The sequence below is a fragment of the Ranitomeya variabilis genome, chromosome 5 (assembly GCF_051348905.1).
Source record: "Ranitomeya variabilis isolate aRanVar5 chromosome 5, aRanVar5.hap1, whole genome shotgun sequence".
Taxonomy (NCBI): domain Eukaryota; kingdom Metazoa; phylum Chordata; class Amphibia; order Anura; family Dendrobatidae; genus Ranitomeya; species Ranitomeya variabilis.
Genome location: NC_135236.1, coordinates 251,125,430 through 251,197,518, shown reverse-complemented (window position 1 = coordinate 251,197,518; position 72,089 = coordinate 251,125,430).

Sequence of the window (72,089 nt, the reverse complement as noted above, 5' to 3'; positions counted from 1 at the left end):
CACCATTATTCATTCTAGCAGCTATGAGCTTCTTACTATAAAAGCATATTGCCATACCTGGGCAGGTTATGTGTTGGTGCCTTGGCCCGTTTTAGCATGGCCAATAGGAATGCATGTCTGTTCCCCCATCTTGCATCACTGTACCTTATCTGGTGGTTTTAATGTTGTCTAATAAAAATTTATAGTTTTATGGGACTTTATGGCTGCTTGGTTTTGTTTCCTTGGTTTGAGTTATGTTTGGCAGCTGGCCCCTATTTGTCCTTGATGCATATTTATTACTCATTATTCCTATTATGGTAGATTTGTAATTTACATATATATTGAATATGCTTGCTTCAATAATATTATTGTGTCATACTTAATAGAGGCAGCATTGACATAAACCTTTAGTCCCTGCCTCTCTTATAAAGTCGTATCTTTGTTCAATGTTGGTGTGGACCCACTGTCCGCGGCACCCGGCCATAGAGCCTTCTCCGTGTTGGCGTAGTTGGGTCCAGATTTCCCTCTCCCACTGTTTCTTTTCTGCAATAACACTTGTATCCCAGGCGGACTGCCCAGGGGATGGGAATGGGCCTTCCCCGATCTTGTAGAAATGGGAAGTGCCCAGCGCTGGGCTTGCATCAGACGTTGGCCTGGTCTCCCGTTCCTGATGACTGCGGGACGGATCAAGAGACTCGCTCCCTGTACCAGGAAGCCAAGGGACAATCCAGCCCGGCAGAGTAAAAGGCCACGTGGGGACCATCCTTCCAGGGTCAAGGTGCACTCACCGATGTTGTCCTCAGTGGTCCGGCCGCGCACTTCCCGCGATTGGTGGATCCCTTCGCAGATTCCGCTGCACACTCCGGCTCCCAATAACAAAGTCCCGATTGGACCATTACTTCCGGTTCAGGCTCCTCTGGGGCTGTCACTGGTTCCGGTCCCCGCTTGTGGTGGAGAACTGGCTCCTAGCAAAGGGGTTCCGCTTTCCAATGATTCCATTCCCGTTGATGAGATTCCTTCTCCAGTCATCGTTGAAGTTCCGGCTCTGCAACCCGTGGCTCCGGCTCGGCCTTCTCTTCCAACTACAGTTCTCATGGATGGTGTTCTGGCCCCGGCAGCCGCCGGGGACTCTCCTCCGCAGGTACCGGGAACATTTCAGCAGGGTCATCTCTCTGTCGCCCGGGTCGGGCCCTCTCTTCCTTCTGCCACCATTTCCATTCCATGCGGCCTATGCCGTCGCGACAACAGGTGCAAGCCTGGTCCATCACTGCCGATGCCGTGTTTATTAATGGCACTGTGCAGCTGCACCTGGGGTTTTCTTCTGGGCCCCACCTGTTCCAGGGTGGGGTCGCTTCCGGCCGCTCCACCCATTCCTCGATATTCGGTAGTAGGAGGCAGAACCTTCGTCTTCTCCAGCGCTCCCACCAGGGGCGGGCACCATGATTAGGCCACTGACTCTGCCAGACAGCTCCTTGGGCCACTTCTCTGTCAGGATGCCCACAAAGGGAGGGATCAGACCTGTTGTCCTCCATTTGCACACCATTTTCCACCATCTGCAAAGCTGCCATTTTGGCCACCACAGTATCAGTCACATTCAAAGTTCTAGACGAGTCCAGTATATCAGTCACATCTGGTGTTTCAGTAACATCCGCAACATCTTCATCTTTACTCTTTCTGGTCACCTTCAAAACATCAATCTCTTCCTGCTTCATGGCATTTCCACGCGGCACAGTTGCGGGATCCTGCCGCACTTCGCCAACTGTGAGGGGCAGAGACAGGGCCATAGTCATGGCTGAGAACATATGTGTTAGTGTGCCCTGATCTCCCGTCACATGAATATAGTGTCCCTTCTGCAGCATACCTTTCGCTTCGCCTTCTGCACCATCAGGGTCCCATCAGGCTAGCAGAAGATCCACTGCTGCCGTTCTTACATATAAAGACACAGAGTCTGTTTCAAACTTCAAAGGCAAAACTTTACTTTCATGTTTTCACAGCACAACCATTTCCATTACCGCTTCTACAGCAGATTCTACAATGCACATTCCTTTCTCTTTCCCTGTACTTCTCTCCTCTCCACACAGCACATGCCCGGGACAGACCGTATCATATGGCTCCTCAACGTCCTCCCTGTTCAGATTCCTTGCACCTGGGGGTTCCCTCAGCCGTTTCGCAAGAGACCTGAGGGCATCAGCCAAAGCGATGAACTGCCACATGGTGAGCGATCTGTCCTTCGTTACTGCTGTGTCTTATCCTGCAGCTCCAATTCTTGCTATCGCTGTGACTGCTTCTGTTCAGCCGTTGTTCTGCTGCTGTTCTGACCAGCTGGCCCTGGATGGCTGAGCTTCCCTCTTAATGTTACGTGGTCACTGTGCGACCCCGGGCATTAAGCCAGTCTGGACTATGTGGGCACCAAGGCCCTCCTGAGCTGTCTAGCTCCCAGGCTTCTCTCTCTCTCAAAATCAGGAAATGCTTTCCCTCTTATCCCACAGTGGCCTCTCCTATGTTAACTATGTAAAGTGTGCAAAACTACTAACAGGGTACTTGCTGTTAAACTGTAAGGTGCTCCCTCTAGTGGACCTTTTAGTTCACTATGCTTTCCCTAGACAGATGACATACAAATATATATACACATCACATTATACCTAGCAGCACACAGGAAAATGACAATATTTACATTACATTAACCAGTAAAAGGGAAGGGGTACGAAACAGTCCTGGCACACCCCTTACAACTCCACCACTGAGTGGCAGCTTACTTACAATGTGCAGTGTACTCATGAAGCTGCTAGTCATAGGTGTGAGCAGGGTTATGCAGTTTAGCAAATTGAGCACTGCTGCATCTACAACAGAGAAAACAATAATTCTAGCAAATCTGCACAGAGTAGTCCAGTAAGTGATACATCTGTAAGGAGGTGGCGGGGACCCTCAATTTCCTTCCCTCTCCTGAACACTGTTCACCTGTGCCACGTGCGGCGCCCTGATGTGTTTTCAATGTTGTACTACTGTGTGTATTGTAATGTGCATGTATTGTCATGTGTTTTGCATAAGCTTAGGGATAGAAAGGAGTGTTAGCAAGGTATGGCAACATAGGGGTTAAGTAGATGGGAGGAGTTAGGGTGTGACAGTTCAGAGCCAACAGGGGTATAGGGGAAGCATTTCCTGGGTATCGTCAGAAGCCTGGGCGGTCTTGCCCAGGGCAGGACATGTGCATCAGCGAGCGCAGAGAATTTCCCGGTCGTGGGGGATACAGCTGCTCCCAACTGGTGAGCAGTGGTAACAGGCATCGGCTCAACTGGATCGTCCCCAGGCAGAATATGGGGCCCAAGACCAGGATGGGAGCTGATGAACAAATGGGACCCGAACCAAGACTATAGGAGATGTTGATTAGGGGATAAACATGAATAGGGATGTGATTAAGACCTTGCCATCTAGTAAAGTTTAACCGTTGGAACAAAGGCTGTGACTCTGCGGTGCTTCATGGGACTAGAATTCCAGGGGACACAGTGAGTAATCATCACTTCATGTGCAAGGTGCCGAGGTGCTCACTGATTGTTGCTTAATGAACTTGCCCACGACTACCACCCCGTGTCATCTTGAATTCTACATCTGTAGAATCAGGCTCCCACCCACTACATTATGCTGCTCTCAGTTAGCATAGCAAAATCGTGCTGACAAATTCCCTTTATATGTTCCCACATTTGCACCAGCCTGGACCACTGTGAATTGTGCTCTGATAATGTTGGTGGTGCTGACACTGAGGTAGTCTTTTCCACGCTGCGTTGTGAGGTCCCATCTCAAAGGTTTAGTGTGCAATTCTGATGAAGGGGAAGTGCACTCCCTTCCTGCTAAGCAGTATAAGCTGCTCATTAATATTAATGAAACTCAACATCAAGCCTTCAACAAGGTGTTTAGTGCCCGAGGCAAAATAAGGCAAATTGCGCCCCTCCCATTGCCACCCTGAAGCATCATATATATTAGATGAACATCAACCAAACATGGTGATTTCATCAGAATTGGCTGATCCACTAATAATAATAACAATCTTTATTTTTATAAAGCGCCAACATATTCCGCAGCGCTTTACAGTTTTTGCACACATTAATAGTGCTGTCCCCGATGTGGCTCACTATCTAGATTCCCTATCAGTAACATGTACTAAAGAACAATACATAACCACCATCTTCCCTCTCCCTGATGCACCCTCTCTCTCCTACTTATTCTATCCATTCCCTTAACCCAGTCCCATTCTACTCCCCTCTGTTGTGTATATGTTTTCTTGACCTTTCTGTTATTAAAGGGGATTCCACCACATTAACAATAGAGCTCCATGGCTCCAGAGGTTAAGTAAAAAAAAGACATTTACTCATCTCATGAACAAGCATCACTCCTCTACCCTTGCAGCTAGGACAATGTAGGTTCATTGTTAAAGGGTTCCTACGGTATTGACATATTCATGGCCTATCCATAGGCCATCAATATGAGATCAGTGGGGGCTTAACACCTTGCTCCCTCACCATTAAGCTGTAATTTACACCAGCTGTGGCTGCATATAAGCAGCTAATGGGGCAGAACACAGCAGCTCTGTACATTGCTTAGTGGCCACTGCCAAGTACTGCTGTTTGTCTCCCTGTTACTTGAATTAGGGTATGTTTCCATGGGGCGTATTCCTTCAGGAATTGCTGCGGATTGGACGCTGCATATGCCTGCTACAGTGACAGCTAGTCGATGATGGGACAGTAGTAATCCCATTATCTGGCTACTGTGTTCAAGTGTAAAAAAAATCACATACACACATATACAGCACATACTCACCATACAGCTAATCTCCGATGCCCTTGATCACCTGTAAAAAAAATAAATAAACCATCAGTATACTACCTGTTCTGACGTAATCCATTTAATAACGAGTGTTCCACGACGATCTCCCGTGTAGAGCTGTCACATCGGCAGATGTGACCGCTCTCCAGGGGCCTCTGGTGATAAACTGATGGCAGGTATCCTCCCGCAGTGGTTGACTCTGTCATCAGAGGTCACTGGAGTTCAAGCTCTCACTTGTGGCACCGCTGCATGGGAAAATTCTCAGGCAGCAGTGCCATAAAGTGAGAGCATGAACTCCAGTAAACCCTCAGTGATAACACTGCAGGAGCCATTATCTCCTGTCAGTGTGTCACTGGAGGCCCTGTAGAACATGAACATAAGGATGAATTACCTCGGGGAGATCAAAACATCCAACACCGCGGAGACACCATCACGTGTTTCTCAACGCAGTGATCCAGAACACTGCCCCCATCCCTTATGGGAAATATGCAAATGCATGTAGCGGAGACACCATCACATGTTTCTCAACACAAGCAATGAATAGCCAGGTCTTTCACCGGGAAGGAACAACCACAGGAAGGGCAGCATCCAATAAAGGAAAACCACCTATGCCAAAACATGGTATCCATCCACAGACAGCTGTTTCGGGGTATTTGCCCCTCATCAGTGTGGAGTAGGAAACTGGCTATTAAGAGCAGTGCCTAGTGAAAAGGCTATGAACATAAGGATGAATGACCTCGGGGAGATCAAAACATCCAACACCGTGGAGACACCATCACGTGTTTCTCAATGCAGTGATTCAGAACACTGCCCCCATCCCTTATGGGAAATATGCAAATGCATGTAGAAAAGCTGCGGAGACACCATCACATGTTTCTCAACGCAAGCAATGAATAGCCAGGTCTTTCACCGGGAAGGAACAACCACGGGAAGGGCAGCATCCAATAAAGGAAAACCACCTATGCCAAAACATGGTATCCATCCAGAGACAGCTGTTTCGGGGTATTTGCCCCTCATCAGTGTGGAGTAGAAAACTGGCTATTAGGAGCAGTGCCTAGTGAAAAGGCTATGAACATAAGGATGAATGACCTCGGGGAGATCAAAACATCCAACACCGCGGAGACACCATCACGTGTTTCTCAACGCAGTGATCTAGAACACTGCCCCCATCCCTTATGGGAAATATGCAAATGCATGTAGAAAAGCTGTGGAGACACCATCACGTGTTTCTCAATGCAAGCAATGAATAGCCAGGTCTTTCACTGGGAATGAACAACATCCAATAAAGGAATACCACCTATGCCAAAACATGGTATCCTGTTGTGAATTCTGTTTGTGGGCTCCCCCGGTGGTGTTTTATGGTAGTGCCACTTATTTGCCTTCTTCTATCCTTGATCACCTGTTGCCACCCATTAGGGGAGTTTCCTATTTAAGGCTGCTTGGCTGCTGGTCCTATGCCGGCCAACAATGTATCAGTAGCATTCTGTTGCATTCTCCTGCCTCAAGCTCCTGTTCAGCTAAGTTGAATTTTGTTTCTTGTTTATGCTATTTTTGTCCAGCTATCTGCAATATGACTCTCTGTAGCTGGAAGCTCTCGTGGACTGAAATTGCCACTCCAGTGGCATGAGTTGTCACTGGAGTTTTAAAGTAATTTCAGGATGGTGTTTTTGAGTAGTGTTTTGAAGTTGACCGTGAAGTAACTCTTCCCTGTACTTCTGCTATCTAGAAAGCGGACCTCACTGTGCTAAATCTGCTGTTCATCCTACGTATGTCTTTTCCTCTTGACTCACCGTCAATATTTGTGGGGGGCTGCTATCTCCTTTTGGGGTTCATCTCTGGAGGTAAGGCAGGCCTGTATATTCCTCTGATAGGGGTAGTTAGATCTCCGGCTGGCGCGTGGTGTCTAGGGCATCGTAGGAAACACTCCCCGGCTACTTCCAGTGTTGTGTCAGGTTCAGGTCACGGTCACTTTAGTTCCCATCACCCGAGAGCTAGTCCGTTCGTTATTTTTGATTTCCCTGCCATTGGGAGAATCATAACAGTTTGGCCGGCCCATGTGTTAAAACTATGCACTAAAGCAGGAAAGGATGTGAAAAGGTTTTTTTTTTTCTCCTTCTGTGTTTGGAATGTGCTCAGTTGTACTCCTTGCTTAAACTGCAGTCTTCAGCCTTTTTTTTTTCCTCTCCTCTTAATCTCTGAATGGCTTTGGTTACACCTGTTTGAATCATGGATCCACAGAGTTTGGTTGCAGGTTTGAATAACCTGGCTACAAAGGTCCAGAACTTACAAGATTTTGTTATACGTGCTCCAATGTCTGAACCTAAGATCCCTATGCCTGAATTTTTTACCGGAGACAGATCCCGTTTTTTGAATTTCAGAGAGAATTGTAAATTGTTTTTGTCTCTGAGATCTCACTCTGCTGGTGATCCTGCACAACAGGTTAAAATTGTTATTTCTCTATTACGGGGTGACCCACAAAGTTGGGCATTTGCATTGTCGCCTGGGGATCCTGCGTTATTAAATGTAGATGCGTTTTTTCTGGCTCTGGGGTTGCTTTATGAAGAACCTAATTTAGAGATTTTGGCTGAGAAAGCCTTGATAGCTCTTTCCCAAGGGCAAGATGAAGCTGAGATATACTGCCAAAAATTTCGTAAATGGTCGGTGCTTACTAAATGGAATGAGTGCGCACTAGCAGCTAATTTCAGAGAAGGTCTCTCTGATGCCGTGAAGGATGTCATGGTGGGGTTCCCTGTGCCTACAGGTCTGAATGATGCCATGAAATTGGCTATCCAGATTGATCGGCGTTTACGGGAGCGCAAAGCTGTGCACCATATGGCGGTATCTTCTGAGCAAAAATCTGTGCACCATATGGCGGTATCTTCTGAGCAAAAGCCTGTGCACCATATGGCGGTGTCTTCTGAGCAAAAACCTGTGCACCATTTGGCGGTGACCTCTGAAAAGGCACCAGAGCATATGCAATGCGATAGTGTTTTGTCTAGAGGCGAACGACAGAATTACAGGCGCAAAAATGGGTTGTGCTTCTATTGTGGAGATCCAGCTCATGTTATATCAGCATGCTCTAAACGCATAAAGAAGGTTGATAAAAAGGTTGATAAATCTTTTTCTATGGGTACCTTGCAGTCTAAATTTCTTTTGTCCGTGACATTGATTTGTACCTTATCATCTGTTACTGTGGATGCTTATGTGGATTCTGGCGCCGCTCTGAGTCTCATGGATTGGTCCTTTGCCAAGCGTTGTGGGTTTGATTTAGAGCCTCTGGAGGTTTCTATTCCCTTAAAGGGTATTGATTCTACACCTTTGGCTAGCAATAAACCACAGTATTGGACACAAGTGACTATGCATCTTACCCCAGACCATCAGGAGATTATTCGTTTCCTTGTGTTATATAATCTACATGACGTGTTAGTACTTGGATTACCATGGTTACAAATTCATAATCCAGTCTTGGACTGGAGATCAATGTCTGTGCTGAGCTGGGGATGTCGGGGGATTCATGGGGATGCACCTTTGGTTCCCATTTCTTCATCTACTCCCTCTGAGATCCCAGCATTTCTGTCGGATTTTTATGATGTCTTTCAGGAGCCTAAAATTGATTCTCTCCCTCCTCACAGAGAGTGTGACTGCGCTATTGAGTTGATTCCCGGTAGTAAATTTCCTAAGGGTCGCTTGTTTAATTTGTCTGTACCTGAACATACTGCTATGCGGGAGTATATCAGAGAATCTTTGGAAAAGGGTCATATTCGCCCCTCTTTGTCTCCACTGGGGGCAGGGTTTTTCTTTGTGGGCAAAAAGGATGGTTCATTGAGACCTTGTATCGACTATCGACTTCTGAATAAGATTACAGTTAAATACCAGTATCCGTTACCTTTACTGACTGATCTGTTTGCTCGCATAAAGGGGGCGAAATGGTTCACTAAGATCGATCTACGTGGTGCGTATAATTTGGTGCGGATTAAGCAGGGGGATGAGTGGAAGACCGCATTTAATACGCCTGAAGGCCATTTTGAGTATTTGGTAATGCCTTTCGGTCTCGCGAATGCCCCTTCCGTTTTTCAGTCCTTTATGCACGATATTTTCCGTGAATATCTGGATAAATTTATGATTGTGTATTTGGACGATATTTTGATTTTTTCGGAGGACTGGGAATCTCATGTTCAACAGGTCAGGAGAGTTTTTCAGGTTTTACGAGCTAATTCTCTTTTTGTGAAGGGCTCAAAGTGTAGTTTTGGGGTTCAGAGAATTTCCTTTCTGGGATATATTTTTTCCCCTTCATCTATGGAGATGGACCCTGTTAAGGTTCAGGCTATTTGTGATTGGATACAGCCTACTTCTCTAAAAAGTCTTCAGAAATTCTTGGGATTTGCTAATTTCTATCGCCGATTCATAGCGGGTTTTTCTGCCATTGCTAAACCTTTGACTGATTTGACCAAGAAGGGTGCTGATGTTGCTAATTGGTCCTCTGCGGCTGTGGAGGCCTTTCGGGAGCTTAAGCGCCGCTTTTCTTCTGCTCCTGTGTTGCGCCAGCCTGATGTGTCGCTCCCGTTCCAGGTTGAAGTAGATGCGTCCGAGATCGGAGCAGGTGCAGTTTTGTCGCAGAAAGGTCCTGACTGCTCAGTGATGAGACCATGTGCGTTTTTCTCTCGAAAGTTTTCGCCCGCTGAGCGAAATTATGATGTTGGAAATCGGGAGCTCTTGGCCATGAAGTGGGCATTTGAGGAGTGGCGTCATTGGCTTGAGGGTGCTAGACACCAGGTGGTGGTCTTGACTGACCACAAGAATCTAATTTATCTTGAGTCAGCCAGGCGTCTGAATCCTAGACAGGCGCGCTGGTCGTTGTTTTTCTCTCGATTTAACTTTGTGGTTTCATATCTGCCTGGGTCTAAGAATGTGAGGGCGGATGCCCTCTCTAGGAGTTTTGAGCCTGACTCGCCTGGTGATTCCGAACCTACTGGCATCCTGAAGGATGGGGTGATATTGTCAGCAGTCTCCCCAGACCTGCGGCGCTCTTTGCAGGAGTTTCAGGTGGATAGGCCTGATCGCTGTCCGCCTGGTAGACTGTTTGTCCCTGATGACTGGACCAGTAGAGTTATTTCGGAGGTTCACTCTTCCGCGTTGGCAGGTCATCCTGGAATTTTTGGCACCAGGGATCTGGTGTCTAGGTCCTTCTGGTGGCCTTCCTTGTCTCGAGATGTGCGTATTTTTGTGCAGTCTTGTGATGTTTGTGCTCGGGCTAAGCCCTGCTGTTCCCGGGCCAGCGGGTTGTTGTTGCCCTTGTCTATTCCTAAGAGGCCTTGGACGCACATCTCTATGGACTTTATTTCTGACCTTCCTGTTTCTCGTAGGATGTCCGTCATCTGGGTGGTGTGTGACCGTTTTTCCAAGATGGTTCACTTGGTACCTTTGCCCAAATTGCCCTCCTCCTCTGAGCTGGTCCCTCTATTTTTTCAGAATGTGGTGCGTTTGCATGGTATTCCTGAGAATATAGTGTCTGACAGGGGCACTCAGTTTGTGTCTAGATTTTGGCGGGCGTTCTGTGCCAGGATGGGCATCGACTTGTCTTTTTCGTCTGCATTCCATCCTCAGACTAATGGCCAGACTGAGCGTACTAATCAGACCTTGGAGACTTACTTGAGGTGTTTTGTGTCCGCTGATCAGGACGATTGGCTTGATTTTTTGCCATTGGCAGAGTTTGCCCTTAACAATCGGGCTAGTTCTGCCACTTTGGTTTCTCCATTTTTTTGTAATTCAGGGTTTCACCCTCGCTTTTCGTCCGATCAATTGGAGTCTTCGGATTGCCCTGGAGTAGACGCTGTGGTTGATAGAATACATCAGATTTGGGGACAGGTTGTGGACAATCTGAAGTTGTCCCAGGAGAAGACTCAACAGTTCACTAATCGTCATCGGCGTGTCGGTCCTCGTCTTTGTGTTGGGGACCTGGTTTGGTTGTCTTCTCGATTTATTCCTATGAAGGTCTCGTCTCCTAAGTTTAAGCCTCGGTTTATCGGCCCTTATAGGATTTTGGAGGTTCTCAATCCTGTGTCCTTTCGTTTGGACCTCCCAGCATCTTTTACTATTCATAATGTTTTTCATCGGTCATTATTGCGGAGGTATGAGGTGCCGGTTGTTCCTTCTGCTGATCCTCCTGCTCCTGTGCTGGTTGAGGGTGAATTGGAGTATGTGGTGGAAAAGATCTTGGACTCCCGTGTTTCCAGACGGAAACTTCAGTATCTGGTTAAGTGGAAAGGTTATGGTCAGGAGGATAATTCTTGGGTGACAGCATCTGATGTTCATGCTCCTGATTTGGTTCGTGCATTTCATAGTGCTCATCCAGGTCGCCCTGGTGGTTCTGGTGAGGGTTCGGTGCCACCTCCTTAAGGGGGGGGTACTGTTGTGAATTCTGTTTGTGGGCTCCCCCGGTGGTGTTTTATGGTAGTGCCACTTATTTGCCTTCTTCTATCCTTGATCACCTGTTGCCACCCATTAGGGGAGTTTCCTATTTAAGGCTGCTTGGCTGCTGGTCCTATGCCGGCCAACAATGTATCAGTAGCATTCTGTTGCATTCTCCTGCCTCAAGCTCCTGTTCAGCTAAGTTGAATTTTGTTTCTTGTTTATGCTATTTTTGTCCAGCTATCTGCAATGTGACTCTCTGTAGCTGGAAGCTCTCGTGGACTGAAATTGCCACTCCAGTGGCATGAGTTGTCACTGGAGTTTTAAAGTAATTTCAGGATGGTGTTTTTGAGTAGTGTTTTGAAGTTGACCGTGAAGTAACTCTTCCCTGTACTTCTGCTATCTAGAAAGCGGACCTCACTGTGCTAAATCTGCTGTTCATCCTACGTATGTCTTTTCCTCTTGACTCACCGTCAATATTTGTGGGGGGCTGCTATCTCCTTTTGGGGTTCATCTCTGGAGGTAAGGCAGGCCTGTATATTCCTCTGATAGGGGTAGTTAGATCTCCGGCTGGCGCGTGGTGTCTAGGGCATCGTAGGAAACACTCCCCGGCTACTTCCAGTGTTGTGTCAGGTTCAGGTCACGGTCACTTTAGTTCCCATCACCCGAGAGCTAGTCCGTTCGTTATTTTTGATTTCCCTGCCATTGGGAGAATCATAACAGTATCCATCCACAGACAGCTATTTCGGGGTATTTGCCCCTCATCAGTGTGGAGTAGGAAACTGGCTATAGGAGCCGTGCCTAGTGAAAAGGCTATGAACATAAGGATGAATGACCTTGGGGAAATCAAAACATCCAACACCGCGGAGACACTCCACACTGATGAGGGGCAAATACCCTGAAACAGCTGTCTGTGGATGGATACCATGTTTTGTCATAGGTGGTTTTCCTTTATTGGATGCTGCCCTTCCCGTGGTTGTTCCTTCCTGGTGAAAGACCTGGCTATTCATTGCTTGCGTTGAGAAACACGTGATGGTGTCTCCGCAGCGTTTCTACAGGCCCTGTAGAACAGTCACGTCTCCTGATTTGACAGCTCTATATGGGAGATTGTCCTGGGACACTCGTTGTTAAATGGACTAAGTCAGAAGAGGGAGTATAATGTTGGTTTATTATTTTATTTTTATTACAGGAGATCGAGGGCTTTGCATGGATTATCTGAATAATAAAGATGGGAAACTTTAGTGTTTTATTTCATTAAAAGACTTTATTGTGGTTGTGTGTTTATTTAACCCTTTCACAACTATAGGCACCCTAGTACGCCAACCTCTTCATGGCTAAACTGGAAAATGACTTTTTAACATCTTGCTCCATCAAACCCTTTGCCTATTTACGTTACATCGATGACATCTTAACAATCTGGACTGAGTCCGAACAAGAACTTTTAAATTTCCTTGAAAAATTCTACAAATTTCATCCTACAATAAACTTGACACTGGACCACACAAAAGCAAAAATCAACTTTCTAGACAACACCATAAAAGTCCAAAATGGTTTGTTCCAAACATCAGTGTATCATAAACCAATTGACCGTCCCACATATCTCAGATGGGACAGCTTCCATCCTAAAAACATTAAAAAGTCTATTGACTACAGCCAGATCCTCAGATATAACCGTATCTGTTCAAGTCCCAAGGACAGGGATGAACACCTGACCCAGCTTAAAATGTAATCTTTAAATCAAGGTTACCATCCCACCTCCATTGATGATCAGATCATTAGGACCACAAGGATCCCTAGAATTCAAGTACTTCAAACAGAAAAAAAGAGGAAAATCATCGTGTACCTCTGGTAGTGACCTACAACCCACAGCTTGAAATACTGAGGAAAACAGCTAAGAAACTTCACCATATCCTACACAAGGATGACTGGTAAAAATATTATTCAAAGACCCTCCCTTGCTATGTTACAGGCAACCTCCTAATTTAAGAAACATCATGATCCGAAGTTCAATGCCCTCAGATTCACCAAGAGGGACATATCCTTGCAATGGGAGGAGATGCAAAACCTGCATTCATATAGAGACCAACAACAAGATCCAAATCCCCAACACACAGCAGGACTATAAGATCCCCGGGACATTCACATGTTCCTCTTCCAATGTGGTGTATTTAATTCTATGCAATATATGTCCTGTGGGGGCCTCTATTTTGGAGAAACAGGACAGAGGCTGAAAGCAAGGATGAGGTCTCATCGCCATACAATTACAGACAAAAAAAAGCATTTACATGTGGCCAAACATTTCTGTGGTCCAGGACACAATATAGACAATATGAAAGTTGTCATTTTGAAAGGCAATTTCAAATCACAGAGACATCAAAAGGTTTGGGAATACAAATTCATTACCATCTTTGATTCTGTTCACGGACTCAATGTTCAGGAGGATTTATGGCCCACTACCAAATCTGACCAATTTCCTCCAAAAACAATGAAGGCACCACCAGCCCTTTGATCTCACATGCATATGTGGTCCATAAAACTTTCACACCACTTGTCTAATCTTACCTAATTAAGGATTCAGGTACGGACTGGGGCTGAAATTCAGCCCTGGCATTTGAAATTACACAGACCCATGTTGTCCCCGTCCCCATGAACCAGATGGAATATATAAGGCTAGGCTCAGATTGCGTTAGGGCAATCCGTTTAGCGCTAAGCGCTAGCGGATTGCCCTAACGCAATGTCTTTTTAGGGGTCACGTTAAACGTCCCCGCTAGCGCAGATCCCCGATCTGCCAGAGCGGGGAACGGACCTCGGGCGCACCGCGGAAGCTGCAAGCAGCGTCCGAGGCATGCCACAAAACAACGGCACATCGCTAGCGTGTGCCGAAAATGACACGCGCTAGCAAGGAGCTTTAACATTGCTGGCAATGGGAGCGCTAACGGACGCATTGCACGGCGTTAATTTCGTCGTGCAACGCTGTCCGTTAGCGCTCACACAAAAACGAAATGAGAACCTAGCCTTACTAATATTACCCCGGATGGAGGAAAGCAAGATTTACTACAAGACCAATATTTCTAATGATACTTGTGACCTGCTGGGGTAAGTGATGGAGTCAGAGACTTCGTGCTCCATCACCGCTCTTAACAGTATGGGTATCTTGAGAACACCGATTCTGCTAACAGCGTAGCAGACAACGCAGCCCATGACCAGGCAGGCCATTCTGGCATTTGCCAGAATTGCCAGATGGCCAGTCTGGCCCTGTAAGGATTCTCTCTTAAAGCTGTGTTTGTTTATTTAAATGTCCATGTATCACACCATGCCTGTGCTCCTTACTATATGTAATTGGGTTTCCTCAAATATCTTGTCATATGAGCCTGATGAAGAGACGTAAGCAGTCTTGAAAGCTTGCTTTGTAACATCATTCACTATATTTTGTTAGCCATTAAAATGTATTACACCGACAAGATTCCTATTTTGTTTCTCCCACTGAGAGCACTCTATATCTTTTTTTCTACTGGCTAACACGGTACCAAACCACTTTTTTCATTAATTTAACTCTTTATGTACCATTTTATTATGTTTATTACTAAACATCGGGCTTGGTATTATCTATCTATCTATCTATCTATCTATCTATCTAATTATCTATCCATCTATCTATAGATAGATATATCTATAGATAAATGGATGGACATAACTATCTATCTATAGATAGATATAACTATAGATAGATAGATATATCTACAGATAGATAGATATATCTACAGATATATAAATACATAGATAGATCTATAGATAGATCTATAGATCTATCTATCTATAGATCTATCTATAGATATATCTACAGTATCTATCTATTATCCATCTATAGATCTATCTAGCTATAGATCTATCTGTCTATTATCTATCTATAGATCTATCTATCTATCTATCTATTATTATTATTCTTTATTTATACAGTATAGCACCATTGATTCCATGGTGCTGTACATGAGAAGGGGTTACATACAAATTACAGATATCGCTTACAGTAAGCAAACTAACAATTACAGACAGATACAGAGGGGCGAGGACCCTGCCCTTGTGAGCTTACATTCTACAGGATGGTGGAGAAGGAGACAATAGTTTGAGGATTGCAGGAGCTCCGGTGTTGGTGAGGCGGCAGCTCCGGTAGAGGTGAGGAGGCAGCAGGGTCAGTGCAGGCTGTAGGCTTTCCTGAAGAGGTGGGTTTTCAGGTTCCGTCTGAAGGATCCAAATGTGGTTGATAGTCGGACGTGTTGGGGCAAAGAATTCCAGAGGATGGGGGATATTCGGGAGAAGTCTTGGAGGCGGTTGGGTGAGGAACGAATAAGTGTGGAGGAGAGAAGGAGGTCTTGGGAGGACCGGAGATTACGTGAGGGAAGATATAGATAGATTAGTTCAGAGATATATGGAGGAGACAGGTTATGGATGGTTTTGTAGGTCAGTATTAGTAATTTGAACTGGATACGCTGAGGGAATGGGAGCCAGTGAAAAGATTTGCAGAGGGAGAAGCGGAGAAGTAGCGAGGAGAGAGATGAATTAGACGGACAGCAGAGTTAAAGGGAACCTGTCACCCCCCCAGGCATTTGTAACTAAAAGAGCCACCTTGTGCAGCAGTAATGCTGCATTCTGACAATCTGACCAACAATCATGGCCTCCGCGCGCTGGGCACCACCTCTTCCTTCAGTAGCATCCCCAGCGCCTGCGCTGTTGTTGTTTTTTGGGGGGCATGCGCAGTTGCGCTGCCCTTTGAACTTACAGTACAGGCGCCGGGGACGCTACTGAAGGAAGAGGAGGCGGCGCCTGGCGCGCAGAAGCTATAATTGACGGTTGTGAGGCGTCTAGATTCGGGGGGAAAGACCTGCCCCAGGGACGATTTTACAGTATGAGGAACAAATTTCAAAAGAGATTATTGCAGCAGTGCCAGGGACCCAAACTAAAAGAGCCACCTTGTCAGAATGCAGCATTACTGCTGCACAAGGTGGCTCTTTTAGTTACAAATTCCTGGGGGGAGGGTGACAGGTTCCCTTTAAGGATAGACTGGAGAGGTGCAACAGAAAAGGATGTTGCAGTAGTCGAGGCGGGGATGATGAGGGCATGTGTTATGAACTGGTGGCCTAGGAGCAGCATGGACGAGCTCTGGAGTAGGTGGCCTCTATACTGACCGCAGACCCTGAACTTAACACATCAACTAGAAGTAGCCGTGGGATGTTCCTGTCACTCCCTAGACACCTCGTCACGGCCGGAGGACTAATTACACCTAAAGAAAGAAACAGGAATACTATCTTGCCTCAGAGAAAATTCCCAAAGGAAAGGCAGCCCCCCACAAATATTGACTGTGAGAGGAGAGGGAAATTACAAACGCAGACTGAAAACAGAATTTAGCAAAGGAGGCCACGCTACCTAGAGAGAAAAGACAGGAAAGAGTACTGTGCGGTCAGTATAAAAAATACTACAAAATCCACCACAGAGAATACAAAAATCTCCACACCTAACTAAAGGCATGGAGGGTAACTCTGTGACTCCAGAGCTTCCAACTTGGCTGAGTAAATCTTAACACAGACAAAGCTGGACAAGAAAAAACATAGCAATTCACAGAACTATTAAGTCCATCGCATGTGGACTGCAAAAACAGAGCCAGGACTTATCTTTGATGATTTGGACAATCCAGAAGGAGAAACCAAGCAGAGATGTGGATCCCTAGAAAACAATGGACAACTGGCACTCACTAAAGGAAGGAGCCAGACTAAATAGCCCCGTCCAAAGTGGAAGCAGCTGATGACTGTTGTGAAGGACAAACAGCAGCACTACCACTTATAACCACCGGAGGGAGCCTAAGAGCAGAACCCACAACAGAATTCACAACAGTACCCCCCCTTGAGGAGGGGTCACCGAACCCTCACCAGAGCCCCCAGGCCGATCCGGACCAGCCAAATGGAAGGCACGAACCAAATCGTCAGCATGAACATCGGAGGCAACAACTCAAGAATTATCCTCCTGGCCATAACCCTTCCACTTGACAAGATACTGAAGCCTCCGTCTAGAAAAACGAGAATCCAAGATCTTCTCCACAACATACTCCAACTCCCCATCAATCAACACCGGGGCAGGAGGATCAACAGAGGGAACCACGGGCACCACATATTTCCGCAACAAAGATCTATGAAAAACATTATGGATGGAAAAAGAGGCTGGAAGGGCCAAACGAAAAGACACTGGATTGATAATCTCAGAAATCCTATAAGGACCAATAAACCGAGGCTTGAACTTCGGGGAAGAAACCTTCATAGGAACATGACGAGAAGACAACCAGACCAAATCCCCAACCCGAAGCCGGGAACCCACACGCCGACGACGGTTGGCAAAACGCTGAGCCTCCTCCTGAGACAACACCAAATTGTCCACAACATGAGCCCAAATCTGCTGCAACCTGCCAACCACAGAGTCCACCCCAGGACAATCAGAAGACTCAACCTGCCCTGAAGAAAAACGAGGATGAAACCCAGAATTACAAAAGAATGGTGACACCAAGGTAGCAGAACTAGCCCGATTATTAAGGGCAAACTCGGCCAATGGCAGGAAAGCCACCCAATCATCCTGATCGGCAGACACAAAGCTTCTCAAATAAGTTTCCAAAGTCTGGTTAGTTCGCTCGGTTTGGCCGTTTGTCTGAGGATGAAATGCGGAAGAAAAAGACAAATCAATGCCCAGCTTAGCACAAAAGGACCGCCAAAACCTAGAAACAAACTGGGAACCTCTATCGGACACAATATTCTCCGGAATGCCATGCAAACGAACCACATGCTGAAAAAACAACGGAACCAACTCAGAAGAGGAAGGCAACTTAGGCAAAGGTACCAAATGAACCATCTTAGAAAACCCGTCACAGACCACCCAGATAACAGACATCCTCTGGGAAACAGGAAGATCCGAAATAAAATCCATAGAAATATGTGTCCAAGGCCTCTCAGGGACCGGCAAAGGCAAAAGCAACCCACTGGCACGGGAGCAGCAAGGTTTGGCCCACGCACAAGTCCCACAGGACTGCACAAAAGAACGCACATCCCGTGACAAAGAAGGCCACCAAAAGGACCTACTAACCAAATCTCTGGTACCAAAAATCCCAGGATGGCCAGCCAACACAGAACAGTGAACCTCAGAAATCACTTTACTAGTCCATCTGTCAGGAACAAACAGTTTCCCCGCTGGACAGCGATCAGGTTTATCAGCCTGAAACTCCTGAAGAGCCAGTCGCAAATCAGGGGAGATGGCAGAAAGAATCACCCCCTCCTTAAGAACACCAACCGGCTCAAGAATCCCAGGGGAATCAGGCAAGAAACACCTAGAGAGGGCATCAGCCTTAACATTCTTAGAACCTGGAAGATACGAGACAACAAAATCAAAACGGGAGAAAAACAGGGACCATCGGGCCTGTCTAGGATTCAGCCGTTTGGCAGACTCGAGGTAAATCAGATTCTTATGATCGGTCAAGACCACAATACGGTGCTTGGCCCCCTCAAGCCAATGTCGCCACTCCTCAAATGCCCACTTCATAGCCAACAACTCACGATTGCCGACATCATAATTGCGTTCCGCAGGCGAAAACTTTCGAGAAAAGAAGGCACACGGTTTCATCAAGGAACCATCAGAATTCCTCTGAGACAAAACGGCCCCTGCCCCAATCTCAGAAGCGTCAACCTCAACCTGAAAAGGAAGAGAAACATCCGGCTGACGCAACACAGGGGCAGAAAAAAATCAGCGCTTAAGCTCCTGAAAGGCAGAAACGGCCTCAGAGGACCAATTAGCTACATCAGCGCCTTTCTTCGTCAAATCGGTCAGGGGTTTAACCACACTGGAGAAGTTGGCAATGAAACGGCGATAAAAATTAGCAAAGCCCAAAAATTTCTGAAGGCTCTTCACGGATGTGGGCTGGATCCAATCATGAATGGCCTGAACCTTAGCCGGATCCATTTCTATAGATGATGGAGAAAAAATGAAGCCCAAAAAAGAAACCTTCTGTACTCCAAAGAGGCACTTAGACCCCTTCACAAACAAGGCATTGTCACGAAGGACCTGAAATACCATCCTAACTTGTTTCACATGAGACTCTCAATCATCTGAAAAAAACAAAATATCATCCAAATATACAATCATGAATTTATCAAGATAATTCCGAAAAATATCATGCATGAAGGACTGAAACACAGATGGGGCATTAGAGAGTCCGAATGGCATCACAAGATACTCAAAATGGCCCTCGGGCGTATTAAACGCAGTTTTCCATTCGTCACCCTGCCTAATACGAACCAGATTATATGCCCCTCGGAGGTCAATCTTAGTAAACCAACTAGCCCCCTTAATTCTGGCAAACAAATCAGAAAGCAAAGGCAAAGGGTATTGGAATTTGACCGTGATCTTATTCAAGAGGCGATAATCAATACAGGGTCTCAAGGAGCCATCCTTCTTGGCAACAAAAAAAAAACCTGCTCCTAATGGAGAAGAAGATGGCCGAATATGCCCCTTCTCCAAAGACTCCCTTACATAGCTCCGCATGGTGGCATGTTCAGGCACAGACAGGTTGAAAAGTCGGCCCTTAGGAAACTTACAGCCTGGAATCAAATCAATAGCACAATCACAGTCCCTATGCGGTGGAAGGGAACTGGACTTGGGCTCATCGAAAACATCCTGGAAATCTGACAGAAACTCAGGAATTTCAGAAGAGGGGGAGGAGGAAATTGACATCACAGGAACGTCATCGTGAACCCCCTGACAACCCCAACTAGTCACAGACATAGATTTCCAATCCAACACCGGATTATGTACCTGTAACCATGGAAACCCCAGCACAACAGCATCATGCAAATTATGTAACACCAGGAAGCGACAATCTTCCTGATGGGATGGTGCCATGCACATGGTTAACTGTGTCCAAAACTGAGGTTTATTTTTAGCCAATAGTGTAGCATCAATCCCCCTCAAAGGGATAGGACTCCGCAAAGACTGTAAGGAAAAACCACAACGTCTGGCAAATTCTAAGTCCATTAAATTTAAAGCGGTGCCTGAATCCACAAATGCCATGACAGAGAATGACGATAATGAGCAGATCAGGGTCACAGATAACAGAAATTTAGGTTGTACAGTACTGATAGTAACGGAATTAGCGATTCTCTTGGCACGCTTAGGGCAATCAGAAATAACATGAGCAGAATCGCCGCAGTAAAAGCACAACCCATTCTGACGTCTGAATCCTTGGCGTTCCGCTCTAGACACAATCCTATCACACTGCATAGGCTCAGGACTCCGCTCGGAAGACAATGCCATAGTGTGCACAACTCTGCGCTCACGCAAGCGCCGATCAATTTGAATGGCCAGAGACATAGAATCACTCAGACCTGCAGGCGTGGGGAACCCCACCATAACATCTTTAACAGATTCAGAAAGTCCCTTTCTGAAAATTGCCGCCAAAGCATCCTCATTCCACTTAGTAAGCACAGACACATTTTCTGAATTTCTGGCAATATGACTGCCGCTTCTTGACCCTGACACAGGGCCAAAAGTGTTTTCTCAGCATGCTCTACAGAGTTAGGTTCATCATACAATAACCCAAGCGCCTGAAAAAAGGTGTCTACATTAAGCAAGGCCGGATTCCCAGATTCCAGGGAAAATGCCCAATCCTGCGGGTCACCGCGCAACAGAGAAATGACAATTTTTACCTGCTGGATGGGATCACCAGAGGAACGGGGCTTAAGAGCAAAAAACAGTTTACAGTTATTTTTAAAGCTCAAAAATTTGGACCTGTCCCCAAAGAACAGATCGGGGGTAGGAATTCTAGGCTCTAAAACAGGAGTCTGCACGATATAATCAGAAATACCCTGTACTCTAGCAGCAAGTTGATCCACCCGAGAAGCAAGTCCCTGAACATCCATGTCAACGCCTAACTCCTGAGCCACCCAGAAGTGAAGAGGGAAAAAAAAAACACAACAGAGTACAGAAAAAAAAATGGCTCAGCACTTTCTTTCCCTTCTTTTGAGATGCGGTTAACTCATTGTTGGCCAGTTGTACTGTTATGAACTGGTGGCCTAGGAGCAGCATGGACGAGCTCTGGAGTAGGTGGCCTCTATACTGACCGCAGACCCTGAACTTAACACATCAACTAGAAGTAGCCGTGGGATGTTCCTGTCACTCCCTAGACACCTCGTCACTGCTGGAGGACTAATTACACCTAAAGAAAGAAACAGGAATACTATCTTGCCTCAGAGAAAATTCCCAAAGGAAAGGCAGCCCCCCACAAATATTGACTGTGAGAGGAGAGGGAAATTACAAACGCAGACTGAAAACAGAATTTAGCAAAGGAGGCCACGCTACCTAGAAAGAAAAGACAGGAAAGAGTACTGTGCGGTCAGTATAAAAAATACTACAAAATCCACCACAGAGAATACAAAAATCTCCACACCTAACTAAAGGCATGGAGGGTAACTCTGTGACTCCAGAGCTTCCAACTTGGCTGAGTAAATCTTAACACAGACAAAGCTGGACAAGAAAAAACATAGCAATTCACAGAACTATTAAGTCCATCGCATGTGGACTGCAAAAACAGAGCCAGGACTTATCTTTGATGATTTGGACAATCCGGAAGGAGAAACCAAGCAGAGATGTGGATCCCTAGAAAACAATGGACAACTGGCACTCACTAAAGGAAGGAGCCAGACTAAATAGCCCCGTCCAAAGTGGAAGCAGCTGATGACTGTTGTGAAGGACAAACAGCAGCACTACCACTTATAACCACCGGAGGGAGCCTAAGAGCAGAACCCACAACAGAATTCACAACAGGCATGCACAAGTATTTTAGTAGTTTGACGGTTGAGGAAAGGATGGATTCGGGAGATATATTTGAGCTGGAGGAGACAGGAGGTGGAAAGAGCTTGGATGTGCGGTTTGAAAGACAGGGCACAGTCAAGGGTTACTCCGAGGCAGCGGATGTCCGGTACGGGGGATGTTATAATCCTAGTGGCAAGGATCGCAAGTTAGACTAGCTAAGTTACTAAACCGACAACCAGCCCTGGGGAAGTGGTATCTGGATTGACCGCAACCTGATCCTATCCACAAACAACTATAGACAGCCGTGGAACGTTCCCTGGAAATCCTAGACGTCTCTTCACGGCCTGAGAAACTACCTATTCCTAGAGGGAAAGTAAAGTCCTTACTTGCCTCAGAGAAATGACCCCAAAGATATAGAAAAGCCCCCACAAATATTAACGGTGAGTTAAGGGGAAAGCACAAACGCAGAGATGAAATAGATTTAGCAAATGAGGCCCGCTAACACTAGATAGCAGAAAATAGGAAGGGAGCTGTGCGGTCAATAGAAAACCCTAAGCAAAATATCCACGCAGAGATTGCTCGAGCCCCCGCACCAACTAACGGTGTGGGGGAAGCAACTCCGTACCCCAGAGCTTACCAGCAGCAAGAACTCACATATTAGCAAGCTGGACTAAACTCATCATACACTGAAATCATATTGCAGACTGATGAGCAAAAAATAATCAAACAGAAACTTAGCTTCTCCAGAAGAGACTGAAAACGAAGATAATCAGGGGAGATCAGAATAGCACTGAATACATCGACAGCCGGCAACAAGTGGAGGTGATGCAGAGCTAAATAGGAAACTCCTTAGTGCATAACGAGGCAGCTGATCCAGCCACAGATCCGCAGGATAACAAACAAAGCCACCAGGGGGAGCCCAAAAACAAAACTAACACAATACCACCTGTGACCACAAGAGGGAGCCCGAAAACAGAGTTCACAACAGTACCCCCCCCCTTGAGGAGGGGTCACCGAACCCTCATCAAAAAACCCCAGGGCGATCAGGGTGAGCCACATGGAAGGCACGAACCAAATCAGCCGCATGAACATCAGAGGCGACAACCCAGGAATTATCCTCCTGACCATAGCCCTTCCACTTAACCAAATACTGAAGCCTCCGTCTAGAAATACGAGAATCCAAGATCTTCTCCACCACGTATTCCAATTCTCCCTCAACCAGCACAGGGGCAGGAGGCTCAACCGAAGGAACCACAGGCACCACATACCTCCGCAACAATGACCGATGGAACATATTATGAATAGCAAACGATGCTGGGAGGTCCAAACGAAATGACACAGGGTTAAGGACTTCCAAAATCTTATAAGGACCGATAAACCGAGGCTTGAACTTGGGAGAGGAGACCTTCATAGGAACAAAGCGAGAAGACAACCACACCAAGTCCCCAACGCGAAGTTGGGGACCCACACAGCGACGGCGGTTGGCAAAGCGCTGAGCCTTCTCTTGTGACAGCTTCAAATTGTCCACCACATGATCCCAAATCTGATGCAACCTATCCACCACAAGATCCACTCCAGGACAGTCAGAAGGCTCCACCTGACCCGAGGAAAAACGAGGATGAAACCCCGAATTACAAAAAAAAGGCGAAACCAAAGTAGCAGAACTAGCCCGATTATTAAGGGCAAATTCGGCCAATGGCAAAAAAGCCACCCAGTCATCCTGATCAGCAGAAACAAAACATCTTAAATAGGTTTCCAAGGTCTGATTAGTTCGCTCGGTCTGGCCATTCGTCTGAGGATGGAAGGCCGACGAAAAAGACAAATCAATGCCCATCTTAGCACAAAAGGTCCGCCAAAATCTAGACACAAACTGGGATCCTCTGTCGGAAACAATATTCTCAGGGATCCCGTGCAAACGAACCACATTTTGAAAAAACAGCGGAACCAACTCGGAGGAGGAAGGCAACTTAGGCAAGGGCACCAAATGGACCATCTTAGAAAAACGATCACACACCACCCAGATGACAGACATTCTCTGAGAGACAGGGAGATCTGAAATAAAATCCATGGAAATGTGCGTCCAAGGCCTCTTCGGGACAGGCAAAGGAAACAGCAAACCACTGGCACGAGAACAGCAAGGCTTAGCCCGAGCACAAATTCCACAAGACTGCACAAAGGAACGCACATCCCGCGACAAGGAAGGCCACCAAAAGGACCTGGCCACCAAATCTCTGGTACCAAATATTCCAGGATGGCCTGCCAACACCGAAGAATGAACCTCGGAAATAACTCTGTTGGTCCATCTATCTGGGACAAACAGTCTCTCCGGTGGAAAACGGTCAGGTCTATCCGCCTGAAACTCCTGCAGCACTCGTCGCAAATCTGGGGAGATGGCAGACAAAATCACCCCTTCTCTGAGGATACCAGCCGGCTCAGAATCTCCAGGAGAGTCAGGCACAAAACTCCTAGAAAGAGCATCAGCCTTCACATTCTTCTAACCAGGCAGGTACGAGACCACGAAATCAAAACGAGAGAAAAACAACGACCAACGAGCCTGTCTAGGATTCAGCCGCTTGGCTGACTCGAGATAAATCAGATTTTTGTGATCAGTCAAGACCACCACACGATGCTTAGCTCCCTCGAGCCAATGTCGCCACTTCTCAAATGCCCACTTCATAGCCAACAACTCCCGATTACCGACATCATAATTCCGCTCGGCAGGCGAAAACTTTCTTGAAAAGAAAGCACATGGCTTCATCACAGAGCCATCAGAGCTTCTCTGCGACAAAACAGCCCCCGCTCCAATCTCAGAAGCATCAACCTCGACCTGGAAAGGAAGAGAGACATCTGGCTGACATAAGACCGGAGCCAAGGAAAACCGGCGCTTCAGCTCCCGAAAGGCCTCCACAGCCGCAGGAGACCAATTAGTAACATCAGAACCCTTCTTGGTCAAATCCGTCAAAGGCTTAACAACACCAGAAAAATTAGCGATGAAGCGACGGTAAAAATTAGCAAAACCCAAGAACTTCTGAAGACTCTTAACAGATGTAGGCTGAGTCCAGTCATGAATAGCCTGAACCTTGACTGGGTCCATCTCAATAGTAGAAGGGGAAAAAATGAAACCCAAAAAAGAAACCTTCTGGACTCCAAAAAGACATTTTGAGCCCTTCACAAATAAAGCATTGGCACGCAGGACCTGAAACACCATCCTGACCTGCTTAACATGGGACTCCCAATCATCAGAAAAAAACAGAATATCATCCAGATACACAATCATAAATTTATCCAGATACTCGCGGAAGATGTCATGCATGAAGGACTGAAAGACAGAAGGAGCGTTAGAAAGTCCAAAAGGCATCACCAAGTACTCGAAATGGCCTTCGGGTGTATTAAATGCAGTTTTCCATTCATCACCCTGCTTAATACGCACAAGGTTATACGCACCACGAAGATCTATCTTGGTGAACTGTTATGGTTCTCAATGGCAAGAGAACATAGCCCAGCAAACATACGAACTAGCTCTAGGAAGGATGGAAACTAAACTGACCATGAACTAAACCTGCCGCACAACTAACAGTAGCCGGGTAGCGTAGCCTGCGTTTTATCCCTAGACGCCCAGCGCCGGCCGGAGGACTAACTAATCCTGGCAGAGGAAAATATAGTCCTGGCTCACCTCTAGAGAAATTTCCCCGAAAGGCAGACAGAGGCCCCAACAAATATTGGCGGTGATTTAAGATGAAATGACAAACGTAGTATGAAAATAGGTTTAGCAAAATTGAGGTCCGCTTACTAGATAGCAGGAAGACAGAAAGGGCACTTTCATGGTCAGCTGAAAACCCTATCAAAATACCATCCTGAAATTACTTTAAGACTCTAGTATTAACTCATAACATCAGAGTGTCAATTTCAGATCACAAGAGCTTTCCAGACACAGAAACGAAACTACAGCTGTGAACTGGAACAAAATGCAAAAACAAACAAGGACTAAGTCCAACTTAGCTGGGAGTTGTCTAGCAGCAGGAACATGCACAGAAAGGCTTCTGATTACAATGTTGACCGGCATGGAAGTGACAGAGGAGCAAGGCTAAATAGCGACTCCCACATCCTGATGGAAACAGGTGAACAGAGAGGATGATGCACACCAGTTCAATTCCACCAGTGGCCACCGGGGGAGCCCAAAATCCAATTTCACAACAGTACCCCCCCCTCAAGGAGGGGGCACCGAACCCTCACCAGAACCACCAGGGCGATCAGGATGAGCCCTATGAAAGGCACGGACCAAATCGGAGGCATGAACATCAGAGGCAGTCACCCAAGAATTATCCTCCTGACCGTATCCCTTCCATTTGACCAGATACTGGAGTTTCCGTCTGGAAACACGGGAGTCCAAGATTTTTTCCACAACGTACTCCAACTCGCCCTCAACCAACACCGGAGCAGGAGGCTCAACGGAAGGCACAACCGGTACCTCATACCTGCGCAATAATGACCGATGAAAAACATTATGAATAGAAAAAGATGCAGGGAGGTCCAAACGGAAGGACACAGGGTTAAGAATCTCCAATATCTTGTACGGGCCGATGAACCGAGGCTTAAACTTGGGGGAAGAAACCCTCATAGGGACAAAACGAGAAGACAACCACACCAAGTCCCCAACACAAAGCCGAGGACCAACCCGACGCCGGCGGTTGGCAAAAAGCTGAGTCTTCTCCTGGGACAACTTCAAATTGTCCACTACCTGCCCCCAAATCTGATGCAACCTCTCCACCACAGCATCCACTCCAGGACAATCCGAAGATTCCACCTGACCAGAAGAAAATCGAGGATGAAACCCCGAATTACAGAAAAAGGGAGACACCAAGGTGGCAGAACTGGCCCGATTATTGAGGGCAAACTCCGCTAAAGGCAAAAAAGCAACCCAATCATCCTGATCTGCAGACACAAAACACCTCAAATATGTCTCCAAGGTCTGATTCGTCCGCTCGGTCTGGCCATTAGTCTGAGGATGGAAAGCAGACGAGAAAGACAAATCTATGCCCATCCTAGCACAGAATGCTCGCCAAAATCTAGACACGAATTGGGTACCTCTGTCAGAAACGATATTCTCCGGAATACCATGCAAACGGACCACATTTTGAAAAAACAGAGGAACCAACTCGGAAGAAGAAGGCAACTTAGGCAGGGGAACCAAATGGACCATCTTAGAGAAACGATCACACACCACCCAGATGACAGACATCTTCTGAGAAACAGGAAGATCCGAAATAAAATCCATCGAGATGTGCGTCCAGGGCCTCTTCGGGATAGGCAAGGGCAACAACAATCCACTAGCCCGAGAACAACAAGGCTTGGCCCGAGCACAAACGTCACAAGACTGCACGAAGCCTCGCACATCTCGAGACAGGGAAGGCCACCAGAAGGACCTTGCCACCAAATCCCTGGTACCAAAGATTCCAGGATGACCTGCCAACGCAGAAGAATGAACCTCAGAAATGACTTTACTGGTCCAATCATCAAGAACAAACAGTCTACCAGGTGGGCAACGATCAGGTCTATCCGCCTGAAACTCCTGCAAGGCCCGCCGCAGGTCTGGAGAAACGGCAGACAATATCACTCCATCCTTAAGGATACCTGTAGGTTCAGAATTACCAGGGGAGTCAGGCTCAAAACTCCTAGAAAGGGCATCCGCCTTAACATTCTTAGAACCCGGCAGGTAGGACACCACAAAATTAAACCGAGAGAAAAACAACGACCAGCGCGCCTGTCTAGGATTCAGGCGTCTGGCGGACTCAAGATAAATTAGATTTTTGTGGTCAGTCAATACCACCACCTGATGTCTAGCCCCCTCAAGCCAATGACGCCACTCCTCAAAAGCCCACTTCATGGCCAAAAGCTCCCGATTCCCAACATCATAATTCCGCTCGGCGGGCGAAAATTTACGCGAGAAAAAAGCACAAGGTCTCATCACGGAGCAATCGGAACTTCTCTGCGACAAAACCGCCCCAGCTCCGATTTCAGAAGCGTCGACCTCAACCTGAAAAGGAAGAGCAACATCAGGCTGACGCAACACAGGGGCGGAAGAAAAGCGGCGCTTAAGCTCCCGAAAGGCCTCCACAGCAGCAGGGGACCAATCAGCAACATCAGCACCCTTCTTAGTCAAATCAGTCAATGGTTTAACAACATCAGAAAAAACAGCAATAAATCGACGATAAAAGTTAGCAAAGCCCAAAAATTTCTGAAGACTCTTAAGAGAAGAGGGTTGCGTCCAATCACAAATAGCCTGAACCTTGACAGGATCCATCTCGATGGAAGAGGGGGAAAAATATATCCCAAAAAGGAAATCTTTTGAACCCCAAAAACGCACTTAGAACCCTTCACACACAAGGAATTAGACCGCAAAACCTGAAAAACCCTCCTGACCTGCTGGACATGAGAGTCCCAGTCATCCGAAAAAATCAAAATATCATCCAGATACACAATCATAAATTTATCCAAATAATCACGGAAAATGTCATGCATAAAGGACTGAAAGACTGAAGGGGCATTTGAAAGACCAAAAGGCATCACCAAATACTCAAAGTGGCCCTCGGGCGTATTAAATGCGGTTTTCCACTCATCCCCCTGCTTAATTCGCACCAAATTATACGCCCCACGAAGATCTATCTTAGAGAACCACTTGGCCCCCTTTATGCGAGCAAACAAATCAGTCAGCAGTGGCAACGGATATTGATATTTAACCGTGATTTTATTCAAAAGCCGATAATCAATGCACGGCCTCAAAGAGCCATCTTTCTTAGCCACAAAGAAAAAACCGGCTCCTAAGGGAGATGACGAAGGACGAATATGTCCCTTTTCCAAGGACTCCTTTATATATTCTCGCATAGCAGCATGTTCAGGCACAGACAGATTAAATAAACGACCCTTAGGGTATTTACTACCCGGAATCAAATCTATGGCACAATCGCACTCCCGGTGCGGAGGTAATGAACCAAGCTTAGGTTCTTCAAAAACGTCACGATATTCAGTCAAGAATTCAGGAATCTCAGAGGGAATAGATGATGAAATGGAAAACACAGGTACGTCCCCATGCGTCCCCTTACATCCCCAGCTTAACACAGACATAGCTTTCCAGTCAAGGACTGGGTTATGAGATTGCAGCCATGGCAATCCAAGCACCAACACATCATGTAGGTTATACAGCACAAGAAAGCGAATAATCTCCTGGTGATCCGGATTAATCCGCATAGTTACTTGTGTCCAGTATTGTGGTTTATTGCTAGCCAATGGGGTGGAGTCAATCCCCTTCAGGGGTATAGGAGTTTCAAGAGGCTCCAAATCATACCCACAGCGTTTGGCAAAGGACCAATCCATAAGACTCAAAGCGGCGCCAGAGTCGACATAGGCATCCGCGGTAATAGATGATAAAGAACAAATCAGGGTCACAGATAGAATAAACTTAGACTGTAAAGTGCCAATTGAAACAGACTTATCAAGCTTCTTAGTACGCTTAGAGCATGCTGATATAACATGAGTTGAATCACCGCAATAGAAGCACAACCCATTTTTTCGTCTAAAATTCTGCCGTTCACTTCTGGACAGAATTCTATCACATTGCATATTCTCTGGCGTCTTCTCAGTAGACACCGCCAAATGGTGCACAGGTTTGCGCTCCCGCAGACGCCTATCGATCTGGATAGCCATTGTCATGGACTCATTCAGACCCGCAGGCACAGGGAACCCCACCATAACATCCTTAATGGCATCAGAGAGACCCTCTCTGAAATTCGCCGCCAGGGCGCACTCATTCCACTGAGTAAGCACAGCCCATTTACGGAATTTCTGGCAGTATATTTCAGCTTCGTCTTGCCCCTGAGATAGGGACATCAAGGCCTTTTCCGCCTGAAGTTCTAACTGAGGTTCCTCATAAAGCAACCCCAAGGCCAGAAAAAACGCATCCACATTGAGCAACGCAGGATCCCCTGGAGCCAATGCAAAAGCCCAATCCTGAGGGTCGCCCCGGAGCAGAGAAATCACAATCCTGACCTGCTGAGCAGGATCTCCAGCAGAGCGAGATTTCAGGGACAAAAACAACTTGCAATTATTTTTGAAATTTTGAAAGCAAGATCTATTCCCCGAGAAAAATTCAGGCAAAGGAATTCTAGGTTCAGATATAGGAACATGAACAACAAAATCTTGTAAGTTTTGAACTTTCGTGGTGAGATTATTCAAACCTGCAGCTAAACTCTGAATATCCATTTTAAACAGGTGAACACAGAGCCATTCCAGGATTAGAAGGAGAGAGAGAGAAAAAGGCTGCAATATAGGCAGACTTGCAAGAGATTCAATTACAAGCACACTCAGAACTAAGAAAAAAAAAAAATCTTCAGCAGACTTCTCTTATCTCTCCTTTCTCTGTCAATTAATTTAACCCTTTTAGGCCGGTCAAACTGTTATGGTTCTCAATGGCAAGAGAACATAGCCCAGCAAACATACGAACTAGCTCTAGGAAGGATGGAAACTAAACTGACCATGAACTAAACCTGCCGCACAACTAACAGTAGCCGGGTAGCGTAGCCTGCGTTTTATCCCTAGACGCCCAGCGCCGGCCGGAGGACTAACTAATCCTGGCAGAGGAAAATATAGTCCTGGCTCACCTCTAGAGAAATTTCCCCGAAAGGCAGACAGAGGCCCCCACAAATATTGGCGGTGATTTAAGATGAAATGACAAACGTAGTATGAAAATAGGTTTAGCAAAATTGAGGTCCGCTTACTAGATAGCAGGAAGACAGAAAGGGCACTTTCATGGTCAGCTGAAAACCCTATCAAAATACCATCCTGAAATTACTTTAAGACTCTAGTATTAACTCATAACATCAGAGTGGCAATTTCAGATCACAAGAGCTTTCCAGACACAGAAACGAAACTACAGCTGTGAACTGGAACAAAATGCAAAAACAAACAAGGACTAAGTCCAACTTAGCTGGGAGTTGTCTAGCAGCAGGAACATGCACAGAAAGGCTTCTGATTACAATGTTGACCGGCATGGAAGTGACAGAGGAGCAAGGCTAAATAGCGACTCCCACATCCTGATGGAAACAGGTGAACAGAGAGGATGATGCACACCAGTTCAATTCCACCAGTGGCCACCGGGGGAGCCCAAAATCCAATTTCACAACAGTGAACCAACTAGACCCCCTAATGCGAGCAAACAGATCAGATAACAATGGCAAAGGATACTGAAATTTGACCGTGATTTTATTTAGAAGGCGATAATCAATACAAGGTCTCAGGGAACCATCCTTCTTAGCCACAAAAAAGAATCCCGCACCCAGAGGGGAGGAGGAGGGGCGAATAACTCCTTTCTCCAAAGACTCCTTTATATAACTCCGCATAGCAGCATGCTCCGGCACTGACAAATTGAAAAGTCATCCCTTAGGAAACTTACTACCAGGAATCAAATTTATAGCACAATCACAATCCCTATGAGGAGGTAGAGAACTGAGTTTGGGCTCATCAAATACATCCTGGTAGTCCGACAAAAACGCAGGGACTTCAGAAGGAGTGGATGAAGCAATTGACACCACAGGAGCGTCGCCATGAATTCCCTGGCAACCCCAACTTGACACAGACATTGCTTTCCAATCCAGGACTGGATTATGAGTCTGCAACCATGGCAGACCCAACACGACAACATCATGCAAATTATGCAGAACAAGAAAGCGAATCACCTCCTGATGAACAGGAGTCATGCACATGGTCACTTGCGTCCAGTAGTGAGGTTTATTCATAGCCAATGGTGTAGCATCAATACCCCTTAGTGGAATAGGGAATTTTAAAGGCTCCAAAACAAAACCACAGCGCCGGGCAAATGACAAATCCATCAGGCTCAGGGCAGCACCTGAATCTACAAAAGCCATAACCGGGTAAGATGACAGGGAACAAATCAGGGTAACAGACAAAATGAACTTAGGCTGTAAAGTACCGATGGTGACAGATTTATCAATCTTTTTTGTGCGCTTAGAGCATGCTGAGATAACATGAGCTGAGTCACCACAGTAAAAGCACAACCCATTTTGCCGTCTATAATTTTGCCGTTCACTTCTGGTCAGAATTCTATCACATTGCATAGACTCAGGTGTCTGTTCAGAAGACACCGCCAAATGGTGCGCAGGTTTGCGTTCCCGCAAACGCCGATCAATCTGAATGGCCAGAGTCATTGACTCATTCAGACCTGCAGGCGTAGGGAACCCCACCATGACATTCTTAATGGCTTCAGAAAGACCCTTTCTGAAATTTGCTGCCAGGGCACACTCATTCCATTGAGTAAGCACCGACCATTTCCGAAATTTCTGGCAATACACCTCTGCTTCATCTTGCCCCTGAGAGAGGGCCAACAAAGCTTTTTCAGCCTGGTTCTCAAGATTAGGTTCCTCATAGAGCAATCCAAGGGCCAGAAAAAACGCATCCACACTGAGCAATGCAGGATCCCCTGGCGCCAATGCGAAGGCCCAATCTTGATGGTCGCCGCGCAAGAAAGAAATAATAATCTTAACTTGCTGAACGGAATCACCAGAGGAACGAGGTTTCAAAGAAAGAAACAATTTGCAATTGTTCTTAAAATTCAGGAACCTAGATCTATCTCCAGAAAACAACTCCGGAATAGGTATTCTAGGCTCTAATGTGTGTAAACATTATTCTTCAATGCAGTATGCAAAAGAAGAGATTGGACAAGGAAATTACATCACAATTTTTTTTTTATGTTAAATAATAGATCTTTATGTAGCCTACAAAAACGCATACAAATCCACATGCAAAAACGCATCAAATCCACGCAGATTTTTACCTGCATTTTCTGCCAAGAGATGCAGAATTTGCGCAGAAAATTCCACAGGCAAATCTGCAACGTGTCCACATAGCCTAAGGCCGTGTTCACACGTAGCATAAATACTGTATTTTTTGTTTTCCACAATGTGTTTTTAGTGCTGATGTGAAGCTGCCTTTTTTGTGTGTTTCTTATAGACGCATAGTGGGCGCAGTTTTCATGAAATCACATCCACTTTGCTTGGACAGTAGGGTATGTGCACATGTTGCGGATTTGCCTGTGGAATTTTCTGTGCGGATTCTGCATCTCTTGGCAGAAAACGCAGGTCAAAATCTGCACGTTTTTTATGCGGATTTTGTGCATTTTTGTTGCAGATTTACTGCGGATTCTGTGCGGATTTCATGCGTTTTTACCCCTGCGGATTTCTATTATGGAATGGAGGCAGAAACGCTGCAGATCCGCATAAAGAATTGACATGGTCCTTCTTTTAATCCGCTGCATTTTCCGCACCATTAGCACAGCACTTTTTTTTGCCATTGATTTACATTGCACTGTAAATCACTTGCGGATCTGCAGCGTTTCTGCGTGGAAAAAAACGTTACGGATCCGCAGGAAATCTGCAAAGTGTGCACATAGCCTTAAACGCAGCAGAATTTCGGTGCAAAATAAAAACAGCAGAAAATGCACACTTACGCTACATGAGAACAAAGTCTAAATGCCTAAGCAAAGTGGATATGATTTCATGAACTCTCCTCCCTCGGTGCTTCTAAAGATGCTGCTGAACTCTGTGGTTTTGGTGCTTTTTTCTCTTTAGGCTTCCTTTGAAAAAATGCATAAAAAAAGTTGTTGCATTTTAAGTACAGAATCAAGGATTTTCTGTACCATTAAAAAAGCGTTAAAAACTGTACTTCCTATCTGCACCAAAGTTGCATCAAATAGGGGGGGAAATGCATAAAGGAAATGTAGCAAACACGCAAAAATCAGAAAAGATTGTTATTGCGTTTTGTGGTAAAGAAACCTGAAAAAAAACGTGCAGGGAAAAAAAACATTTGAAAAAACACAGCATTTACACTGCATGTGAACACGGCCTCAGTATTACATTTTTATTAAATTTTTTTATGGGTTTAATAGAGAAAAATATCAATTACGCCAGTTTTTAATGTTATTTACCGATCCCCGTAAATAATCTGATCGCTGTGATGTACGAGTTGTTACAATTACAGGGACACCAAATATGTCCTTGGTATTTGCTAATTTGTGATGATTATTACTTTTAAATAAAACACATTAAAAATGACAATATTTTAAGCAGTTTACATTGTTTTAGCAATTTTATAGGAATAAAAAGTCTCTCTTAGGGTGTGTTTCCATGGTCAGGAAACGCTGCGTGTTTGACGCTGCGTAGAGCCGCAGCGTCAACTACGCAGAGTCCACATGTTACAGCATAGTGGAGGGGATTTCCTGAAATCCCGTCTCCACTATGCGTTAAAACACGCATGCGGCAGACCCGTGTAAAAGGACATGCGGCGCGTCCTTTCAGAATGCAGCATGTCTGTTTACAATGCGGCGACGCTCCGTCGCCGCAACATAAATTGCCCATAGACAATCATTAGATGCGGTAAAACCACATCTAATGATTAGTCACATGCGTAGTAACTGCGTAAATGCAGCTTACTATGCATGTCTCCTAATTTACATGCGGACTTACCTGCCCCGCCGCCGGAAGTCCCGACATACGACATGTGACATACAACATGCGCCATGCAAAATACAACATGCACCTGTCACGGGGAGACTAGGTGGGCAAGAGCTAATAACCCGGGCCCCTGCAATTTCCCTCAGACTAGGGAAATCCTGACTGACCCTCTACCTAGAGTTTACACTGATGGTGTGCATGTCTAGGCCTCGACCCTTGCCCTGTCTCCTGTTTCAACCCTAGGCTGAAACCACGCCCACCACCCAGTGAAAAGATCATACACCTGTAGGGGACAGGGACCTGGTGAGCTGTGCAGACGGGTGGAACCATTGTTGCCGGGAGTCGGGGTTCCGGGGGACGGATTTGAGGGGTGCATGGGAAGCCAGGCTCATGTGACAGGAGGCAGAGTGACGCAGGGAGAGGAGAGGATAAAAAGCAAAACGCGCGAAAGCAGGGGCGGAGAAGCGCGGGAAATCTCTGAGGAGAGGAAACTGCAGTGCAGTTGCTGTGAGTGTGCAGGCCGCAGTGAGACTTGCAGGAAGCAGGGGGAAAACGTGCAACAGACACTGCGGGCAATTACTGGAGCCCCCAAAAAGAGACGCATTCGTCGTCAGCGACCCCCCAGGCAGAGGGGTAGTGCTGACCAGCTCAGGGACAGTATTACCGCGCTCCCTGAGAACACCTTGCCAGAGAGTGCTACAGACTCGCATGGTTTCGTCTCAGCTGTGACTGATACTGATTATTCTCCTAATCCTCCTCAAAAAGACTCTTCTCTGGACTGGGAGGCTGTTACCTCGGATCAACGTCCGCCTGCAGGAGGGAACGCAGCACCGCAAAAGACATTCTGGACTCGACTCTACGCCTGGGCCCGTCGCCAGAAGACACCTCCTTCCTCCGCCATCAGGACTACGGCGTTGTCGGAGCCTTCCCGTCAGGACTACATCGCTGAACCAGCACTGATAAGTGACCGTTGTTGACTTTATCTTAGTAGGGAGTCACTAGTGAGGCGCTGCCGCGTTCTACGGGTGTAGTTCAGGGCGGCCATATAATAATTGGGATTTACTGCGAGATTGTGTTCTTGTATATAAGTTCCCTGCGTGGAAAACGTTTGTTATCTTTTTGGTTGGAAGTTAAAAAGAAAGTTAAAAACGCTATTTTCTTTCTGGCTCCTATTTGTCCCTGCATCCTTCTTTACCTGCGGTCTCTACACACCAATACCCACAGTTAGCACAGACAAGGATAACGGAAAATATACACCACGCCGCAGTCACTCAGGAATACACTATAAATGCGCAGGGCAAAATAAATACAAATATAGGAAGGAGTAAATAAGACAAAGGGAAATACACCACCAGCAATGATACTCCAACTACTAGCTCACCACTCCAGACCGAGATAACAACGCACAAGACAGAAGCTATAATCGGCGATGCCCAATGTTCAGGAGAACTATTAAAAGGCAATGGGCATGGCCCAGCTTCCAATCCGAGCATCAGGTAAATTAACCCCAGACCAGCTAGATAAAATCTAGCCGACGCCAGTGAGCAGATAGTGGTCAAAAGCGGAATTACCGCTGTCTGTCGAACGACCTGGTCTGAACAGCATCCGACATGACAGTACCCCGCCTTCTACGAGGGACCCCAGGGCCCTCACGGCTTATAGGAGCCGGCTTGTCCGGATGGCGCGGTGAAAAAACCTGACCAGCCGATCCGCATGAATGTCCGAGGCTGGTACCCAGGACCTCTCCTCAGGCCCATAACCACGCCAGTGTACCAAGTACTGTAAAGTGCGGCGCACTACACGAGAGTCAACCACCTTGGAGACTTCAAATTCCAAATTACCATCCACCAAGACTGGAGGTGGCATAGGCGCCGCGTCCACAGAACCCACCACCTTCTTTAAAAGAGACCTGTGGAACATGTTGTGTATCTTATACACCGTAGGAAGCTCCAATCGGTACGCTACTGGGTTAATGACAGCGGCGACCCTAAATGGACCAATAAACCGTGGACCCAATTTAAGGGATGGTATTTTGAGTCTTATGTTTTTTGTGGATAACCACACCCAGTCATCCTCAATCAGGTCCGGACCTGGCATACACCTACTGTCAGCCACACGTTTGTACCTAGCACCCACACTCAACAGGCGCTGTTTAACTCTCCTCCAGACTGATGACAGTTGTGCTCCTAACTGGTCTTCCTCTGGAACGCCGGAAGAGCCCCTCTGACTCAAAGTACAAAATTGAGGATGTAGCCCGTAAACACAAAAAAACGGAGACTCCCCAGACGACTCCTGGTGGTGATTATTGATGGCAAACTCAGCCAAAGGAAGAAAGGTAGACCACTCCTCCTGGTTATCAGAGACAAAGCAGCGTAAGTACTGTTCCAAATTTTGGTTCATACGCTCAGTCTGACCATTTGACTGAGGATGAAACGCCGAAGAATGAGACAACTTGATCCCCAGCCGTGAGCAAAATGCTTTCCAAAATTTTGCCACAAACTGAGTACCACTATCGTGTTGGCATATGCAACAGATTAGGACTTATTATAAGTGAAAGGAGGACTTTACACTAACCAGACAGCAGATGGCGATAGTGTGTAAAGTTATATACTTGCTGTAATGTGAGGAGGGAAACTCTCTGTTGTTGGTTGTTTTTCTTACTTCCTGATTCTTCCTTCTTCTTCTTGAATGTGTATTGTGTTCAGTGCACGGTCTATGTGACACTGAATTGTATCTCATGTTTACCAGTATGAAGTAAATACTGTTTACTCAAGATATCGTGCTGATTGAAGCTCTCGTAACTACAGCCGTGACTGCAAGAAAACGCACTCTGCAACAGGTTATGGGCCCAGGCACCCCAGACACTACAGGCCTGCACTACAAGCCCAGGCAGAAGGATCCTGGTTTATAACCTCAGATAACAACAAACGCACTCTGCAACAGGTTATGGGCCCAGGCACCCCAGACACTACAGGCCTGCACTACAAGCCCAGGCAGAAGGATCCTGGTTTATAACCTCAGATAACAACGGAGCACACAGATAAGCTCTGTAAACAAAAGGAAATAAATACAGAGTGACAGAGTAATTCATCATCCCAGGAGCTGGACATACAGGAGAATATCATCAGAACAACTCTCTAAACAAGTAAGACTATATAAAGATGATGAGTAACACAGAACTGACATTTACAGTGGCTAAACTGAATAGTGAAAATTATCAGTTATGGAAATTCAAAGTAGAGATGTTGTTATCTAAGGATGATCTATGGGAAGTAATTGTTACAGCAAGACCAGATCAAGATAATCAGACATGGGATAATAAGAATAGAAAAGCTAAAGCCACCATTAGCTTATTAGTGGATGATGCTCAATTAATACATATAAGAAATGAAGAAACAGCTAAGGGAATGTGGGAAGCATTAAGAAAACTGTATGAAAGACCTAGCTTGAATCACAAGTTATTTTTATTAAGAAAGCTGTACAGTATGAGATTGAGTGCAAATGACGATATGCAGAAGCACATATTCTCAATGATGGAAGTGATATCACAGCTAAGATCTATTGGTGAAGATGTTAAAGAAAGTCATGTAGCAGCTATATTGTTGTGCAGCTTACCAGATTCGTATACAGCCTTGATAAATGCCCTTGAGACGAGACCAGAAACTGACATTACATTAGATTTTGTGAAAACAAGACTAATAGATGAATATCAGAGAAGAAAAGAACAAAGAAATGATTCTTCTACTGAAAAGGACAGTGAAAACGCTCTTAAAGCTACAGAATTCAAAAAACCCTATAATAAAGAGACAAGAGAATGCTTCAGATGTAAGAAAAAAGGTCATTTAAAGAAAGACTGTACCATATGGAAAGCAGAACAACAAAAATTACAACATAAAAAGCATACACAGAAAGTAAAAAACACAATTTCCGATTCATGTGAGAATAATTGGAATGGCACATTTAAAGTAACAGACAAGAAATCATCACTTGGTTGGTTTATTGATTCAGGAGCAACGAGTCATATGACAAGTGACAAGAATTTCTTTACAGATCTTGATTTAAATAAGAAAGAAGCCATTTATCTTGCAGATGGAAGCAAAATAACCGCAGAAGGTATCGGACAAGGTATGCTAAAATGTTCAAACAAGTTCAGACAAGATTCAAAGATACTTGTACAAGATGTGTTGTATGTTCCAAAATTGGAAGGCGGATTATTATCTGTGAAACATTTAACAGCAAAAGGACTTACAGTGAAATTCAAAGACAATGAGTGTGCAATTATTGCAGGAAACAAGGTGATAACCAAACTCAAGGCAGATGAACAATTATACCATTTTGACACACCAAAGGAACAGATGAAGGTATGTACACATGATCACAAAAACTGTATTCACATGTGGCATAGACGTCTAGGACATAGACACCCTGACAGTATAAGGGAACTACAAAGAAAAGAATTGACAAAAGATTTAAAGATATCAGATTGCTCAATTACCATAATGTGAATGTTGTATAAAATCCAAAGCCACAAGGATATCTATTCCAAAAGAAAGTGAGATGAAAAGCGAAAGACCACTTGATTTGGTGCATACTGACGTATGTGGACCCATGAAAGTGACTACATCAGGAGGCAATAGATACATGTTGACTTTTATAGACGATTACTCAAGATACACAGTCACATACTTAATTAAAAACAAAAGTGAAGTTTTTGATAAACTTGTAGACTATGTAACAAGATCAAGTAACAAATTTCAAAGGAAACCAATTGTCATCAGAAGTGATAATGGAGGTGAATTTACAGGTCACAGAATAGAAGACTACTTAAGACAAAATGGAATAGAACACCAGAAAACGGTTCCATACACACCTGAACAAAATGGAGTAGCACAAAGAAAAAACAGAACTCTAACAGAAATGATAAGATGTATGCTGACGGATTCCAAACTACCAGAGAAATATTGGGGTGAGGCAGCAATGACAGCTACATATCTACAGAACCGACTTTTTTCCAGAAAACTGACGAAAACTCCATATGAACTGTGGCAAGGTATGAAACCAAGTGTCAATCATTTAAAAGTTTTTGGATGTAAAGTTTTCATATTCATTCCAACAGAAAAACGTTCCAAACTTCAAAACAGATCCATGGAAGGAATATTTGTTGGATATAGTGAAAATTGCAAAGGATACAGAATCCTAGATCCCAAAACAGACAGAGTTATGGTGAGTAACAGTGTGACATTCATTGAAGATTTAAATGAAGACATTATGATTTCAGTTGAAACAAAAAATGAGAAAACCAATAGTGACACAACTGAAGAAATATCTGATGAGAAAGAAGCAGAAATTAATGAAGAACAAAATACTGAAAGTGAAGAATCACATCTGCAAACTGACACAGAACCAAGACGTTCAATGAGAGAGAACAAAGGAAAACCACCAAAATGTCTCTCATACAAGACAAGCACAAGAAAAATCTATGAGCCTACCTCTTGGGAAGACATATCTAATCTTCCTGTAGAAGAAGCTAATAAATGGATAGAAGCAACAGAAACAGAAATTAAATCCATGCAAGACTCAAATACATGGACACTAACAGATTTACCAGAAGGAAGAAAAACCATAGGATGTAAATGGATTTTTAAAGTTAAATACCAAACAGATGGCACAGCTGAAAGATACCGAGCAAGACTCGTAGCTAAAGGGTATTCTCAAACATATGGAGAAGACTATGATGAGACATTTGCTCCAGTTGTCAAACACACTACAATAAGAACTTTACTTACAGTTGCAGCAATGAAACAGATGCAACTGAGACATCTGGATGTAAAGACAGCTTTTCTGAATGGAGATTTAACAGAAGACATTTATATGGAACAACCTCCAGGATTCAAAGATGAAAGAAATCCAAACAAAGTTTGTAAACTACAGAAAAGCATATATGGTTTAAAGCAAGCAGCTAAAGCGTGGAATGACAAAATCACGGAAGTACTTACAAATGAAAAATTTCAAAGAAGCAAAGCTGATCCATGCTTATACACAAAAAGGCTGATTAATAGATGGATTTATATACTCATATATGTAGACGACATTTTGATTTGTTTTGAACAAGGAAGGGATAACGAAAACATTCTAAAAATCCTGAAGCAACATTTCGAAATCAAAGGCTTGGGAAATGTAAAACAATATCTAGGAATACAGGTAGAAAGAGAAGAAGACGGAAGTTTCCTACTGAATCAAAATCACATGATTCAAGACATAACAGAAAAATTTGGATTAAAGGATGCAAAAACAGTAAAGTCTCCAATGGAAACTAATTATCTCAAAGAGATGAACAGTGAAAAAAATATGCTACCAAATAATGAAGAATACAGAACAGCAATAGGAAAACTACTGTATCTAGCGACCGTTACAAGACCAGACATCGCAGCAGCAGTAGGAATCCTGAGTAGAAAGGTATCAAAACCAAATAAAGCTGATTGGAATGCCGTGAAGAGAGTAATGCGTTATTTGAAAGGAACTAGCAATGTTAAGCTGAAATTACCCACAAGTGATGATTGCATTTTAACAGGATATGTTGATGCAGATTGAGCTGGAGATCCAACTGACAGAAGATCTACCAGTGGACATATTTTTTTCCTCTCAGGTGGACCAATAAGTTGGACAAGTAAGAAACAGTCAATTGTGACACTATCTTCAACAGAAGTAGAATATGTTGCAGCAGCACATGCGAGTCAAGAAGTACTGTGGTTAAGACAATTCAGAATTCAGAACAGTAATCCTCTGCAACTCGCTCCCCCTGGCGAATAGTGCGTATCTTAGATTCTGCTAGAGCCATTCTGTCTGGCTCATCGTAAATGTTTCCAAGAAAGGAAAAAAAACTCTCCACAGAGTCAAATGCAGCAGAATCAGATGGCAAAGAAAACGCCCATGCTTGGGGATCCCCGCTTAACAATGACAACACCAGGCCCACACGCTGAGCCTCATTACCTGAGGAGATCGGGCGCATACGGAAATATAGTTTGCAAGCTTCACGAAAAGAAACAAATTTACTGCGTTCCCCAGCAAATTTTTCAGGCAAAGGAAACTTAGGCTCAGCAACTCTACCTGTCTTTCCAGCTTGCACATTAGATACTGCTAGTCCCTGTTGCTGCACTGCCCCCCTCAACTCAGTGACCTGTAGGGACAGCGCCTCCAATTGGCGGGTTATGGAAGTCATGGGATCCATGACAAAACAAAAAAAAGGAACCCCCTTTTTTTTGTTTTTTTTTGTTTTAAAGGCCGATTATAATGTCACGGGGAGACTAGGTGGGCAAGAGCTAATAACCCGGGCCCCTGCAATTTCCCTCAGACTAGGGAAATCCTGACTGACCCTCTACCTAGAGTTTACACTGATGGTGTGCATGTCTAGGCCTCGACCCTCGCCCTGTCTCCTGTTTCAACCCTAGGCTGAAACCACGCCCACCACCCAGTGAAAAGATCATACACCTGTAGGGGACAGGGACCTGGTGAGCTGTGCAGACGGGTGGAACCATTGTTGCCGGGAGTCGGGGTTCCGGGGGACGGATTTGAGGGGTGCATGGGAAGCCAGGCTCATGTGACAGGAGGCAGAGTGACGCAGGGAGAGGAGAGGATAAAAAGCAAAACGCGCGAAAGCAGGGGCGGAGAAGCGCGGGAAATCTCTGAGGAGAGGAAACTGCAGTGCAGTTGCTGTGAGTGTGCAGGCCGCAGTGAGACTTGCAGGACCCTCGCCCTGTCTCCTGTTTCAACCCTAGGCTGAAACCACCGCCCACCACCCAGTGAAAAGATCATACACCAATACCCACAGTTAGCACAGACAAGGATAACGGAAAATATACACCACGCCGCAGTCACTCAGGAATACACTATAAATGCGCAGGGCAAAATAAATACAAATATAGGAAGGAGTAAATAAGACAAAGGGAAATACACCACCAGCAACGATACTCCAACTACTAGCTCACCACTCCAGACTGAGATAACAACGCACAAGACAGAAGCTATAATCGGTGACGCCCAATGTTCAGGAGAACTATTAAAAGGCAATGGGCATGGCCCAGCTTCCAATCCAAGCACCAGGTAAATTAACCCCGGACCAGCTAGATAAAATCTAGCCGACGCCAATGAGCACATAGTGGTCAAAAGCGGAATTACCGCTGTCTGTCGAAACGACCTGGTCTGAACAGTGCCCGACATGACAGCATCATGCGACATATGGAGCGCCCCCAAGGGCTAGGGGAACTCGGTACCAGGCCCTTTGGTTCTCAAGGGGGATGTCATGGTGGCTGACCCGGTCCGTGGCCCTAGGGACGTCCATTGTAAATGGGGAAAAGGTCTTTAAAGGGATAATGTTCTTAACGCCACCTGTGGTATTCGGTCAGGGTGACTGACGCTGCTTTAAGGGGTCCGCTGGGGTAATGTTATGGCAGCTAGATGGTATATCTTCCCACAGGTGAAGTGTATCCCCAGGGCTTCCCAGTGTGTAGATGGTGGATGTTGAGAGGCGCAGTGAAAAATGAGGACACAAGGTTGCAGTCTCTTTACCTTTTTACTGAAGGCTTCAGCATCCACAGTCCAGAGCACCAGATCACAGGGTAGGCAGAGTCCGGCCGGTTTTGAGGCAAATCCAGAGTCCCCTTAACCAGGTAGAAATCAGTAGCCTTCCTCTAGGCGTTGTAGTACCTTACTGCTGAGCTTCTCATAAGGTCCTCACAACTGTTGTAGATGTTCTAGATGTTGTGTCTCTCTCTGTCCCCCGGATGCATAGGACAAACCCCTATGACTGGTGGCCTGAGGCTTTTTACAGGGACTCTAGCACACCCCAGCCTCCACAAGTTGCCACCGTGCCTCCTGGGTATAGGGCGGGCAGGTAACGTGGAATTAGCTGTCCTGCCGGTCTCTGGAGCAAGGCATAAAGGACTATTGCTCCCTAGGTGTGACGGCTACCGGGATTCCGCACCTCAGAAGGAGGCAGCCTGAGCAGGGCAGAACTCCTTCTGGTTTCCTCTCTTTTTGCTATGACTTCTCACGCTTTACAATACAGTTCTCTGTTCGTGTCTCTTTCTGGAAGCTGCCGCACGTGGGTCAGGCGCAGCTCCCTGTCTTTCTGTCTAGGCCTCTGACAGGATCCCACTCCTGTCAGGAACCCACTAACTGAGCGGAGCCCAGCTAGCAGCTGCCTGAGTGAAGCTCAGCCAACTTCTGTCCTAACTTCCTATCCAGACCACCAGTTTTACCTAATTGTGAAGAATTGTGCCCTAATAAATAGGAGCATAGCTCCCCCTGGTGGATTGGAGTATGAAGTGTGTTGTGTGTTGGTGTTACCTGATAGTGAGATCTCCTTTATTGCCTCCAAACGTAACATTATCCCCCCTAGAGGAGAACGATATTACTGCAATGACCAGGACCCTGGGGCGCTGCATATACAACATGCACCATGCAACATACAACATGCAACATACAACATACACCATGCAACATACAACACGCAACATTCGACATACGACTAGTGACATGCAACATTCGACATACGACATGCAACACGTCACATGTGTCATGCGACATGCGTCATGCGACTGCAACATGTCACATGTGTCATGTGACATATGACATGCAACATGCGACATGTAACATGCGACATGCAACATGTCACATGCGTCATGCGACATATGACATGCAACATGCGTCATGCAACATGCATCATGCAGCATGCGACATGCAACATGCATATAGACATACAGTACATACATATAGACATACAGTACATATAACGTAGAGTACATACTCACCATCACCTTGTCACCTTGATCCCCGAAGCCATTGTCACCTGTAAAAAATATTAAAATAATAAACAAACTATATACTCCCTGATCCGCCGATATCCAATTAAAACGAGTGTCCCACGATGATCTCCCGTGGAGAGCAGCAGCATCAGCTGATGCGACCGCTCTCCAGGGGCTCCAAGAATACAATGACGGAAGGTATCCTTCCACACTGTATTCCTCCTCCCCTGTGAAAAATAGTCCCTACTCTCACTTGTGGCACTGCTGTGTGGGAAAATTCCCAAGCAGCTTTGCCATGAAGTGAGACCCTGAACTCAGGTAACCTCTTCAGTGATGCACTGCAAGAGCCATTGTCTCCTGTCAGTGTGTCACTGGGAGGCCCTATAGAGTGGTGACATCACCCGATGTCACTGTTCTATAGGGGAGATCATCATGGGACACTTGTTATTAATTGGAATACGGTGGAAAGGTAGTATACGGTTGGTTTATTATTTTTAATTTTTTGCAGGTGATCGAGTATGGTAAGTATGGTTAAATTAAGAATATTAAAATAATTTTTTCTAGCTGTCTTTATTTTTTTTAACTCTTTCACTACTATAGGATTAATAATGGATAGGCTTCTTATTGACGCCTCTCCATTATTAACCAGGCTTAATGTCACCTTACAATAGCAAGGTGACATTAACCCCTTATTACCCCATATCCCACCGCTACAGGGGAGTGGGAAGAGAGGGGCTAAGTGCCGGAATTGGCACATTTACAGATGTGCCTTTTCTGGGGTGGCTGGGGACAGGTATTTGTAGCTGGGGGGGGGGTAAATATCCATGGCCCCTCTCCAGGCTATGAATATCAGCCAGCAGCTGTCTGCGTAGCCTTTCTGGCTATAAAATATAGGGGGACCCCACATCATTTTTTTTGGGGGGTCCCCCTATTTTAATAGCCAGGAAAGGCTACGCAGACAGCTGCAGGCTGATATTCATAGCCTGGGAAGATCCATGGCCCCCTTCCCAGGCTATAAATATTGGCCCGCAGCCATCAGCTTTCCCCCTCTGGCACAAAAAATTGTGCGGGAGCCCGCACCATTTTTTTTCCCATTTTTTTTTTTATTTAAACATTCATTAATAAACATCGGCCTTGCTATTATATATCTATGGATAATCTATCTAAACATCGGGCTTGGTATTATCTATCGATCTATATCTATCTATCATCTATCTATTATCTATCATCTATCTATTATCTATCGTATCTATCTATCATCTATCTATTATCTATCTATCGATATATCTATCTATAGATATATTTATCGATATATAGATAATAAATAGATGCGATAGATAGATGATTGATAGATGATAGATAGATACGATAGATAATAGATAGATAGTAGATATATTAATAGATATGGGATAGATAGATAGATATGATAGATAATAGATAGATCTATCGTATCTATCATATCTATCTATCGTATCTATCTATCGTATCTCTCTATCGAAATATTGGACCAAATAATGGAAACACCTAACGTTTTGGCATCATAATCTTCGAACATGTTATAAACATGCAATCCGTGACATATGGTAATGTTTTGTAATTGATTATTTGTGTTATGTGATTTGTGTATGTAAATTAACTGTTTGTTTTGCAGAATTGTAAGAACATTGATGAGAACCTGATACCAATGGCAGACCTCTCGGATTTTCACAGAGGCCAAATTGTTGGTGCTCGTATGGCAGGCGCTGGTGTAACAGAAAGTGCCCGAATGCTTGGCGTGTCAAGAGGTACTGTCTCCAAAGTAATGACTGCATTTGAAAGAGAAAAAAAAGTCTGCAGCAAAGCACAGGTCCAAAGTCCAAGTTGACTGAGAGAGACCGTCGTACTCTAAAGCAAATTATGAGAGAGGATCGCAAGACCACGGCTCCAAAAATCACTGCTGAGCTCAATGAACACCTATAGAACCCAGTTTCCATGAAAACTGTTCGTCGGGAGCTGCACAAATCTGGATTCCACGGAAGAGCTGCAATTAGAAAACCGCTGCTTTGAATGACAAATGTTTCCAAGCGTTTAGACTGGTGTAGAAACCTCCAGAATTGGTCCCTCGAGCAGTGGAAACATGTGATATTCTCAGACGAATCATCGTTTACCCTATTTCTGACCTCCGGCTGAGTGTACGTTTGGAGACAGCCGAAAGAAGCATTCCATCCAGACTGCCTTCTCCCAACCATAAAACATGGCGGAGGTTCTGTGATGATCTGGGGTGCTATTTCGTGGAGATCCGCCGGGCCAATGATATCCCTTCATGGAAGAATTAACAGCTGAGATTATTGAGGCATTTTGGGCGACCAAGTGCATCCAATGGTTCAAGCACTGTTCCCGGAGGGGAACGCCATCTTTCTGGATTATAATGCACCAATTCATACAGCTAGAATCGCTAAAGCATGGCACGAGGAACATTCAAATGAAGTTGAGCATCTCATCTGGCCCCCACAATCCCCAAACCTCAACATTATTGAGCATTTATGGTCGATTTTAGAGATTCAAGTTAGACGTCGATTTCCGCCGCCATCGTCGCTCAAAGAGGTTGTTTAACTGCAGAATGGGCTAAAATTCCTTTGGAAACAATTCACACCTTGTATGAATCCATACCTCGGAGAATTGAGGCTGTAATCGCCGCAAAAGGTGGACCTACACCATATTAAGCTAACTTTTGTTGATGTTTCCAGGTGTTTCCATTATTTGGTCCAACTCCTGTATCTATCTAGCTATCTATAGATATATCTATCTATACATATATCTATCGATAGATATATTTATAGATAGATAATAGATAGATAGATACGATAGACAGATAGATAGATAGATAGATAGATAGATAGATAGATAGATAGATACGTTAGATCTATCTATCTATCTTTCTATCTATCTGTCCCATATCTATCTGTTATCTATCATCTATCTGTCTGTGTGTAAACATTATTCTTCAATGGAGTATGTAAATGAAGAGGTTGGACAAGAAATGACATCACAATTCTTTTGTTTTTTTGTATATCTTTATTTAGCTTACAAAAACACACAAAAGTCCGCATAAAAAAACGCATCAAAAATGCAGGTGGCCTGCCAGTGACCTCAGGTGCAGATTTGGTGCAGATTTTACCTGCGTCAAATCCTGAGCAAATCCTGATGCAATCCTGACCGTGGAAACATACCCTTATTATCCCCTATAATACAAATGCGTAGAAATACTCTGCTGTGTACAATGTATCAGTTTAATCTTCCTGTGGAGTCAGATCCTGCTATACAAATCAAGTACACAAAATTCTCCCTACTACATCACCAGAGTTTGTGGCTCAGTAGCTTTAACTCCTACCCGTGATGTTGAGAGTTGTGGGTTCAATTACTGGGGAGACTCACAAAAAAAGCATTTTTGTATTTGCTTATTATTTTTATTAGTTTTAAATGAAACTAAAAAATATCTGACTTCACCGCAGTATACAAGTACAAAGAAATACACTGTTGTATACAATGCACATGTATAATCTGCAATACATATAAAGATTACCAAAATCTCTGATGCTTATCATTATGAGCTATGGCTCATAAATAAAGCTGCTGCCTGGAAACCCCTTTAAAGGGGAACTGTTGTACCCCCAAACATTAACCTGCAGCTGTAGGGTTAATGATTCAGATGGACCAAAAAATAGAGGCCTCTCTCCTAATGAAACAAAAAAAGGAGAAAGAACACGGGAGTGACAGCCATGGATATACTAAATTGTTAATTTTGACTAAATTTAAACAGGTTGAAAAAACATTAAAAAGTAATTATCGCAAATAGGCATAACCACATGGTTTACACCAGAGAGAGTAGCGGGCACCACAATAAATGGAAAGATATGGGATCAACCATATGCATATGAAGGAAACCATTGAACACTAAGCAAGAAAAAAGATATGCATAATGATGGGATCAACCAAGAAATAACTTTATTAGTACAAAAAAGCAAGGTAGGACAGCATTTAAAACCAAAAAACAAGCACATGGTCAATACGCTACATGCAATGCCCCCAGCAAATGGAAAACAAATGCCAACCAGCACCAAATAGATTACAGTACATCAAATAGATGGCATGTACATATACATATCCAATCCAAGCTGTGCATAACCACATGGTGTACCACAACAGTGAATACAGCTAAATTGACTTGAAGAAACTACATGACCATGAAAAAAGGGGGGGATATATTAAGACTTAAATAACAATATTGTGGACTAAAATCCTCCAAAAAAAAAGGAAAAACGCCCTCATACAAATATGTCACAGATAAGTATAGCCACTAAAGGTGAGGGATAACAGCTAAAAGGTATACCAAGAAGTATTAAGTAATAATAAAGAGCACACTAGCATATCTCTCATTTGTGCACAATCAAACAATGAGTAGCAGTGGACATAAGAATCATATATATATATATATATATCTGTGCAGTCATATAAGAATACAGAATAGCTGAGACATGAAATAAAACATTATACAACCTGTGTGGTCGCCACAGAAATATCCCTGACGCGCATTTTGCATGCTGCTTTTGTAAGTCTGCTTACTGGCCCCATACAGCAATAAGAGCAGTAATGCCTTGATGGTGTTCCTGCCTCCATGTATAGTATGGTTGTGTATGGTTGTTTTATCAGTATTTTACACCTATTCTGCCTCCGCCTTTATCATGGGAGCCAGCTGCATCCCATGGAGAATTACTATTATTGCTGCCATTTCTTCCTGTGATATTTTTTATTTTTATGTCTGTACTAGCTGTACTACCCGGCTTCGCCCGGGTTAATAACTGCTGTTAGCAAAATAGAATGTGTTAACAAAAATTTATTCTGCACACAAAAACCACAAAACAAATAGATAGAAATGTAATTATCAAAAGGCAAAAACTAAGCTAATAGAAGCATTTCACAACATATATTTCAACACCAGAGATATTCCACACAGATTTAACTAAATTGGCCAAGTAATGTGAAGTAATCTTCTACTACTTATTCAAGAGCCTTTTCATAAACAACATTCTTAGTTTTTCCTTCGGGTGCAAAGACGAACAGATTTTTGGCTGTTCCAACTCTTGAACAGGCCACATAAAGTTGACCATGAGAAAAGCATGGAGATTGTAAATCGATGGAAGCAGTTCTTGTTCTCTTGTCTGCAAGCCTCGTTTCCCTCTCCTCAGAAAGTTAATTGGCCCTTGAGGAAGCAGCTCTTGTTTTCATGTCTGCAAGCCTTGCTTTCCTCTCCTCAGAAAGTTCATTGGCTCTAGAGGAAGCAGCTCTTGTTTTCATGTCTGCAAGCCTCGCTTCCCTCTCCTCAGAAAGTTAATTGGCCCTTGAGGAAGCAGCTCTTGTTTTTATGTCTGTAAGCCTCACTTCCCTCTCCTCAGAAAGTTCATTGGCCCTTGAGGAAGCAGCTCTTGTTCTCTTGTCCGCAAGCCTCGCTTCCCTCAGCTCAGAAAGTTTATTGGCTCTTGAGGAAGCAGCTGCTGTTCTTATGTGTGTCAGCCTTGTTTCTCGGACTTTACATTTTTCATTGGCCAGTAATGCAGCATTTCTTTTCGCATCAGCTGACATTCGTGCCATGGAATTCCTTTTCTTATGAGGCATTATTGTGGTAAAAATAGTCTGTAACTGGCAGTTTCTATATTCTCTCACATAGCAGTAATGTGACTGACATCTGCCTTTCCACCAACACACCGCAACTGACATGCTATTATCTCACACAAGCTTTGTTATACTCAGAATGTCCTTTGTTGCCTATATTAACCAATCAGAGCTCAGATTAATTAACTGTAGAAAAATAGAAGCTGAGCTGTGATTGGTTGCTATTGGCAGACTGATAAATCCCCAGCCAACAGGAAGCCCTCCCCCCTGGCAGTATATATTAGCTCACACATACACATAATAGACAGGTCATGTGACTGACAGCTGCCGAATTTCCTACATGGTACATTTGTTGCTCTTGTAGTTTGTCTGCTTATTAATCAGATTTTTATTTTTGAAGGATAATACCAGACTTGTGTGTGTTTTAGGGCGAGTTTCATGTGTCAAGTTGTGTGTGTTGAGTTGCGTGTGGCGACATGCATGTAGCGAGTTTTGTGAGATGAGTTTTGTTTGGCGACATGCGTATAGCAACTTTTTGTGTGTGGAGTTGCATGTGACAGGTTAGTGTAGAAAGTTGTGTGCAGCAAGTTTTGCGCATGGCGAGATTTGCATGTGGTGCGTTTTGAGTATGTGCAAGTTTATGTGAGGCAACTTTTGCATGTGTTGCAACTTTTGTGCATATGGCAATTTTTCCGCGTGTGCAAGTTTTGCGTGTGGCGAGTTTTCCATGAGGTGAGTTTTGCACGTGTGGCTAGTTTTGCATGTGGCGAGTTTTGCATGTGGCGAATTTTGAGCGTGGCGAGTTTTGAGTGGCGACTTTTGTGTTTTGACTTTTATGTGGCGAGGTTGGTGTATGTGTGGTGAAATGTGTGCTGAGGGTGGTATATGTGTTCAAGCACATGGTAGTGTGTGGTGCATTTTGTGTGTGTGTTTCTATCCCCGTGTGTGGTGAGTATCCCATGTCGGGGCCCCATCTTAGCAACTGTACGGTATATACTCTTTGGCGCCATCGCTCTCATTCTTTAAGTCCCCATTTTTCACATCTGGCAGCTGTCAATTTGCTTCCAACACTTTTCCTTTCACTTTTTCCTCATTATGTAGATAGGGGCAAAATTGTTTGGTGAATTGGAACGCGCGGGGTTAAACTTTCGCCTCACAACATAGCCTATGACGCTTTCGGGGGCCAGACGTGTGACTGAGCAAAATTTTGTGGCTGTAGCTGCGACGGTGCAGATGCCAATCCCGGACATACACACATACATACAGTGCCTACAAGTAGTATTCAACCCCCTGCAGATTTAGCAGGTTTACACATTTGGAATTAACTTGGCATTGTGACATTTGGACTGTAGATCAGCCTGGAAGTGTGAAATGCACTGCAGCAAAAAAGAATGTTATTTCTTTGTTTATTTTTTTTTTAAATTGTGAAAAGTCTTTTCAGAGGGTCATTTATTATTCAACCCCTCAACCCACCCGAATTCTGTTTGGTTCCCCTAAAGTATTAAGAAGTAGTTCAGGCACAAAGAACAATGAGCTTCACATGTTTGGATTAATTATCTCTTTTTCCAGCCTTTTCTGACTATTTACGACCCTCCCCAAACTTGTGAACAGCACTCATACATGGTCAACATGGGAAAGACAAAGGAGCATTCCAAGGCCATCAGAGACAAGATTGTGGAGGTTCACAAGGCTGGCAAGGGGTACAAAACCCTTTCCAAGGAGTTGGGCCTACCTGTCTCCACTGTTGGGAGCATCATCCAGAAGTGGAAGGCTTATGGAACTACTGTTAGCCTTCCACGGCCTGGACAGCCTTTTAAAGTTTCCTCCCGTGCTGAGGCCAGGATTGTCCGAAGAGTCAAGGCTAACCCAAGGACAACAAGGAAGGAGCTCCGGGAAGATCTCATGGCAGTGGGGACATTGGTTTCAGTCAATACCATAAGTAACGTACTCCACCGCAATGGTCTCCGTTCCAGACGAGCCCGTAAGGTACCTTTACTTTCAAAGCGTCATGTCAAGGCTCGTCTACAGTTTGCTCATGATCACTTGGAGGACTCTGAGACTGACTGGTTCAAGGTTCTCTGGTCTGATGAGACCAAGATCGAGATCTTTGGTGCCAACCACACACGTGACGTTTGGAGACTGGATGGCACTGCATACGACCCCAAGAATACCATCCCTACAGTCAAGCATGGTGGTGGCGGCAGCATCATGCTGTGGGGCTGTTTCTCAGCCAAGGAGCCTGGCCATCTGGTCCGCATCCATGGGAAGATGGATAGCACGGCCTACCTGGAGATTTTGGCCAAGAACCTCCGCTCCTCCATCAAGGATCTTAAGATGGGTCGTCATTTCATCTTCCAACAAGACAACGACCCAAAGCACACAGCCAAGAAAACCAAGGCCTGGTTCAAGAGGCAAAAAATCAAGGTGTTGCAGTGGCCTAGTCAGTCTCCTGACCTTAACCCAATTGAAAACTTGTGGAAGGAGCTCAAGATTAAAGTCCACATGAGACACCCAAAGAACCTAGATAACTTGGAGAAGATCTGCATGGAGGAGTGGGCCAAGATAACTCCAGAGACCTGTGCCGGCCTGATCAGGTCTTATAAAAGACGATTATTAGCTGTAATTGCAAACAAAGGTTATTCCACAAAATATTAAACCTAGGGGTTGAATAATAATTGACCCACACTTTTATGTTTAAAATTTATAAAAATTTAACTGAGCAACAAAACTTTTTGGTTTGTAAGATTTATGCATCTGTTAATAAATCCTGCTCTTGTTTGAAGTTTGAAGGCTCTAACTTATTCGCATCTTATTAAACCTGCTAAATCTGCAGGGGGTTGAATACTACTTGTAGGCACTGTACATACATACACACACACACACACACACATTCAGCTTTATATATTAGATTGGTGAGACATAGAAAAAAAAGGTCATACTTACAATACCTTGTCACAATACTAATGTACTACAGGTTACTTATATAAGCACTTTATTATGGGGAATGGTGGCAAGGTCTATACAGTATTTAACAGAGATGCAACTAAATATAATATCTATTTAACATTTTATTATAATTACTGTTCTGAATGTTCTTACAGTTGTGCTCAAAAGTTTACATATCCCGGCAGAATTTTTGCTTTCATGGCCTTTTTTAGAGAATTTGAATGATAACACCAAAATGTTTTCTCCACTCATGGTTAGTGGTTGGGTGAAGCCATTTATTGTCAAACTACTGTGTTTTCTCTTTTAAAATAATAATGACAACCCAAAACATTCAAATGACCCCAATCAAAAGTTTACATACTCTGGTGATTTTGGTCTGATAACAGGCACAGAAGTTGAAATAAATGGGTTTGAATGACTACGAAAGGTAACATCCTCATCTGTGACCTGTTTGCTTGTAATCAGTGTGTGTGCATAAAAGCTGAGTGAGTTTCTGGGATCCAGACAGACTCTTGCATCTTTCATCCAGCCACTGATGTTTCTGGATTGTGAGTCATGGGGAAAGCAAAAGAAATGTCAACAGATCTACAGGAAAAGGTAGTTGAACTGTATAGAACAGGAAAGGGATACAAAAAGATATCCAAGGAATTGATAATGCCAGTCATCAGCATTCAAACTATGATTAACAAATGGAAAATCAGGGGCTTTGTAAAAACAAAACCATGGTCAGGTAGACCAACAAAAATGTCATTCACAACTGCCAGGAAAATTTTTCCGGATGCAAAGAAAAATCCGCAAATAACATCAGCTGAATTACAGGACTCTCTGAAAACTAGCAGTGTGGCTTCAAGGAGGCACTTGAAGAAAAATGGGCTGCATGGTCAAGTCGCCAGAAGAAAGCCATTATTGTGCAAATGCCACAAAGTATCTCATCTACAATACACAAAACAGCACAGAGACAAGCCTCAAAACTTCTGGAACAAGGTAATTTGGAGTGTTGAGACCAAAATTGAACTTTTTGGCCATAACCATAAATGTTATATTTGGAGGTCAACAAGGCCTATGATGAAAGAAACACCATTCCTACTGTAAAGCACAGAGGTGGATCGCTGATGTTTTGGGGATGTGTGAGCTACAAAGGCACAGGAAACTTGGTTAAAGTTGAAGGAAAGATGAATGCAGCACGCTATCAGCAAATACTGGCGGCAAATTTGCACTCATCAGCCCGGAAGCTGCGCATGGGACGTACTTGGAAGTTCCAACATGACACCGATCCAAAACACAAGGCCAAGTCGACCTGTCATTGGCTATAGCAGAACAAAGTGAAGGTTCTGAAGTGGCCATTTCAGTCTCCCGACCTCAATATCATTGAGCCACTCTGGGGCGATCTCAAGAGCGTAGTTCATGCCAGATAGCCCAGGAATTTCCAAGGACTGGAGGCTTTTTGCCAAGAAGAGTGGGCAGCTTTAGCATCCGAGAAAACAAAGAACCTGATCCAAAACTACCACAAAAGACTTTAAGCTGTCATTGATGTTAGAGGGGGCAATACATGGTATTAAGAAATGGAATATGTGAACTTTTGATCATGGTCATTTGGATGCTTTGGGTTGTCATTATGATTTAAAAAGAGAAAACACACAGTAGTCTGACAATAAATGGCTTCACTAAACCACTAACCATGAGTGGAGAAAAGGTTTTGGTGTCATCATTCATATTCTCTGCAAAAAGGCCAAGAAAGCAAAAATTTGCCAGGGTACGTAAACTTTTGAGCACAAGTGTATTATCTAGCAGTTAAACAACTATTAATGCCTTTGTCTCAGTTTAATGGGTGTCACTCTCATTACTAGGCCCATCGCCGTTGTAGCCTCTGCAACCTCCCCTAATCGTTACACTGGCCCTAGTGGGGGTGACCGGTATTTTCCACTAGGCCACAAGTCATAGATATGCGAGTCATTGAGTATACAGTGTGTTCATCGCACTGGCCGTCTTTGTTCCCTGAAGCACACCTCTGACCCACACACAGTACCATGCATCTATGCCGGAAGTAACGGCCTATAGCTGGATCATCTCTGAGCTGGTCACAGTCTTCTATTGTTCTATGTTTACGGTCTTCTACTGTCGCTGCTTACGGTCTTCTACTGGCGTGGGGCACTGATCTTCTTCACAGGTCAGGCCCTCTCTGGCATATGACCACTCTTGGACCCTTCTATGGCGAAGATGGCTTTATGCCCACTTGACAGCCACACGACCTGCCTAGTGCAGGTTCTTTTACCAACTCTCACCTTCTTGGCCCAGCCAGGCCTTTTATAATTGGTAATTGCGACACAGGTGCCACCTGACCAGGTTTCGGCTTTAATTTCTTCCCCAGGAACATGCACTTCCACTTATGGGGTTCCTACTACTTAAATTTGTTCTTTACTTTCAACTTTGATCCGCAGATGGTGGTGTTCACCCACAGAGACTCAGCTTTAAACACTTATGTGTCCCTTCACTTCTTCATCACCTTACAACAGACAGCCTGCGTTCCCACGATGAGCTTTTGGTGCGTTTTTGACTCTACATATTTTTGCTGTATCCAAAATGCAGCATTTTACAGTTCCAGTAAAGATAATGAGATTTATAGAAATCTTATGCACACTGTGCTTTATTTCTCAGCATAAACTGATCTGCGGTACGTGTTTCGGATCAGCAACATGTCAATTTCTCCTGCAGGTGCGCTAAGTTTTATGTGTGGATTTTTCCCATAGAATTGCATTATATTTATATATATTGCACTGAGAAATTTCTATTTTTAAGTATAAAAAATACACATGTTTGATATCACTGCGTCACTCACTCATAGTGAGTGGTTTCATCTGAATCACGTCACTCAGAGATTTGGATGGAAACTCCAAGGTAAATGCTCAGTGTAGAGCGCCAGATAAATACGATCCCAAACGTTATGTAAAATGTTCCCAATAAAAACTTCAACTCAATCCACAAAAAAGCAAGCCCTCACTCAGGTCCGTCATCTGTCAATGACAATATAGTGCACTTCCACGTTACTGGTAGTACAAAGGCTCTGGAAAAGTGCTGTGGTTCCAAACACCCCAAAAGAAATGCAATGAATTCTGTGCCCCCAAATCTAAATACCCCCTCCCTTCTGAGCCCCAGTGTGCCGAAACCACATCTAGCGTCCACATGTTTGGCATTTCGGTAGTGATGAGATCCTGACTAATTTACAGGTGCAGAAATTGTGGGACAAATTTTGGTGCCATTTTCACCCATTTCTCTGTTTGAAAATGTTAAATATGGGGCTAAACCAAACATTTTTGTGGTAAAAATGTAATTATTTTTTCTTCACTGCTCAATGGCATAAAATTCTGTAACACACCTGTTGTGTCAATATGAAAACTACAACCATAAATTAATTCATCAAGATGTGTACTTTGTAAAATGGGGTCACTTATGAGGAGTTCTGCTATTCTGGGCTGCATTATACTGTGTGTGTGGGTGCATTATAATCTGGGGGGCTGTATTAAACTGTGTGTGTGGGGCTGCATTATACTCAGGGGGCTATATGTTATAGAAACTTAATTCCAGCTCACCCAGTTGCTCTATGCTCATCCACTTGGGGCTCAGACACCAGCCTCGCCCTGGCCTCACATCAAGGAAAATAGAAAAAATTGGAATACGGGTCAACAGGACTGGATTTTCCTTTTCTTTTTATTTTTCAAAAGGAAATATGGTGCATACAAAAGAAAAGTTTACATGGTCGACATGACCCAGTGGACGCGTTTTTACTGCACTAGGCAGTCTTACTCATGAGTTAAGTTTAACGTGATGGTTGATAGCCTGTACATATGGAGCGCCCCCACACCACCGCAGGGCCGAGGGGTACCCGGAGCAGGGGCTCTGGGTCTCTGCTCTGGGGTTGTCACGGTGGCTAGACCCGGTCCGTGGCCCTGTCTGTCAGTGGGGGACGTCCAGTGCAATAAGTGGTGTTGTAACGGTGCAGTTGTGGGGTGCAGGTCGCGGTAAATAATGAGGACACCAGGTTGCAGTCTCTTTACCTCTTTACTGGAGATCTCTGAGTCCTCAGTCCAGAATACGGTTCACCAGGCTGCGCAAGTCCGGCCGGTCCAATGGCACCTCCAGAGTTCACTTCACAGGTGGAAATCGGTGCCTTCCTTCTTAGCGCTATGTGTTGTAGTCCTTCCCTGCTGTGCTTACGGAAAGTACCCCACAACCGTTGTGTCTGTTTCTTAAGTTCCCTCACAACTCGATTAAATGATGTTCTTCTAATCTTCCGTCCCTTCCTGATGTTACAGTTAGAACGGCACCCGTTTGTCGGATAGGCCTGGAGTTCTTCCGGGACCCTAGAGACGCCCCTCTCCCGCAATTGCCTCCCAAGACTTCATAGGTAATATGTGTTAGACAGCCCGCCTTAAACTGACTGTCCTGCCGCTGTTTAGAGTATTGCTTGAAGCTGAATGTTATAATACTCCCTCGGCGTTCCGGCCACCGGTAGTGCGCCTCAGTAGGGTGTTGCTCCGGTCTTACAGCACGACCCCTACTGGAATTCTCCTATTGCTTGATCTCGTTTCTCACTCAGCACAATCTATCTCGCTTCTAGTCCTTTCTTGGGTCCCGCCGCTTCCCAGAGCTGGCGCGGACCCGTTACGTTCTTTTCAATGCCAAGCCTCTGTCAGGATCCCACCCCTGACAGAGACCCTACTGTCTCTTCCTCCACAACACCCTCTGCCACTGGGTGTTGCTTCGTCCAATCCAGTCAGCTTTCTGATCTAACTTCCTGCCTGACCCCCAGTTTACCCACTATGGTGGGGAGTGGCCTAATGAATAGAACCCTTAGCTCCCCCCGGAGGCCCGGCTGTGAAATGTATTGGTGTCTGTGATACCTGATCAGATGAACTCCTTCAGTGCCATCGGACGCACCATGGCTCCCCATAGTGGCGGAGCCACAGTACTGCAACGACCAGGACTCTGGGGCGCTGCACTCCCCCCTGGTTAAACACAGTACTCCGGGACTGGGAAGAAAACAACAATACAAGTTAGCAAAAAGACATACAATTTTGTTGAGTGCAATAACAATAAGTATACTTGAACAGGCTTCCCTTTATGGGAGGTAAGGACACTTGAACGTTACAAACATGGCAAAAATATCATAGCAACATGCTATAATTAACTTCTGTTACCCAACCGGGCATTCTACTTAAGTGCAAAATTGTTGAACAATAATTTAACATTGCCTTTAAGGACTCACACTCTAAATCCACTAAAGACCTTCCTATAATCACATTATAAGGCACTTTAACTTTTTCATTCTCCTACTTTGGATCTGCAGGACCGCCTGTCCTATCGGCACCAGACCTACTGCCTCTCCTTTCTGTTACAGGACCGCCCCGTTCAGCCAGGGCCTACTGCCTTTTCAACTACTATACACAGTATAGAACATAACATTACTTTCAGTTTTAGAAGCACTGAGCCATCTACGTATGGCTCCTAGGAGGACTCACTACCTAACCCCTACGGGTTCACTTTCTGTCTTCTGTAACACATTATTAACTCTTTCTTTACAATAACTAACTTCTTATGGAGGACTCAGGGTCTACCTTCTATCCCCCCTTTTCTATCAACATTATTAAATATCGAACTTCCATCTTTACTCTTCTTACTACCGACTATGCAGGACACTGTGTCTACCCCTACGGGCCTACTGCATCTTTCTTCTAGCTCTCATTCTTTCTTCTAAAAGACATTATCAACATTTCTTTGTCTTACAGCCAACTAGTTCAATACAAGTAACTTCAACATATAAGCATTATCATCACATTACTGTTCTAAAACAGTATCACTCATAAGTACACAGTTGAGCATCCCCTTTAAGAGAGGATCGAGTCTTTATGAGGTAGCGTATCTCCTCAGGCTACCAGTCCTTGCTCAGCAAAGGCTCCGGTATGGTATCTTCGCAAAGAGTCTCTTTCCAAGTAAGACCAGTAGGAAGCGCCTTTAAGAAGGTGCAAACTATATACAGGAAGTTTGTATCATGCACTGTTCATGATTACGGCAGTTCTTATAACATTGTGGAACAAAATAGCAAAAATGAAAGTGAAAGCAAAAATAAAAAGCAATAGGGATCCCGGGTAAACAAAGGGATCCCTTTAAGAGTTAACCCAGGACGGGTTTTAGCAGCAAAATAGCAAGGAAATAAACAGTTAACTATTTACAGTTTCAGGTTTCCGAGGCTTAGTTGAACGGCTTCCAGTGCTGCACCTGGCACTTAACCCCTCTTGGCCTGGGCAAAGTGAGGTCCAGGGTTACACCCAGTGCTGGACAAACGCCGTTAATCCGTCTTTCATGTACGATTAAATCATGCGCAGTGATGGAGGTCTGCGCAGCTTGAGTATGGGCATCTGCTGCAGCAGAGGTAGCGGCTGCTGCAAGATCAGTCACTGGAACGGAGTCAGCAGCTGTGGCACTAGCAGTCACTGGAGTGGTGTCGGTCGTCAGGGCAGGGTGGCTCTTCCTACCTGCTTCAGATGCGGTCCCTCCGGTGCCGGTCTGCTCCGTCTCCGCTGGGGTCTGGAACGCTGGCTGCGGGGCCTTGTGCTGCGACGCTGTCATCTCTGCTTGCAGCACCTCGCTTTCCGGCAGGGCCTTGCTTTCTGGCTTCGGAGCGCTGGAACTTCTTTCTTGCTCCGGACCAGACGAGGCTGCCGACAGACGTCTGGCGAGGCTCCCGATGATGGTCTTCTTCCACCCGGCCTCAGTGCTCAGCTGCATCCGCCGGGGTTGGTGGATCAGCTCGTCCGCTCCGGTCTGCAGGAGGTCAGCGTCAACTGTGGAGGTCTGGCTGCGGTGCCTCTCCGGGTAGCTGGGGGAGTCCTCGGCTCCGACCCCACGCTCCGGCTCCGGGCGGCTGGCCATGGCGTCCTCCATGTTGCTCGCTTCTTCTTCCTGGTCCTTTTCCCGCTCTCTTCTTCGTGGGCGGTTTCGTTTTCGTTGTCTCTGCCCACCATTAAGGATCAGGAGGCGGATCTCGGCTGCTGACGGACACGTCCTCAAAGAGCCGAGATTTTTAGACTGGGCGGCCATTATCTTTCGCGCTCTTCAGCTTGTTCACGCCCACTTCCACGCCCTTCTTCTTCTCCTGCGCTCTCCTTAGCGCTGTAATGGCGGCGGTTTTGGCGGGAACTTCTGGCGGCAAGTGGCAACACACAGTCCTTGTAATAAAGCACAGTCCAAGCACGATAAATCACAGTTCCAAGGCACACATGACCTGATTCTTCAGGCTTAAGTAGATCCTGTTCGTGATGCCAAGTTTGGAGCGCCCCCACACCACCGCAGGGCCGAGGGGTACCCGGAGCCGGGCCTCTGGGTCTCTGCTCTGGGGTTGTCACGGTGGCTAGACCCGGTCCGTGGCCCTGTCTGTCAGTGGGGGACGTCCAGTGCAATAAGTGGTGTTGTAACGGTGCAGTTGTGGGGTGCAGGTCGCGGTAAATAACGAGGACACCAGGTTGCAGTCTCTTTACCTCTTTACTGGAGATCTCTGAGTCCTCAGTCCAGAATACGGTTCACCAGGCTGCGCAAGTCCGGCCGGTCCAATGGCACCTCCAGAGTTTACTTCACAGGTGGAAATCGGTGCCTTCCTTCTTAGCGCTATGTGTTGTAGTCCTTCCCTGCTGTGCTTACGGAAAGTACCCCACAACCGTTGTGTCTGTTTCTTAAGTTCCCTCACAACTCGATTAAATGATGTTCTTCTAATCTTCCGTCCCTTCCTGATGTTACAGTTAGAACGGCACCCGTTTGTCGGATAGGCCTGGAGTTCTTCCGGGACCCTAGAGACGCCCCTCTCCCGCAATTGCCTCCCAAGACTTCATAGGTGATATGTGTTAGACAGCCCGCCTTAAACTGACTGTCCTGCCGCTGTTTAGAGTATTGCTTGAAGCTGAATGTTATAATACTCCCTCGGCGTTCCGGCCACCGGTAGTGCACCTCAGTAGGGTGTTGCTTTGGTCTTACAGCACGACCCCTACTGGAATTCTCCTATTGCTTGATCTCGTTTCTCACTCAGCACAATCTATCTCGCTTCTAGTCCTTTCTTGGGTCCCGCCGCTTCCCGGAGCTGGCGCGGACCCGTTACGTTCTCTTCAATGCCAAGCCTCTGTCAGGATCCCACCCCTGACAGAGACCCTACTGTCTCTTCCTCCACAACACCCTCTGCCACTGGGTGTTGCTTCGTCCAATCCAGTCAGCTTTCTGATCTAACTTCCTGCCTGACCCCCAGTTTACCCACTATGGTGGGGAGTGGCCTAATGAATAGAACCCTTAGCTCCCCCCGGAGGCCCGGCTGTGAAATGTATTGGTGTCTGTGATACCTGATCAGATGAACTCCTTCAGTGCCATCGGACGCACCATGGCTCCCCATAGTGGCGGAGCCACAGTACTGCAACGACCAGGACTCTGGGGCGCTGCACATACTTACCTCTTTTGGCTGGAGCTCATGCGTGCTGATGTTCTGGACATGTTGCTGACGACGGTGCCACACACTGGCGATGGGTGGTGTGCCGGGTCTTCACTCCGCCCACGTTGTCACGTGGGTTTTGGGGCGTTCCTGGCGCGCCTCCATCTGCCGCGGCACCCTCGTTTGCCTCATCTGATCTGGTACTGTCGGTATTCGCATGCGCCAGTTATCAGCCACTATACTTTGCTTGAGGTCTCTTGCTCAGATTGTAATTCTTTAAAAATATCGGCACTTTGCTTCCTCTGCCTATTATGATCACATGATTAGACTACTTGTGACCAAGAGCCTCACACGGAAACTACAAATACTGGCATCCTTTGCATTAACTTCCTGTTGTTTGCGGTCACATGATTTGGGGCTTGTTTTACTATTTGTCACTCTGGGTTTAAAAGGGCATGTTTAGATTGTGATGCCACTCCCCCCGATGCAGGCACGCCGCCGAAATGCGCGTAGGGGAAGTGGCACCACCATCTGGGTTTAGGTAAGGTGTTTCTACATGTATTGTTAGGGTTTTTTTTAAACCTTTCTTTTGGTAGTTCTGGCGTTTTCTCACTATTTGTAGTTGGTTCTCTATTTATATGTCACATGACTCAAATTGTTTAATCTAATGCTATGGACTAGTAACCTCTTGGGCTATGCAAGTGTCTTCGATACGGAGACTTAATGTAACATCACCATTTTTTGCCACTTAGTTGCTATTCTTTTACCTCTCTACCCAGGGTGGTGCCACCAAGATCTGTTTGGCTCCTTTCAGGCACCATTGGTTACATTTTAATTAATTAATATGTGCAATTTATGTTTTTGTTATCAATAAAACTTTCTACCTTGTTCAACATATGTTTTTTTGTCTATATGCTTCTATTCAGATAGTACTATATATATATATATTTAGTCCTGTATTTTGGATGCGGGTATTTCTCTATTTTTATCTTTTGAAATGACCTTTTTACCATCTTTTGTCGCATCCGTTAAGGATACTAATTTGATCTTACTATTTACCTTTTCTAGCTTCCCCATTTCCTCATATATTGTAAGCTTGCAAGCAGCAGGGCCCTCACTCCTATTGGTATCTGTTGAATTTTGTGTTTACTCTGTTATGTCTTATTGTCTGTACAAGTCCCGTCTCAAATGTAGAATCATAGAATCATAGAATTTTAGAGTTGGAAGGGACCTCCAGGGCCATCGTGTCCATCCCCCTGCTCAATGCAGGATTCCCTGAACCGTCTGTCCAGCCTTTGTTTGAAGATGTCCATTGAATGATAACTCACCACCTCTCATGGCAGCCTGTTCCACTCATTGATCACCCTCACTGTCAAAAAGAATTTTCTAATATCTAAACTGTATCTTCTCCCTTTCAGTTTCATTCCATTGCTTCTCGTGTTTCCATGTGCAAATGAGAATAAGGATGATCCCTCTACACTGTGACATCCCTTCAGATATTTGTAGGCAGCTGTTAAGTCTCCTGATGCGGAATATGTTTGCGCTATACGATACGATACACTTTATTGATTCCGGGGGAAATTACAGCAGCAATACAAACAGCAGTACATAAAATATTAGGACACAAATCTTGCACAAGTATACCAACATTACATAACAAATAAATGTGGGTAGTTCAGGTATATGTGGCACCCTAGGAGTTTAGGTACCACAGTAGTACTGCCTTCCTCTCGGGGAGGGTAGTGCTATGCCTGAAGACAAGAGGGATCCTTTTGGCAGGTTATCCCACACACAACACCTTCTGAATCCAGGCCAGGAGGGGAGCTCAAAACCCAGTTTTAGGGCAGCTTCCCTGAATAAAGATCCTGGTCTGGAGGAGGAGTCAGACAGTTGGTCCAGAGAGACGAGAGAGTGCAGTTCAGTCTGGAGCAGACAGGAAAGGAGCAGGGGAGAGATTGATGGCTCAAAGAGGCAACGATTAGGCCCCTAAGAGCCAGAGTGCAGAAACTGGGCACCGGGAGCCCGAGGTTGTGGATAGCTGTAAGGTCCACAGCAGAGCCGCAGGGCATAGGACTATAAGTATACTGCCCATACCATACCTGAGGCAAAGCAGCAGATAGAACCTGGAGTCACCGTGTCAGAGACCCCCAAGAGTACAGCTCAAGCTGCCTGCCATGCAGGTTCTGTCCCAGGACAGGAGAGAGAAAGGAGTACTTTGCCAACAAACCACAGGTAGCAAGGTACGATAAACCCAGCGCATAGAGGAAGGCTCCCAAACTGACCTGACAAGGGGACTTCTTCTTGTTTCCGGGCTGCCTGGACTCCTTCTGTACCTGTTGCCGGTACCATGAACTGAGGCCTACTACAACTCCAGTAAATCAGGTAAAGACTGCAACTCTGAGTCCTCTGTTATTTACCGGCAACATGTCATCCCTGCCATATACCTTGGGAGCCCTGGGGACCCTGCTTCACCTGTGGGAAGCGTCACCATCCAGCCGCCTTACCATCACCCCAGAGGACCCCTTTAAGCGGCGTCGGTCCCTACTGACCGAGAACCATAGGTGGCATCACAAAAATAGACTTTCACAATACCCCTTAAAAGACCGTTCCCCTTTAATTGAGTCCCAGGGCCACGGACAGAGTCGCAGCCACCGTGACATCCCGTTTAAGAGCGACCGGACGCAGTACTGGGTACCCCTAGGCCCTGGTGGGCGACTCATATATAAGTCACTGTTAATTGACATTAGTACACCTGCAATCAGTCATTGTTGTCTACCACCCTTAGGAAAATATTATACATCCCCATAGCAGTAGGTACAAACGATTTCCTTAATTTCTCCGTCTTACACCTTAGTAGGATTAGATGGCTGCTGAATGTGCTCTTCTGCTTCAAGAACAGCTCGTATAGTGGGTGTGTATTATTGATCATTATAGCCCTACACTTCTTCTGAATCCTATCCTCCAATACCCCCTCAAAAGAGTCCAGATGGAGGCCAACAGCCTCGCTTGCCTTCTTGATAAGTTTGTTGAGCTTATTAGCATCAGATACTCGCACGCTACTACTCCAGCATATGATAGCAAAAAAAATGGCGCTTGCCACAACGTACTGGTAGAACATTTCCAGCATTTTACTGCACACGTTGAATGATCTGAGCTTCTGAAGAAAGTTCAGTCTGCTCATTTCCTTTCTTGTAAACCTTTTCTGTATGACACCTCCAATCGAGTTTACTGTCAAGGTGAATCCCCAAATATTTGTAGCTCTCAACAATCTCAACCTCCTGGCCAGCAATATTAATCAGTAAGTAATCCTCCTTTTTCCTTCTATAACTCACCACCATCTCCTTGGTTTTCTTCACGTTTAGTTCTAAACAGTTAGCTTGGCACCAATCCACAAAGTCAGAAACCACCCTTCTATATTCCTCCTCCCCCTGGCCCCCCACAATGTCCCCTACGATCACTGAGTCATCTGAGAATTTTTGGAGGTGACAAAAATCTGATTTATACTGAAAGTCAGCTGTATACAATGTGAAGAGGAAGTGCTCCAACACTGCTCTGTACACTGCCAGATACCACCTCCCCCATCCTTACAAACTGTGGCCTGTCTGTCAGGTAGTCGCTTATACAGTTCACCATCCCCTCATCTACCGCCATATCAGTCAGCTTATTACGTAGTAAGAGCGGTTGTAAGGTATTGAAAGCACTTGAGAGGTCAAAGAACATGGCGCGTACGGCAGTTCCATCATTGTCCAAGAATGAATGTACTGTATGTAGCAGAGACATTATCGCATCATCCACCCCCAATTTCTGCTGGTACACAAACTGCAGGGTTCAGTAAACGCCCTCACCCTCTGTTATGATCCCAATGGCAGAGGATCTCTGATATTCCGGCAAGATAGCAAAAATATAAATACTGCTCTAGGGAGGTGGAAACTGGACTAACCGCATACCTGATCCTGACACAAACAACTAAAAGTAGCCGGTGAACGTGCCTACGTTGGTTCTAGACGTCTCGAGCCAGCCGGAGAACTGACTACCCCTAGAGGGAAAAAATAAGACCTCGCTTGCCTCCAGAGAAATTGAACCCCAAAGATATAGAAAGCCCCCAACAAATAATAACGGTGAGGCAAGAGGAAAACACAAACGTAGAGATGGACTAGATTCAGCAAAGTGAGGCCCAATAGTCTAGATAGCAGAAAATAGATAGTGGACTATGCGGTTAGCAGAAAACCCTACAAAACATCCACGCTGAACATTCAAGAACCCCCACACCGACTGACGGTGTGGAGGGAGAATATCAGCCCCCTAGAGCTTCCAGCGAGTCAAAAATCAAATGTAAAGCAAGCTGGACAAAAACACTGAATAATGCAAACGATCCAAATTGTACAAAACAGACTTAGCTTTTCTTGCATGAGGCAGACTGAAAGGAATCCGGAGGAGACCAAATAGGTCTGGATACAACGATGCCAGGCAAGAGACTGAGTCCAGAGGAGACTCAAATAGGAAACACCCGCTGCTTAACGACACAGCTGGAGCTCAGGCCTGCAACAAGACATACCTAACACAATACCGTTAGTGACCACCAGAGGGAGCCCAGAAACACAGTTCACAACACCCTCGGGCACAAGTAGGCGAGTATTATTCTCTCCAAGGACTTCATAGCATGTGATGTTAAGGCCACTGGATGATAGACTTGTAGGGAAGTTGGAAATGTGGTCTTCGGAACCGGCACCAGGCAGGTGGTCTTCCAGAGTTCTGGTACCCCCTGTGATTGAAGGCTCCAGTTAAACAGGTGCTGGAAGACAGTACACAGTTGGTTTGCACACGCTCTGAGGACACGTGGGCTGAGGCCATCAGGCCCAGCTGCTTTGCCAATAACTAGTCTACTAATCTGTTTTCTCATGTCGCTTTGGGAGACAGTGAAAGCAGGCAGTTTATCCCCCAAAGTCAATGCTGCCGATCGTTCGTTTCCCAGTTCCATCCCCCATTCCTGATGAATTTGTGCATGTGTTGGTGAATCTGTTGAAAAACTCATTCATTTCATTAGCCAAGGGCAGATCCACTTCCCCACTCTCCGGCTTTGCCTTAAACCCAGTTAGCTGTTTCATGCCAGACCACACATCCATGGAATTGTTGTGTGACAACTTATTTTCTAATTTAATCGGAACGCCACACGGGCATTCTTAATTTTCACCTTTAAATCCCTTTGTATCAATTTCAGCTTCTTTATATCCTTCATTTTAAAAGCCATTTTTTTCTTGTTTAGTAAGTGTTTCAATTCTTTTGTAATCCAAGGCCTGTTATTTGTGTAACATTGAATCTTTTTAGCTGGTACAACAGTGTCAGTACAAAAATGTATATAATCCTTTACTCGCCCGACAATATCATTTACATCATCATGCTCTCCACTGTAGCATATCACCTCCCAGTCTATGAGGTCAAAGCAGTCCTGTAGAGCCTCCTCCACCGCTGGAGTCCACTTCCTGATTAGTTTTATTGTCGCTGGTTGTTTGCTAACAACAGGTTGGTATGATGGAGAAAATAGTATGAGGTTGTGGTCTGATTTCCCCAAGGGGGCAGAGCAGACGATGAATAGGCGTCTTTAACATTCGCATAGAGGAGATCCAATATACTATTGTCCCTTGTGGCACATTTTACATATTGATAGAACTTTGCAAGAGCCTTTGAGATCATGGCTCTGTAAGGCCATGTGCACACGTTCAGGATTTTTAGCGTTTTTTTCGCGTTTTTTCGCTATAAAAACGTGATAAAAACGCGAAAAAAAACGCTAACATATGCCTCCTATTATTTACAGTGTATTCTGCATTTTTTGTGCAAATGTTGCGATTTTTTCCGCGAAAAAATCGCATAGCGGAAAAAAAAGCAACATGTTCATTAAAAATGCGGAATTGCGAGGATTCCGCACACCTAGGAGTCCATTGATCTGCTTACTTCCCACACGGGGCTGTGCACACCATGCGGGAAGTAAGCAGATTATGTGCGGTTGGTACCCAGGGTGGAGGAGAGGAGACTCTCCTCCACGCACTGGGCACCATATAATTGGTAAAAAAAAAAGAATTAAAATAAAAAATAGTCCTATACTCACCCTCGATGTCTTCCCGCCTCACCGCTGCATGCTGCCGCTTCGGTTCCTATAGCTGCTTTGCGGTGAAGGACCTGCCGATGACGTCACTGTCTTGTGATTGGTCGTGAGCGGTCATGTGACCGCTCACGTGACCGCTCACATGACCGCGACGTCATGGAAGGTCCTGCGCGCACACACCAGCTATAGGAAGAGGAACGGACGCCGCTGATGAGATGTCTGGGTGAGTATAACCACTTTTTTTATTTTTTTTATTATTTTTAAACATTCTATCTTTTACTATAGATGCTGCATGAGCTGCATCTATAGTAAAAAGTTGGTCACACTTGTCAAACAGTATGTTTGACAAGTGTGACCAACCTGTCAGTCAGTTTTCCAAGTGATGCTACAGATCGCTTGGAAAACTTTAGCATTCTGCAAGCTAATTACGCTTGCAGAATGCTAAAAAAAAAACGCGAAAAAAAAAACGGAAAAAAACCGCAAAAAAAAAAATGCGGATTTCTTGCAGAAAATTTCCGGTTTTCTTCAGGAAATTTCTGCAAGAAATCCGGACGTGTGCACATACCCTTAAAGTCCCCAGAGATTACAGTTAACGAGCTTTGGTGCTTTGTCTTTGTCGATCTAACACCCCTGACAATACTTCCCAGCTGCCTCTTGGTTTGTGGATGGAGGTATATACATGGCTACTGTAATGCAAATGGAGAATTCCCTAGGTAGATAGTAGGGCCTGAGGCCAACTGCTAAGAGTTCAATGTTTTGACAGCAATGACTTTCCTTCACAGTTAAGTGCCACTGATTGCACCATCTGTTATTAATGTATAGTATCACCCAGCCACCCTTCTTCTTACCACACTTAGATTTGTCTCTATCAGCCCGAACCATATGAAACCCTGGAATCGAGACACTTGAATCAGGGACCTCCCCATGTAACCAGGTTTCTGTAAAGCACATGAGACTGCATTCCTTGAACTCCGTCTGGGTTTTACACAGGGCTAGCAGTTCATCCGTCTTATTTCCCAGAGAGTAGATTACCCATAATAATGGATGGGGATGCTGGTTTAAACCTTCTTCTCCTGGACTTCACCTATTTTCCTGTTCTGCAGCCTCTGAAAGGTCTCTACACTTCACTGGGAACAAGTGGTATGGCCACAGCTGGAGTAGCCTTCATCCTGCTCAGCTCCAGAAGTCGATCCCTCGAATACACAACACGTTTAACGACAGACTTAGGGGCAACCAGCAGATCAGTGCCCCTGTCCTTTGCTACAGTCCGCGCCGTATCTGACTGTATCCAGTGTTCTCCTCTGTACACGGATGGCTGCATCAGTAACCAACAAGGTAGAAGCTGTGTGTATTGTGGAACTGTGGCTGGTAGCGGTTGCATTAGATTCATGTCCATGGGTGCATCGCATCACTGGTATCCATTTAGGAGTTGCATGTACCTGTAGGGGGATATACATAGTAGTGGCAGATCAAGGTGCTGATCCAGCGCTGAGTGTCCAGAGGCAGTTGGTTGTATGGGTGAATGGTTTCCGCCTTCCCACAATGGTCCGTCATACAGAAACAGTGCAATCCACAGAGTATAAACCATCCATCAATCCGCGGTTACAAATTAAGAGTCCATAAAGGTACCAAAGCCAGTAGAAAGTCCAAAAGAACAGACAACATACAGAGACAAAAGAAACAAAAGAGTAGCTGCTGCTTCAATGGGCTGCCAGTAGCACGGAACCGTGTTATCTCCTCTGACTTGCAGAGAGCAGAAATAAAGTTGTTATTATTATTATTGTTATCAACTTCTATGGGGAGAGTAGAGCTTCATTCGCCTTCAAATGTAGCATACTAGGTACTACAAATAATAATAAAAATAATTTAGAATATTGTAACATTTCTGCTCAAAAACAAATTGTGTTTCTGTACTATTTGCTGGGGAAGAAGAAAGATTCTGAAGGATCCATTATGTATAATATCTTTCTTGACATTTTTATTTATGTGTAAGGTAGAACAGGAGGCAAAATCTAGCTTTGACAATCACATATCTGCTTCTTATTTCCCAGTTAACACTATAGTCAATCATGTACCCCCCCCCACCCCCACCCCAGCCGTGGCATAAATTCTGGAATTAGAGTGGGCCATAGTCAAGGGAAGGAAAACTATAAAATTGCAAAATGATGGGGGCTGTAATTTCCAACATCTGGATAGCCTACATCTGACCTGCTGTATTCACTGAATTCAGCTATGGACTATTGAAATAAAAATCCAAGAAGAGCTGAATTTCTTATATATATAACAGAAACAGAAATATATACAGAAACTATAATGAATCATGAAAACATAATTGAGTGCTGTCATAGACCTCCCATTTGCTTGAAGCAAATGACATCCCCCTCTTCACGTGCATGAGAACTAGTCACGCAAAGACTTCATCAGTAAACTCTTAATCAAAGCACATCCCCCAGTGTATCATTAACCTTAAACCTGAAGATCAGTCACTCTTGGCAGCTAGAGAAGTAAGTTGTCTGAGGCAGGAAAGACACTAAACACTAACTATTGTTTACTATGTCATCGTAGACACCCACCTAAGGGCAGAATTTTTCACCAGCAAGCATCATATTACAAAAGAGAAGCAGATAATTTTAGATAGGATCAGCATTAAACATCACTTTTCTTCTCTTATACTGAAGACCTTATTTAAACTTTCACATGTGATACTTAAAGGGAACCTGTCGGGTTGGATAATGCTATTAATCTGCACATCTTGACAGCATCAGACTGGCTTTGTAAAGTCCCACCAGTAACATTGACTTTTGGGGCCCACTCTTCAGCTACATGCAAAAATAACTTGACCCTAGTACCCAAATTTATTTTTGCTTTATATAATATTAATTTGGCTAGCTTGTTTAATCAATGAGTAAATACATTTTTCTGCAAATTGTGAATCAAGTGTAATAGTGTAAGGAGGTGGTGGGGACCCTCACGTGCCTCCTCTCCCCTGGACGCTGTTCACATGATGACGTGTGGCAACTCATGGTGTATTAATGTGAAATGTAATGTTAATGTACTGTAATGTTATATATCTGTCATGCACTGAGTATAGGTTTAGAGACAGTATAGGACTGTAGGGGGATTAGAATAGAGGAGGACATTATAGAGATAGGGAATAGGATAGCATTGAATAGACAGGAGTGTGTCACAATCCATGTTTGGATTGGGGGCAGCTCTAGTTTCACTCTGTTTTAAATATAGCTTTTTCCTTTCAGGACCAGCGGGGATTAATATCAGTTTTCCCCCCTGGCAATGAGATGTAACTGCAGTGTGGCTAGGTCAGCTGATGTGGGTGGTGACCATTCCCACCATCCTTTAAATGGTCACCTGATGCATCAGCTGACTGTCGGTGATAGAGCAATCTACAGTGACTAAGCCTGGAGGAAGGAGCTCACTGGCTGCTGTGGTGTATCAGCTGGTTTCGTGAGCTTGTGATCCTGGTGGCTTTATTCTGCTGTGCCGTGCGCTGCAGAAGAGGAAATTGAAGCTAAGTTGTGTTTTTACCCTGTCACTTTCATGTTTGTCACTGTCCCCTGTGTGGTATTATCTGCAGTGATGAGGCTACCGCCCCTTGCCAGCCAGTGCACTAGCCAGGGAAGTATTAGGCGACAGCGAGGGACAAGCTTCCTGATGGCGGTGGGGGAGAAGGACCCACTTAGGGTGTTAGGGAAGTGCAGGGACAGGCTCAGGTGGTGACCATCCCCCATTTCCCTATCAGTAGGGCCTTTCTCTCTCCATTTCCATCCCGTTGTGAGTGTGTTGCTCTGTCAGCTGATTGAAACCCCATTGGGTCGTGTCACATCGTGACAGAGTGTTAGTGAGATACAGGCAGCATAGGGGTTGAGCAGTTGGGAGGAGTTAGAGCAGGGCGGTGCAGAGCATCAGGGATATAGGAGAAGCACTTCCTGTACAGGCAGCAGAGCCCAGGCAGCCTTGCCCAGGGTGAGATGTGAGCAGTAGAAGGAGCAGATGGCTGGCCGTGGGGATAAAGCTGCTATAGCAGTAAGCGGCCCCAGGTGGAGAATTGTTATGGTTTCCAATGGCAAGGAAACATCAGAAGCACAGAATAAACAGACAAGCTCTCGGGTGATGGAAACTAGAGCTGACCGCGATGCTAAACCTACACACCACACTAGAAGTAGCCAGGGGGCATTCCTGCGTTGTCTCTAGATGCCGCGCGCCAGCCGGAGAACTAACTACCCCTGGTAGAAGAAAACACAGTCCTGGCTTGCCTCCAGAGAATGTCCCCACAGGAGATAGCAGCCCCCCACATATAATAACGGTGAGAGCAGATGAAAAGACACACATAGTATGAAAGCAGATTTAGCACAGAGAGGCCCGCTAACTAAATAGCAGAAAGATACAACAGAGGACTTCGCGGTCAGCTGCAAAACCCTTCAAAACACCATCCTGAAATTACCTTAACTCATGTGACAACTCATGCCACTGGAGTGGTAATTTCAGCCCAACAAGAGCTTCCAGCTGCAGAGATTCACATAAGTGCAAACTGGACAAAACATACAAAAATA